Source organism: Lepus europaeus, chromosome Y, assembly GCF_033115175.1.
Source record: "Lepus europaeus isolate LE1 chromosome Y, mLepTim1.pri, whole genome shotgun sequence".
Classification (NCBI taxonomy): Eukaryota; Metazoa; Chordata; class Mammalia; order Lagomorpha; family Leporidae; genus Lepus; species Lepus europaeus.
In genome coordinates, this window is record NC_084851.1 from 11983413 (window position 1) to 12055501 (window position 72089).

The window sequence follows — 72089 nt, forward strand, 5'->3', positions numbered from 1 at the left end:
CAGGGTGTACATGAGCAGAAAGTTAGGCTGTACACAAGCAGGGGGCCTGGGGTGTACATGAGCAGGGGGCTGGATCAGGAGCACAGCCAGGACTGGATCCCCAGCATCTGACATGGGATGCAGGTGTCTGCATCTCTTTGATGTCTCAGCATAGGTACAGTAGAGCCACTTCCGATACCACCAGCTTGTGAGACTTATGTGGGATTTTTATATTTTAATTCTTTTTGTTTTTAATTTGTGCAACTAACAGTTTTTCCCATTTATCCCATTTATTTAAGCAGCAAAGTTAATTTTAGAAGAAAACTTTAATAATTTGTGTGAGTATTCAGTTGGATGCTACCTCCTTCTATCTTTACGTGGCCAGTGGGGTGACCCCTCTGTAGTGGAATGAGAAGGCCATGCCAAGGTGGCCACTGGCAAGCAAGCATCAGTTAGTCAGGAATGGCTTTGAAACCCACCTGGCAATGGAGCCTGCCTGGCAACAGGCTGTGATTGGATGGCTTTGGAAACTGCCTGGCGACAGGCTGTGATTGGATGGATTTGAAACTGCCTGGTGACAGGCTATGATTGGATGGCTCTGGAAACTGCCTGGGAACAGGCTGTGATTGGAAGGGGTATAGACCACCCCTGACCAGATTGGCTGGTCTTGGCTATATAAGCTGTTGTACCAACTGTAGTAAATGAGCCTGCCAGCTGCTCGCCTCAAGCCTGCTTTCACCCGACTCCCAGAGTCTGTGTGTTGACTCCATGCCTCTTGCCCCCACCATGCTGCTCCTCTCAGAAATGAACCCACTGCAACATTGTTGAGAAATCAATGGCAACACCCCTTGGTCCACTAGAACATCTACAAGATTTACTGAAATAATGTACATGGAGCGCTTTATAAAATGTCAGACACACTGAGACAGAATTATTCTGCATGTAGTCAAACACCAGGAAAATGTGGAATATGTTATTTAAGTTACTGCTTGTAAGAGATTATGCTTGCTTTCAGGAAGAGAACATAACAATGATATTTTACAGATAAAGTCCAAAAGGAAACTTTCAAAATGCATAAATGAGTCACCTCAGGTCAATGCATTGCCACCCTCCCAGCACTGGTGCACCCGGATGGGTCAAGTGCTGGATAGGAAGTGTGTGCTGAGCCATGCTAGGGAGCCAGGCTCAGCCACAGCCATAGGGGCAGCACTCTCGAAAGAGTCCCCAGCTGGCATCAGAAAGTGTCCCCTATTTAAAGATGCACCTCGTTTTTAGCATCTTCCCCGAATGGGTGAGCTCAAAGTAAGGCTCAGGAATGCTTGGGGCAAAAGTGTTTACTACAAAACCTACAGCCCTGGAATCAAAAGGAGCTGGGCCAGCCTTTGCCCTGCCTGTGAGGCTGAAGCCAGCCCTTTGGCCTTTGGAGCGTCTCACCAAATTGATCCCCCGTGGCTCAGACTAAGGTTCAGATGAGGGCAGGGAGATGCCAGAGCAAGTAGAGGGTACTCCTGGAGGCAGCAGGGACCTGCCAGGCCCGTGGAGTCCTGTGCATGTGTGCTGCAGGTGGCCAGCTGACCTACCTCAAGTGCCCAGGTGTTAACATGGCTAGCATGCTGGTTGAGGGCTGAGAAGTTCAGAAGGTACAGTGCAGGGTGTGGGAGCAGAGCTGGGGCTGGGCTCCCTGGCTCTGAGGTCTCTAGGAGGCATGGGATGCAGGAGATGGGACTCTGTGGAAACAGCATCCCTCCCTGAAGTGCACATGCACGGCTATTCCTTAAGGGTAGGGAGCCAAGGCTCTTTTACTCCTGAAAACAGCAGGTTCAGATCATTAGAGGCAGGTGTTGGGGCTGGCATCAGGGTGCAATCGGTTAAGCCGCCTGTGACACCAGCAGCCCATATGAGTGCCAGTTGGAGTCCCTGCTGCTCCACTTCCCATTCGGCTCCCTGCTAATGGCCTGGGAAAGCAGCAGACGATGGCCCAACTGCTTGGGCCCCTGCACCCATGTGGGGGACCTTGATGGGATTCCAAACTCCTGGCTTCAGCCTGGCTCAGCCCCAACTGTTGGGGTATTTGAGGAGTGAACCAGGAGATGAAAGACCTCTCTCTATTCCATTCTCTCTCTGTAACTCTGCTTTTCAAACAAAAATATCTTAATTACAAGCCAGCAAAAGAAGATGTTAAGGGACAGGTTCATTTGCAGAGGACTCAGGAAGCTGGCAAGGGAGCAGCAGGGAGGTAAAGAGTTCACAGGTATGAATTCAGCCCCATCCTGCCCAGGGCCATTCAGAGGTGACTGCAATGGGGACAAGGATCTCAGTTTCCATCCCTCCACACCACACTAGCCACTAGCAGGACCACCCCAGGAGGTTGGAAATGCCCAGGACTCCCTAGCCACCAGCAGGAGCTGGGAAAAGGTGCCCAGGTATGCCAGGTGTGCTCTGACCAGGTGCAGCATCTTGGCACAAATCCCCCAGTATGGGCTGAACTGCATCCCCAGACACTCAGTGGAGCCCCAGCAGGACTGCAGACAGGGCCTTCATCTGGTGATCAAAGGTAGATGGGGGTGGGTATTTGGCCTAGTGGTCAAAACACCAGTTATAACCCCTTACATGCAACAGTGGAAAGACTGGGTTCACTTCCAGCCTCTGCTTCTGATTCCAGCTTCCTGCTCATGTGCACCCTGGGAAGCAGCAGTGATGGCTCAAGTATTTGGGTCCCTGCCCCCACTCACATCCCACCCCTGCTGCATGTGGGAGACCTGGATGGAGCTCCTGGCTCCTGGCTTCCACCTGGCCCAGCCCTGGCTGTTGTGGGCATCTGGGGAGTGAACCTGCTGCTGAGCATTCTCTTTGTCTCTCAAATACATAAGTAACATTCTGAGCATTTAGGATCACTGAGGAGTGTCCCATGCATTTTCAATGTAGGATGGGTTTATCTGGGAACACCCCCCCATCCCACGCTGACCTGAGCCTGCAGGTGTGGTGCAGTTGGAGGAATGCCAGTTACATGGTGTGACCCTATTGCCTGGGTTGGATCCATTCTTTCCTCACACACTCAGTGGCTCCCTGGTTGCTGCATGCTAAGCATGGGCCAGCTACTCAGTTCACACTCGGTCTGCCTTCAAGCCCCTTTGACTTGGAAAGATGTCTGGCCATGGATTGTCAGTGACTTGACTGGCAAGTACTAGGCACTAGAAAATATTTGCCAAGAGCAGGAGGCTGAGGTGGGGGTGGGGGTGGGAAGCCTGTGTCTTCCCACAAGGGAATGGCAGGGTACCTCTCCATTACTTTGGATTTTCTGAGCTGAGTAGCCCTCACCTCACCTGGATGCCCCGCCAACCCTCCCCACACTGAGTGTGACACTGCCCGCTGTGAGTAGAGGGGGCGGACATCTCACCCATGGGCAGTGGGTTTGGCTGTGCTGCTGCCTTGGACCACAGTATGCAGTGGATGTGATATGGCTTAGTCTTGGGTGTCTGGGGGTGAGCAGGAGGGCTGGGAGTTGACTGGGAGAAGGACAAGTCCACACTGGCTCCACCCCAGCCTGGACCCCAGACAAACACAGGGAGGGCAGAACAAGCTTGGCCCACAGCCTGCAGGGCATGGCCAAACCCAACCCACTCCCACTGAGGTAGGTCCAGCTGGGACCTCCAGCCCTGGGATCTGGGGAGAAACACCTGTAGTTGAAAATCACCATGATGTGGGTGCTGCTTTCCAAGTGTGGCATTGTGGTAGTCACAGATGCCACACTCACTTTATGAACCCACCCACAAACACAGCAGGTGATTCTGCAGTGCACATGGGTCAGATACACAGTGACCGGGTTGGTGGGAGGCTGCACAGTCCTACAGGTCCATATAGGTGGTGGTCATGGAAAACACAGGCAGCTGTGCTCAGGGTGGGGATCAACATTGGAAGGCAAGCACTGGACAGGTGTGTGGATGCAACCTTCACACCCTACAAGCTGCCAGATGAACAAAGGGGCCCATGAGGTGTTCACCCATACTCTGTGCTAGCAGCCTGTGGACTGAATGATTTCTAAAAGCACCAGCAGGCATCTCCAGCTACTGGTTGCCTGCTGGTCTCCACTGTGGGCTCCCAGATCAGCTCCAATGCTCTCCTGTGGCACAAGCTGCTGGATGGGTGAGGAGGGGTGGTTTGCGGGCAGGACCAGGGCCATGCTCTTAAGCTGGGCTGTGGACAAAATTCAACCTTGACTTGGGTTTGGGGGTGGGTCTACAGATGGCTGGTGAGGGGTTGTCAGCCTTCCAGACCACCTTTCAAGATGTGTTTCCCAGGCAGACACTTGTGGCATGGCATGGCTGCCTCTCCCTGGCATAACCAACACCACCCAGGAACCCAGTTTATGAGACAGGCACAAGCGTACGTGATCTGACAAGGCAGCCATGGCTTCCACGACTGGAACTGGACACTGACCTGAGTGCAAGAGCTCCCGAGGGCCACTGCAGGAGCATATGGTGGAAGACACTGCTCTCAGCCCCTCTGAATGCAGTCACAGCTGGCAGGGCCTCCACAGTTCAGCTGGAAGACCGAACCCTGCAGGCAGTCACCAATCATGGAATTAGGGAAGCTTGGTGCCAATGGGGGCTCAGATAACTGATGGAGCCAGTCCTGTTCTGTGGGCTTGAATGCCCCTGCATTCTCTGAGGGGGCTGTGCAGGGGCTGCACCAGTCACAATGGCACTGTACAGACCAGGCCTCCTTTACCAGGACACCCCCTGGAGTGGAAACATCAAGCACTGCAGCCCCTGGGCCAAGCCCAGGGCCCCAGGGAAGCCCAACCCAGCTTTAAGGACTCAGGACTGAGTGGACTTCAAAGGTACTGTGATACCAGAAGAGCACTACAGATAAGCCTGTTCACACCCAGACCCAGAACTTGAGAAGGTGCCTTACAAGGGTCAGATAATTTGCCTATGTGCTTTCTGTAGGGTTTTGGGGTGGCTGCTGATTGTGAATGATGCAGTTGGGCCCCGTATCAGAGCACGTGAGAGGCAGAGGAGTCAGAGGGGACATGGTGATGGAGGCAAAGATGGGGGATGCAGCACAGCACAGAGCTCACTCCCTAGGCTGGCACTGAGGACAGAAGCAGGGCTCCCAGCCAGGAAAGGGGCAGCCTCCAGACAGCCAGAGGACAGAGCTTGCCCTGGAGCTCCACCAGGGATGTGGCCCTGCCCTCACCTGCACTGAGTTCCACGAAGCCCACGCCAGCTTCTGCCCTCCAGGACTGAAATGGCACATCCGTGTGACTCTGAGCCGCTGAGTCTGTGGAAGTCACAGGAGGAGCACACAGCTGGGGGCAAGTGCAAGTGTGCAGGGTGTGTGACTGGGGCAGAGGCTTCCCACAGCATCAGAGCCCCTCCCTTCTCCACCTGCATGCTGCACGCCCTGCTTCCCCAAGTGCTCCTGGTGGAACCCTGCATCTGGACAACCACTGAGAACAACACTTGCACTTTGGTACTCATTATCATGTACATTAGAACATCACGAAAATGCCTTGTATGTGTAATGTTAAAGCTATCATTACTAAGAACAAAGGTGACTTAAAAAGCACTGCAATCTAAAGTAGATTGGACACAGCTGATACCTGCATCCCATGCAGGAGTGCCTGGGTTTCAGTCCCAGCTCTGTTAGAGATTCCAGCTTCCCTCTATACATGCCTGTGACACAATGGGAGGCTGGGTTGAATTCCAGGCTCCTGGCTTTGGCCTGCCACAGCATTGGCCATTACAGGAATTTAGCAAGTGAACCAGCAGATGAAATTCCTGCCTCTCTCCACACACACACAAACACAGTCACACCCTCTGTCTGTCTCTAAGTTAACTGGCTAAAAAAACTTATCTCAGGGCAGCAGTGGTCCATGTAGAACACAAGGAGTGACACTGATGAGGTGCCAGCTGTTGCTGGGATTTTCTGTCTTGCCCATTTTCCCAAGTGACCCCACATTCCTCCCAGGAATATCCTCTGCATAAATTCATCTTCTGGGTACACAAGCCAGTTCACCAAGGATGACTGCTATGATGAACAGGGACACAGGTTCTCTGTCAGCCAAGTGGGACAGGTGATAAAGAGGGAGATGCCAGTCTGGATGCCCCTCCCCGGGTTCCCTTCACACCCCTCCCCCTTCCCTGCCCACAGCAACACCCCTTTCTGTGTCCCCCATGCATCCTTTCTGTTTCTTTCCTTCAGGGGGTGACCAGAGGGAACATCCATGGAAGACCTATCCAGTGTGGAGCAGCTGGCAGGGGAGCTAGGGAGGCCCTACCTCCTGGGCTCACAGCCTGGGGTCGGGTCAGCCCCTTATGGGTGGCACCTGCATAGTGACTGGCTGCCAAGTCATGGAACATGGCAAGTACATGATGCCGCTGCAAAATGAGAAACATGGTAAGTGGCGCTGTGGCTCAACAGGCTAATCCTCTGGCTTGTGGTGCTGGCACACCGGGTTCTAGTCCCAGTCAGAGCGCTGGATTCTGTCCCGGTTGCCCCTTTTCCAGGCCAGCTCTCTGCTATGGCCCGGGAGTGCAGTGGAGGATGGCCCAGGTGCTTAGGCCCTGCACCCCATGGGAGACCAGGAGAAGCACCTGGCTCCTGCCTTCAGATCAGTGCGGTGTGCCAGCCGCAGCATGCCTGCCGCGGCAGCCATTTGAGGGTGAACCAACTGTAAAGGAAGACCTTTCTCTCTGTCTCTCTCTCTCACTGTCCACTCTGCCTGTCAAAAAAAAAAAAAGATGAGAAACATGGTACTCTATCTCCCCAGCTCTTCTCAGTTGCTTGGCAAGGAACTGGGGCTCCCAGCCCACAGTACCCCAGGAACAGAATCCCCTGGCCAAGCCTTTGGATGACACCGTGGGTCTTACCTCACAACAGGCACTGAGCTGAGCCCTGTGAGGATGGACCAGGGTCCCCAGGGGCCTCTGTTGCACACCAGCGGGTGGCAAGGTCACTTGGCTTCTGCTGTCCAGGTGGAAGTTAGGGGCTGTCCTACTGTTCCTGTTTTCTGGGTAAGGAGTCCCTGTCAGACTGCCTCAGGGGCTCCTCAGTGTTCAGGGCCCATAAAGTGGGGTCTGCATCTGATTGAAGAGACTTCCACCTGGCTTCACCACATTCCCCAAGGCGCCAAGTGAGAAGGCACCCCTGTCAGGTGTGTGCTGGTGATGGGGCTGAGTGAGGGCACCCTTTTCAGGTGTGTGCTGGTGAGCAGGGTAAGTTAAGGCACCCCCATCAGGTGTGCTGGTGATGGGGCCGAGGGCAAACCTATCAGGTGTGTGCTGGTGATGGGGCTGAGGGTACCCCTATCAGGCATGTTCTGGTGAATGGACTCCCCAGCCACACAGGTCTACAAGTTCTCTGATATCATGGCTCAATTCCAGGCACTGGGAGACACCAGCTTGTCCAGGCCAGTTCAGGCTCCTAGGAGCTGATTTGTGCACTCCAAGGGCACCACTCCACCTGTGTGGCTCTCTTAAACATCTTTCAGGCCATCAGGCAGGAAAGCTGAGTGCAGGCCTGGCCCCTGGCTTGGGTCAGCATGGTTCTAATCTGGGGCATAAGACAAGTCTGAAAATTGACCCCAGGCACCCTGGGGAGGATCCAGAGATCTACCCCAGGGTAGATCCAGAGAGGATCAGAGCAGCTGGTCCAGGGCCATGAGAGTCTCAACTCCCCCCTTGGCAGACTGGACTGGGATCCATGGGCAGTTCCAGGAGCCTTGGAAACAGGATCACAGAAGAGAGAGGCTCAGAGACCTACCCATGTCCCCACACTGAGTGTCACCATGCATCTGACAGAGGACTATTTACATAAAATAATTCACTGTTTATTAGCCTTTTACTCCTATTTGCACAATCAATGTTCATCTTGTGTGTTAATCAGACTTGATGTGTATTTGAATGAGGAGACTGAATATGGCCCCGGATCTCCTATATGCAAGAGGGACCCCATGCACATTCTTCCTGGTCTTTCTTTCACACATTCAAAGATGAAACCCCCAACCCCTGACCCTGACTCCACTGGGATGTGCCTGGGGTACCAAGCCAGCCAGCTGTTCAGGGCACCAGGTGCTTTTCTGCCTCCACAGGAAAGCAAGGCCCAAGGGTGGTGGGGTTTTGATGTTCAAAGAACAGAGAATTCAAAATAAAATGTGAAGGAAGAATTTTTTTTCTCTGAGGCAAACTCTGCAATACACACATAGGAAAACATGTCCAACAGCGGAAGATCTGTTTCCTGCCCACTGATCCCCTCACGAAAACACTGAGAAATTGTGTGCCAGGCCCTGAAAATGGTAATGCATATTGACTTTAAGAGGTCACCTCAAGGAAAAGGAGAAACAGACAGACATGGATGTGGAAGGGGTTTTGCCAGGTAAGAATACAGCCGGGGAAGGACCCAGTACTCTGGAAGGTGGCCTGACTATTTACACTATGCTAACTCCACATGGCAGGATGCTGTGACACAATTAGAAATGTTTCTAAGGAACGCTTAACATTGGGGAAAATGTTTCCAACACAAGCAAACAGCAAAACACCTCATAAATCTCCATGCACTGTGATGTGAGTAATTCTACTACAGGAGTGAGCCAACCCATGGAGCCCCAGGAGGAAATGATGCACAGGCTAGCCAGAGGGTCGTTCTTGGGCACTAGGTCATTGGTACAGGATTTAAGGTCATGTTTCTCAAATAACTGTGCTTTTCCAAATAGCTTAAAATGAGTCTGTGCAGCTGAACTGCAGAGGGCGGAGCACTGAGGGGACATCTGGGGGGTTCACCCTCCAAATGGCCACCACGGCAGGTGCTGCACCAATCCGAAGCCAGGAGCCTCTTCCCAGTCTCCCATGTGGGTGCAGGCACCCAAGCACCTGGACCATCTTCCACTGCCTTCCCAGGCCACAGCAGAGAGTTGGACTGGAAGAGGAGCAACCAGGACAGACCCCGGTGCCCCAGGACTAGAACCCAGGATACTGGCACCACAGGTGGAGGATTAACCTAGTGAGCAGCGATGCTGGCCAGGTTGTGCCAGTTTTAACGTACACTGCTCCTCAATCCCTGTTCCCTCTCTGAATCTGAAAGAGCTTGGAAAGGCTTCAACCCACAGAGAACAGCACAGGGGTGCCCATGGAGGCCACAACCAAGTCTCAGGATTGGAACGCTGCTCCTGAGAGGCTGGCTGTGTGCTGGGGAGGTGACAGGGCTCCCGTGGACAGTGCTGATGGCAGGGGTGTCAGCTCCAGTCTGAGCCTGCACCCTCTTGATGACCCTCCTGGTGAGGCTCTCAGAGAATTTCAGTATCCACCTGAGAGAACCCAAGTGAGAAATGCCCAGTCAGGTCCTGTACCAGAATATCATGGGCAAAACAACTGGGCGCTTTGGCTTCTAAGTTTTGGGATAACTTGTAGACAACATGGTCACCAGGAAAACCACCCCTACAACTTCTCCAAGGGAGACATGTGGGAGGGGTAAGGAGTAAACACATGGCCTGAACTGAATCCAAAACCTGCTGGGAGGTGACAGGTGGTGGAAAGAACTTGCTAAGATGGGGGGCAGTTAAACATGACCTAAGATGGAAAAATCCACCATGCTCATCTGGTACGGACTCCTACATGCAAAGAATCAGTGTGGTGCCTGGCACACGAGGGCTGGCTGAGCAATAGTTTTTCCTTTTATTATTCCATGAGTGAGTGCACATGATTTTCTGACACACTTGCCCAAAGTGATCCAACCCCCCTACTAACCCCCATTTTTAATCTTCTTCTTATCCCCAAATGGCTGCCCCACCTCAGCACACCAACAACCTGCTGTGGTTGTTGTTTCCCAGATGTCTCCTGCCAGGCATGTTTCTGGTGAGCTCTTGGTTTTGGCAGTGTATATGGGGTGGGAGTGTGGGGTAGAGTTTTTCACTGGCAGCTGCAGCCACCACTCTCGGCATGCCTGGTGTATGACTGATGCTGCAGCTTTGCCCCTCCCTCCCAGAATCACATACCTCCTTTCCTCGATTCTGAGCTGCCTCTGTGACTGACTCTGAGCTTGGCAGCTTCTACAGTTGTTCTCTGGGAGACCTGAGCTGCTCTAACAAGAAACCCAGGCACAATGCTGGTGAGAATACAGGAAAGCAGAGGGAATACAGAGACATAAAGACAAGGGGACATAGCTCCCAGCCACACAGCCAGCCCAACTGGGAGGCCAGATACGGGGCTGAGAGCATCTTTGATCTTCCAGCAGGAGAAAGACCAACCTGCTGAGGGCTGCCTAGCCAGTCCAGGGGGCAGTGTGGGGTGTTCTGCAGTGGAGCAACAAAAAGCAAGACACGCAAACCATCATAGGAGGGACCTGGGTCACAGGATGATGATCATACTCAGGTCTTTTTTTTAAACTTTTATTCAATAAATATTAATTTTAAAAGTATAACTTTTGGATTATAGAGGTTTTGCCCCATAACCACCATCCCTCCCACAAATCATCCCATCCCCTACTCCTTCTCCCATCCCATTCTTCATTAAGATTCATTTTTAATTATCTTTATATACAGATCAACTTAGTATATACAAAGTAAAGGTTTCAACTGATGGATCAGATTGCATCCACACAGACACACAAAATATAAAGGACTGTTTAAATTCTAGCTTTACCATTAATTTGCATAGTACAACACATTAAAGACAGAGATCTTACATGGAGAATAAGTGCACAGTGACTCCCATTGTTGATTTAACAGCCAACAGTTATTTACGACGTCAGTAGTCACCCGAGCTCTTGTCATGAGCTGCCAAGGCTACAGAAGCCTCATGAGTTCACAGATTCTGACCTTATTTAGACAAGGCGATAATCAAAGTGGAAGATCTCTCCTCCCTTCAGAGAAAGGTACCTCCTTCTTTGATGGCCCATTCTTTCTTCTGGAATCTCACTCCAGAGGTCTTAGGTAATTTTTTTTGCCACAGTGTCTTGGTTTTCCATGCCTGAGAAACTCTCATGGGCTTTTTAGCTGGATCCAAATGCCTTAGGGGCTGAATCTTAGGCCAAAGTGCTGTTTAGGGCATTTGCCATTCTATGTGTCTGCTATGTATCCTGCTTCCCATGTTCAATCTTTCTCTCCTTTTTAATTCTATCATTATTAGCAGACACTGGTCTTATTTATGTGATCCTTTTGACATTTAATACTATCTTTTTGATCAATTATGAACTTGAACTGATCACTTTAGCTAGTAAGATGGCTTGTCTTCTGTGTCCATCTCCAGCTTCTCATGAACAGAAGGCCTGCACAACAGCCATGTCTATGGCCCATCACAAAGTTTCTCATATCCATATTTGATGTTTTTCTTTACCACAACTTGCCTTTGTCATGAAACCTTGTGTCACTTGATAAAGATCGATGGTTACATATTGGTGGTCATGTGTAGCGGTCAATGCTGAACTACTGGCAATGCATAACCAGCACTGTGGAAACACTGGTTAAAGCAGTGAGCACACCATCAAGACTGCTTGTTGTTCTGATCTTTGACTTCCGGGAAGCCTGACTTCTGTTCTGTACACTTTGCATCCTATTTTAAGTGATTTATTTTATTCTGGATTATTGCTCATTTACTCCTAAAGGGAAAGCTTTGTGGAGTCCCTTACCTTTTGTGTTCTGACCCCCCTCAGATGCCCAGTACACAGAGACTGCACTTAGTAGGAACTTAATAAATATTTATTGTCTAATAGAAAGAATACATGTATACATCTCATGTAGAGAGCCAACTTAATAGGAGCATAATAAATATATATTGTTCAACCAAATGAATGCATACAGTAATGATTTGTGGCTCAAAGCTTCTAACTCACCAACCAATCAGGAATAAAGTTGTTTGATTGCAAAGAGGCTCCTGGGCATCTCTTTTTCATAAATCAATACTGTTTGTACAGACCCAAAGCAAAATGCTTACTCCCCTTCATATATTTCAGCCCATGTCACAGTATGTTTTTGATGGTATAATTATTTTCTGCTAGGCAACAACAGGCCTCATGAAAAATGGGCAGCCCTTACCAACAGGAATGCACAAAGATAATCATGTATTTATTAGTGGACCTCCAGCAGCAGAGGGTGGCGGGCAGTGACCCATACCCCTGAGTACAACAGTGAGGCCCCATGTGCAAGAACAACAGTGCCCAGGGACACTGAGCAAACAAGGACCTGGCTCTGGTCTGAGACACTGATTGAGTTTTTCTTCTTCTTGTACCTAGGACAGTGAGAGAAATTTCATTCTTCCCTCTCTATCAATCACTTTATCTTCTCTCTCCCAGAAGCTTGGGGATAGAAAATGGCAGTATCTAAAGGTAATATATTTATTTTGCATTTTCTCTGAAAAAGATGCCATCTTAGTATTGCTGTGGATTTGCTCTAAGAGGAGGAGTGCAGTGGGGGCAAGAGACACAGAGTCACCAGACAGACCCTGGAGTCGGGTGAAAGCCAGAGGCAAGCAGCCCACAGACTCATTTATTTCAGTTGGTACAGCACCTTAAATAGCCGAGGCAGCTAATCTGGTCAAGGGGTGGTTTATGCCCTAACCAATCACTGCCTGTTGCCAGGCAGGCTCCTTTGCCAGGTGGGTTTTGAAGCCATTCCTGAGTAACTGACACTCCTTTGCCAGAGGCCATGTTGGCAAGGCCATCTTGTTCCACCACATTTCCCCCTTTTCACTTATTTTTGAGCAAAGGGAGGCATGATTCTTGGCAATACCATTGTTGACCCCATTTCCATGTGGTCTCCGTATGCACTGTGCCTGTCTTAGGCTGTCCCCCAGGGGATCTTACCCATTGTTGACTAACCAGTGCTCAAAATGGGAGACCACAGGAGTGCTTGCTTAGATGGGGATAGCAATGAGGAACAATGGTAATCAGAAATGGTTTGACCACACACAGGCTGTGGGCCATTTGAGAGGCTGACCAGAGCTAAGTGGGATATAAAACAGTGGCTGATGTGGCTATGGGCAGTTCCTCAGGGTAGGATGATAAGAGCAGGTGTGTCCACTAACAAGGCAGACTCTCAGTCTTGTTCAGCTGGTTCTGGTTGTGTTGTACCTGAGCAAACTCCACACATTGATAACATTTGATGGTCCTTTATTTGCTGGCGGTGGAGAGTGGGCTCATGCCCTAAAGAACTCTTGACCCTGAAGCCTAAAGCAACAGGGTTTATAAAGGCAAAAACCACAAAATCAGGAGGGGAATTCATGGTTGCTAGGAACAGGGGGGAATACATAGTTACCGGTCAAGTCAGTCAAGCTGACCTAAAACCTATGCGAAACTAGTATCAATTATAATCTTGACAATACCAGTTACAATCTTATAATCCTGACATTAATCCAGGTATTGGTTTTAATTATATGTAGGACATAGACAAATTACATTTTTATCATTAACCCAGGTGCAACCTTTCTACTTTTAAGCTTGAACAATTATGCTAGGGGATTTCTATGCTCTTCCAAGTGTGATGTAGTGGACTGCTATTTTTCTACTGTTTTAGATCATAGTTTCAGACCAGAGTCTCACAGTGGTGGCGGTGGAGGTGCTTTCCCAGAGTGGAGTCTCAAGTGCTCCAAAACGGAATCCCTACTGTCAAGGTGCTACTTCAGTTGGCTGTCAGTTGCAGGCTTGATATTTCTGGCTGGTACCCAAATGGGTTGTCCCACACTCTCTGGAAAGACACAAGCATACCCTTAGCCCATGGTTAGCAGAAGCCTTTCTATGGGTGTTGGAATCCACAGTTGGAATTCTGCATCCACTCCTACATTTATGGGGTGCTCAGGGACTGCCACAAATGTGGGGATCTTCACTGGGTGATGATGATGGGATGACCTCACATGGGTTATTGCCTCAAGGTCATCTAAGTTCATCCCATGGATATTTTGGGGGGGGTGGCTGACTAGGCATTGCTACATTATCTGTTGTCATGTCATTTTCACGGTCAGAGCTCTCTCTCTCCCTAAGTCATTGACTGTTGCCTGTGAGGCGGCAGCCTGGAGTGTCAGGCTCTTATCACTCACAGATTCATCATGTTTGGTAATCTGCATGTGCTTCTGAGAGAAGGGTATCTTCCCCACATTTGAGCGCTTAAGAGCAGTGTACCACACTAACTCTACCCAAATGAAATACACCCACAGCACTGCTGCCATTGCAAAGCAAATTCCTAGCACTTCAGAGGCTGATGGCATTATGCATGGGGTTCTTTACTTTAGATGAACACACAGTGGTGTATCAGATCAAATGTATGCCCTGTGCTTAGTGGACATTGATTCATTAGGTCAAGGCCATATACCCACACAGTGTCTCCGGAGCATCACCTCTCTGGAATGAGAGAAAATGATTTGGTTCCAAATTGGGATAATCAGTCCCATATGTGAATTTGCTGGGTGAACCAAAAGTGAAAGGAGGAGCTGAGAAGCGGTGTACACTTCTGGGTGGTGTGTGCCTAGCCTGGGATCACTTAGACCGAGGACAAGGACAAGGAAAGGGATGTAGGAGGGGGTTCTGTGCTCACCCTCAGAGAACTGAACAGCACACAAAACACTGAAGGGCCTACTTGCTGAAATCAAGGGGGGACCTCACCGAGTCTGACATGCTGTCTCTCTCAGTCACATTGGGTGTCAGATGTTGAGGTTGATTTGTTCTGTGAGGAGGAACACAGTGGGGGCAAGAGGCATGGAATCACCACACACACCCCAGGAGTCAGGTGAAAGCAGGCCAGAGGCAAGCAGCCACAGATTCACTTATTTCAGTTGGTAGAGCTGCTTAAATAGCTGAGGCAGTCAATCTGGTCAAGGGGTGGTTTATGCCCTAACCAATCATTGCCTGTTGCCAGGCAGGCTCCTTTGCCAGTTGGGTTCTGAAGCCATTCCTGAGTAACTGATGCTCACTTGCCAGTGGCCATCTTGGCATAGCCTTCTCATTCCACTACACCTTAGGAACCCATGACATATTTTAGCAAAAATAAACAGCAAACCTTCTAAATCACTGGTATCAGTCCTTCAGAGGGGATTTCACTTAGACTAGAGAGCCATAGAGAAAAAACTTTGAATCCATTTTTTCTTTAAATAAAAATCCTGTTTAACAGCATTGTGAATATTCATGCTTTCAACTTACTTCCAAATAAAAACAAGAGATGCAAAATGAAAGAAGAAAAGAAGTAAAAGGAGTCTGCTCAGCTGTACAAAGGTTTGAAGGACAAGATTCTATGTTTTAAAGCATTATAAGACTTATGAATCTGTTAAAAAATAAAAAAATAATCAGAACTTAAAAGGTATGTGCATCTACAGCAGAGCTGCCAACATCTGAGACACTACTGTACTCACTTGGTAATTTTTGCTACATCCAAAAGCATTTATCTCATTATCTATGTAATATTTTTTGTAAACTGAATTTTGTCCAACTCCCTGTTTAAGAAACATGGTGTCTCTTCCCATGTACGACATCTAGAGTTTGCTAAGCTAACTACATTTTTTCCTTACACACAGTAAAACATCAGCATCACTAAATAAAACCAGGGTCCAGCAGTGACTAGAATTTGGCACACGTCCAGTGGCACATGTGCTTTGCCTGTGGAAAGAGTCATCCGCCCAACACAGGGCATTTAATTGGTCTCTCATCTACATGTGACACAGTAGGCACTGATGGCCAACCTCTCTCAACAGAGGGGCTGGAGCCTAAGCAGTGAGAAGTGGTGTCCCTGGTCTCAAAGGGGTATTCTTTGGAGCAACTCCAAAGACACAAGCAGATGGTCTCGTTCTATCATGTATTTTTCACTTCAAAAACTCAGACTTCTGCAAGCTCTGTGCTGTGCCAATATGGTAGATAGCTGCCACACATGAGTATTCAAAATTGATTAAAATCAAACAACAGTTAAAATTTAGTCCCTCCATGCCACCAGCCCTGCTCTGAGGTCTTGGGGATAGCCTGTGGCAAGGGGTCTGGATTGGGGACATCACAGACAGGGCTGGTGTCACCTGACCCCAAGTACATGGGCACTCCCTCACACTGCATTCCTCAGCTACTCTCAGGAATTGCAACTTGCAGAGCCCCATGGCCTGTCTAGCAGACTGGGACCCCCAGGTCCTCCACAGACACATGGGTATCTCACTGAACTGTGCTGACTTCTAGTTTCCAGGAAGTCACCTGCTTTCTGCTCCTGTGCATTGAAGACACTTGCTCCCCTGGCAAACAGTATTCACACAGAACCTTTAGTCACTTCACCAGGAAGCAGCCTCACTCACCTTAATCAATGCACAGTTAAGAAGACACCTGTGGGCCAGTGCCATGTCTCACTTGGCTAATCCTCTGCCTGTGGCAATGGTACTCCAGGTTCTAGTCCTGGTTGAGGTGCTGGATTCTGTCCCGGTTGCCCCTCTTCCAGTCCAGCTCTCTGCAGTGGAGGATGGCCCCATTTCTTGGGCCCTGCACCCACATGGGAGACCAGGAAGAAGCACCTGGCTCCTGGCTTAGGATTGGCACAGTATGCCAGCCGTGACAGCCATTTGGGTGGTGAACCAACGGAAGGAATATTTTTCTCTGTCTCTCTCTCTCTCACTGACTAACTCTGCCTGTCCAAAAGAAAAAAAAAAAGACACCTGCGACAGAATCACTGCTATTTTGAGCAACAGGACTATTTACAGCATTATTATTTTGTACTCTGATGGGTGACACTGTTGATGATGTAACACACACACAACAGAGCCCTGAAAAGACTGCATCTTTGGGCCAGCACCATGGCTCAACAGGCTAATCCTCCACCTAGCAGCACCAGCACACTGGGTTCTAGTCCCAGTTGGGGCGCTGGATTCTGTCCCGGCTGCCCCTCATCCAGGCCAGCTCTCTGCTATGCCCTGGGAGTGCAGTGGAGGATGGCCCAAGTGCTTGGGCCCTGCACCCCATGGGAGACCAGGATAAGCACCTGGCTCCTGCCTTTGGAACAGCACAGTGGTGCGCTGGCCACAGCGCTCCAGCTGCAGTGGCCATTGGAGGGTGAACCAATGGCAAAGGAAGACCTTTCTCTCTCTCTCTCTCTCTCTCTCTCTCTCTCTCTCTCTCTCTCACTGTCCACTCTGCCTGTCAAAAATTAAAAAAAAAAAGAAAAAGAAAAATTTTTAAAAAAGACTGCATCTTCACACATTACTTATTGGCAAATGATTATTATTTCCACATAATGGAATCCTGATAGCATCAAACAAGCCACAGTTTCAAGTTGGCCTCCATCCAAATGGAAAGGCATCCTAACAGGCTGTAAGAGGACCCACAACAGAGACTAAGAAACTATCTGGGCTATTCATCTCTAATGCTGGAGCAAGAAAACACGATTAACTTAATGAATTTGAAGACTCATGCACTGAGATACTACAGGAGGGGTTGTAAACAAGGATGCCTCCTGGTGCAGGAGGTGATGAGACAGGCTCCCTGGGCTCCTCTGCACCATGCAGCTGAGTGGCAGGGCTAGGACAGATGGAGGCACTAAGACACCAAAGCAGCCCCTGTTGGCTCCAAACTCTTCCATCATAAAAAGGGGCTCTGTTTTCAGAGAAAGTAGAAAAGAAGCGTCCTTAATAAAATGTCTTGTTTTCAAATCCTACACAGGTCCAAAGCAGTACTCCTTGATCTCATGCACTGAGCCATGGTTTTAAGGACTGCAGAAGGAAGGCATGGCAGGGAGTATGAGTCCATGTTCAGATTACTCCTGTGGTAGATTCCTAAAGTGGCCCATTGCCCTGGCCTGGGTCCAGGCTCTCTTAGCAATGTGACTTTGAAGCCCCTGCTCTTAGAAACAGGATCTCCTTCTTCATTTCTTGCATGTCAGTCAGCCCTGGGGTCCATCTGGACAAGAGAGGGTGACAAAGCAGTGCTGTCCTAATCCTACTCAAGCTCCTTAGAACATGAGGCACACAAGCCTCACGGCTCAGTCATCCCAGCTGACCGGCACTGGCTCAGTCTCCCTGGCCAACATCAGAAGAACCACCCAGCAGAACACAGCACCAATTACAGACTCACTGACTTACAAGCCAGTGAAAGAGACACTGTGCTAAGCCACTGATTTTCAAAGTGGTTTCTTGTACCAAAAACTCCATAACAGGGCCCAGAGTTGTGGCACAGCGGGTTAAGCCACTGCCTGTGATGTCTACATCCTGTATCAGAGCACAGGTTTAATCACAGCTGCTCCCCATAATGAGTCTGGGAAAGTGGCAGGTGATGACCCAAGTACTTGGTTATCTGCCATCTGGGCGACCTGGATGGAGTTCCAGGCTCCTGGTTTCTGCCTGGGCCAGCCCCAATCAGTGCAGCTATTTGAGGAGTGAACCAGAAGACAGAAGTTCACTTGCATGTTCTCTCTCTCTCTCTCTCTCTCTCTCTCTCCCTGCCTTTCAAAATAATTAATTAATTAATTAATTTTAAAATAAGAAAATAAGTCTAGGGGACCAGTGATGGAAAACACCAAATACTCTGCTCACTGCCCAAAGATTACGATAGGCTGGAGCGTGGCCAAGCTCAGTCAGAAGCCTCTTCCAGGGGAGTCTGGCCTCTGAACAAATGGAAACAGGCAGGAAAGACTGCAGAGTGGCAGGCTGCTGTCCCTGAAGCCCCAAGCAGCTCTGGCCCCTCTTCCCTTTCCTCCCCAATACTGTTCACGTGACTCTCCTTTGCTTGGGTCTCCTGCTCCAGATGCTGTTATCTGTGGTCAACACCACACATGAGGGGACCTGGAGACACTTCTTCCAAGTCTTTGCTCTGTTCCTGCATGTCTGCACCCCCAGGGCCTGTGTCACACACACATGCATCTGCAGAACTATGTGTGAGAAACAGACATGCAGTCAGCTTCCAGAGGCACCTCAGGGAGGAATTAGCAGGCCTTGTAGTTTTACAATGGCTGTTCCCTCCCACATGGCTTCTTACCTGGGGGCTGCGTGAGGCTTGCAGTACCTGCATGAGCCAGGCCTTCTGAAGCATAGGCCTAATGAAATGGGAGATGCAAAGCAATCAAGAGCAAAGATGGCTTCAGAATCCATAAAGCTACAGGGCAAATCTATTTAAATTGCTGACCCATGCTGTTTGCTCTCATGGTCACCACTGAGGACCCTCAATAGATGCTTGCTCACCAGCTGATTAAATAAAGGAGATGGAGAAGCTTAAAGGAGATGGAGAAGCTTAGATACCTTTGGGAACATATGGGAATGGGCATCTGATGACCTGGAAAGGCTGGCTCCCTTAACTGTGGGACATCCAGCATCAGGAGCTCGACTTTCTCATTGAAGAGGGGTGCCCAGCTTCTGCTGGCCTGGGTACTCTTGAACCCCAACTGAGACCCAGCATTTGTCTGCAGCTCACTCTTCTGAGGGCTGAAAAATCTGCCTGTGGCCCTCCTGGCTGGGTCCCACACTTCTCAGTCGCAAGTCTCAGTCCCAGCAAACAAGGTCGACCTTAGAAAGATGGAGTAAGCCCTGCCTCAACTGCCACTGATCCTGGGCCTGATTTCTTCAGAATTGCTGAAGGTTCCACTCCAGTTACAGCACTGGGCACTGGAACTGTGCCCACCAGCACAAAACACCCACCAGCACAAAACAGGGCCACTGTAACACAGCTGAGCCAAGATGTGTGCTGGACCACCTACCAATCTCACAGTGAGAATACTATGTCCCTGAGCCAAGACACGTGCTGGACCACAACCAATCTCACAGTGAGAAGACGATGACCCTGAGCCAAGACACGTGCTAGACCACTGACCAGTCTCACAGTGAGAAGGCTAACCCTGAGCTGAGATGTGCTGGACCACTGACCAATCTCACAGCCTCATTCTGCTTCCTAACTCTTACAGTGTGAGGGAAAAAGACACAAGGAAAACAGCACTACAAAGCTGTCAGCAACTTTGAAAGTGACAGAGGTCAACCATCACACTTCCCTGAGGCTCAGCTGCTTTGGTGCTCAGCAAACAGGGGTGTGTGGTTGTGTCTGCAGACAGAACATTCTACACAAGTGTAAAATGCCCAGGTGGGGGCTTTTTATCACCACAGACTTCCTTATTGGCACCTCCTTCTTCACTCCAGCTTTTTGGCCAGTGCCAAACTGAGGGGGCAGGAAGTGGAGGTGCTCCCCTGGAGGCTGCCTAGGCACTCAGGGCAGCCCTTCCAGTCCCAGCCCAGGAAGCCCATCTAGGTGACAGATGCCAGCAAGGGCATGGGCAGCCCTGACAGCTGGAGCTGGAGTGTGTCTGCCTCAGCAGACATGCCCAGGGCCAAGGCATAGTGACTGGGATACGTCGACTCCAGCCTCGTAGCCCATGTGGATGGCAGAGAAAATAGCAGAGACCTGAGGACTCCACCTCAGGAGGCAGAACGGGGAAGAGAGGCCACCTGAGTTGCACAAATTGCACCTTGTGCTTTTAATCTGTTTCTTTGTTCAATTCCATGCCAGTGTACTCACTGCTGCACTGTTTAAACTATGTGGCCAAAATTACAACACTCAAGCGAGGAGAAAGTTACAGTGGTTTCTTAAAATGTAACACCATTTTTCCTTGACTTTCCCCATAGAAAAAAAGAAATTCATCCTTTTCCATAGCAACAGGGCTGCCACCTGCTTGTTTGGAGACTGTTCAAGAATGAAGTACTGAGTGTGAACACAGGGACCTTGGGATTCTGGATGGGGCTTCTCCAGATGCAGGAAACTTTTCATTATTTTAAGTCTTTTTTTACTTATTTGATGTTTGTGGAATGGGGAGAAGGAGGGAGGAGAAGTGAGGGGAAGGGAGGGATGGAGAGTGAGAGAGGGAAAATGCACACACATTCCATCTGCTGGTTCACTCAAGTGCCCACAAGAGCTAGTGCTGGTGTGTTGGGCCAGGCTGAAGCTCGGAGGCAGGAATTCAATCCAGTTCTCCCATGCAGATGCCAGGGATCCAACTGCCTGAGCCTGAGCCTCCAGCTGGTGTGGATTATCAGGAAGTTGGAATCATGAGCTGGAACCAGGAATGCAATCCATTTCTCCCATGAGGGTGGCAGGAATCCAAGTACCTGAGGTTCCAGCTGCTGCTTCCCAGGGTGTGCATTATCAGGAAGCTGGCATCAGGAGCTGGAGCTGGGAGTGGAACCCAGGCACTCCAATATGAAACAGGGGTGTCTCAACTGCTAGGTTAAATGCCTGTCCCTTTAACTTTTATGGATCATGCTCTTCACAGCTTCAATTCACCTCAACAGAGAGGAACCCACCATCATGGCCTTTAAGGCTCGGCACAACTTTCTAAGCATCTTCTTTTCAGTCCCCTGATCTCTGCATGACTGAGGAATGTAATTTCTTGAATGTGTAGGTGAACAGAGGGCCAGGCAGGTAGTGTGGGAGTGAACGGACCTGGGGCTCAGGGAGGAGTCTGTAAGCACCTGCTGCTCAGCTCCATCCAGGACGCCTCGCCAACAGAGCTGAGCACCTGTCTTACAAGTGTACCTACTGCTCAGCTCCATCCAGGATGTGTTACTAACAGAGCTGATCACCTGTCTTATGAGTGCACCTGCAGCTCAGCTCCTAGATGCCTCACCAACAGAGTTGAGCACCTGTCTTATGAGTGTACCTGCTGTTGAGCTCTATCCAGGATGCCTTTTGTGCATTATCAGGAGCCGAGTGCCTGTCTTAGGAGCACACCTGCTGCTCAGCTCCATCTAGGATGTGTTACCAACAGAGCTGAGCACCAGTCTTACAAGTTCACCAGCTGCTCAGCTCCTGGATTCCTCACCAATAGAGCTGAGCACCTGTCTTAGCACACCTGTTGCTCAGCTCCAGGACACCTCACCAACAGAGCTGCTGACTGGCATGGACAGACCCTGCATATTCAAGAGAAGCTGGGTGCCTGGCTTTCTACATGGAACATCTGGTTCATAAAAGGTGGCCTCAGTGATGCTGGGCATTTGTCCAGCTTTTCAGTCACCAGTGTCCTGGGGAAGGTTCCCACTGTCACTGTCCTCTTTGTAAGGCACAAGTCAGGTGCTCACTTTCTCAGCCACATCTGCTGCTAGTGTAAAGACACATGACCAGGTGTTAACCCATCAGATCCAGTCACCTGAGAGGCTGCCTCGGAATGGAGCAGATGGCATGAGAGCAGAGAAGTGGCCCTGGCAGCTATTGCTCAGGTGCCAGGGGCTGTAGCCCAGTGCCTTCTCTGGGGATGTCCCCACAGAGTATGCTGGGTACTGTTTCCCCATCCTGGCTGTTTCTCTCGAAGATTCTGCAGGCTCCTAACATCCTTGGCAAGATCCATGGTCTCTCTAACTTCACTGGAGCTGACTGTGCTGTAACTCACAACCACAGCTGAAAAAGCAACTAATCTGTCACACGCTTAGTCTCACAGGCATCACACAAGACACAGCGATGGGACCACCAAGCAGAAGTGTGGGAGTTGTGACTTCTGAGTCAGAGAACCTGGACAGAAGGGGAGGGAAAGTACCCAAGTGGCACTTCTTTCCATGGGCACACACTCAGAGGCATCTTAGATGATCCCTCAGCAGACTCCTCCCCCCTCGGGCTCTCATCCTCCAGAGAGAGACCCACAGGCTGGCATGTCATCTTGCAACCTGGGAACAGGGTAGGACCCCAGAGGTGCAGTCCCATGTGGCTATTCCCTGGGCTGCTATTTTGAAAAAGTATTTTAAAGTAAACACATTTTGGCAAAAAATGTTTTATTTCTAAATAACCTACTGTGTGACATTCTTATCACAAATAGACTAAGATGGACATAGACCAAAAGACTTTTTTTTAAATTTAAAGACTGTATGTATTCATTTGAGAGGTAGAGTTACAGACAAAGTGAAAGACAACAAGTTCTTCCATCCACTGGTTCATTTTCCAGATGGCTCAGCCAGAGCTAAGCCAATCAGAAGCCAGGAGCTTCCTCCTGGTCTCTCACATGGGTACAGAGAATCAAGCACTTGGGCCACTTTTTGCTGCCTTCCCAGGCCATAAGCAGAGACTGGATTGGAAGAGGAGCAGCTGAGACACAAACTGGTACCAATGTGGGATGCCGGCACCACAGGCAGAGGCTCAGCCCACCATGCCACAGTGTCATCCCCAAAAGCCTTTCTTAATTAATGAAAGATACTAGATAAATATGCAAAGCTTCAGGAGTCCAGGAACAATATAGAAAATAATCCAGCATTTAAAAGTAATTTTAAAATTTCACTTTGGTAAAAATAAATACTTAAATCTACAAACACACACTTTTCAGAATCCTGATACATCATGTTTTACAATATGCATTTTCACTGAACTTCCTAGACCACTTTTAAGCATGGGTTACTATCATTTTTGCACTAAAATAAAGTTGTTTTTTTTCTTTCAACTTTCTACAATCTTTGTGAAGTCCCTCATAAAAGCAATAAATTTCAGTAGGAAGAGAATAAATAAAAAACAAAATATGTATTTTGAAATGGTGAAAAGCTTCTCAAATTTAATGAAACATTTGAGGACCCCTTAATCAGCAGATACAAAACTACTACAGGCAAATAACAAACAGAAGGATTCCAAATACAAAGAAAAGACCTTGGACATTGTGAAAGAAACAACAGGCAACTGGGTCAGCTATATATGAATGATGGCTGACTTCTCCTCAGAAATTAGTGAAAGAAATCTTCACTACACTGAAAGAAAATATCCTTCCATCTTTTATTCTATATCTAGTGTAACTGTAAAATATGAGGTGAAAAAGGCAGATATTTTCGCTCACTGAGTTAAGCTGATTTTTTGGATGCTCACATCTCATATCAAAGTATCTAACCTTGAATGTGATTTAACTTCATATTAATGCACACCCAGGGAAGCGCCAGATGATGGATCAAGTAGCTTCTCCCTCTGATCCTTCAGAAATAAGGGACTGGACTTCTGAAGGTGTCAATGGATGCCCAGGCTTGAATGGTCATCAGTGTTTGGGTCTTTCAGAAATTTATAGTGACCAAAGCAGATGATCTGTCTGGAATTCTTTACAAGGAGATCCCCATGAGAGGTTACAGGCTAGTTACCATGAATATGAGAAAAATTAAATGGAAATAGGACTGCTGATAAAGGATAAGATGTGGTACTTCCACAGCCTCCTATCATTGCTGAAAACTTAGGAGAGATTGAAGCACCATCCCTCTAGGAAAACCTTAATATTGATATGTGTTTATGGGGTAACTGCATCTATTTTTGAGCCCACTTTCTATAAGATTTTTTTTTTGGACAGGCAGAGTGGACAGTGAGACAGAGAGATAGAGAGAAAGGTATTCCTTTGCCATTGGTTCACCCTCCAATGGCTGTTGCAGCCAGCGTGCTGTGGCCTGTGCACCGTGCTGATCCGAAGGCAGGAGCCAGGTGCTTATCCTGTTCTCCCATGGGGTGCAGGACCCAAGGAGTTGGGCCATCCTTCACTGCACTCCAGGGCCACAGCAGAGAGCTGGCCTGGAAGAGGGGCAACTGGGACAGAATCCAGTGCCCCAAGTCCACTTTCTAAATAACAATGCTCTAATTAAACAGGCATGCTTCCCCACCTCTCTTCCTTTATCTTGACATTTGCCCTTAGCATCAATGCCTTCCCCATCTCTCTCATCCTCATTCAAGTTCCTGCTACATATCTGATCCCAGAAGAACCTGCCCATTCTGGCACACCTCTTCAGGGCTACAGTGGTCTTCATTACATAAGCTTTGCAGGGTGCCAGCAAATCTATAAACCTTAGAATATCTGTGATTTCCCAATGTTTATTAAGGTTGGGTCTTTCATGTTCACTTTTTTTGTTTATTTATTTGAATGGCAGAGTTAAAGAGAGGCAGAGGCAGAGAGAAAGAGAGAGAGAGAGAGAGAGAGAGAGAAATCTTCTAATTGCTGGCTCACTCCCCAAATGGTCGCAACAGCTGGTGCTGGCCCAATCCAAAGCCAGGAGCCAGGAGCTTCTTCCAAATCTCCCACAAAGATGCAGGGGCGCAAGAACTTGGGCCATCTTCTACTGGTTTCTCAGGTTCATTTGCAGGGAGCTGGATTGGAAGTGGAGCACCTGGGACTGAAATCGTGTCCATGTGGGATGCCAGCACTGCAGCAGGCAGTTTTAACTGCTACAAAACAGTGCCAGCCCCTGATATTCACTTCTTATCCTTTGAGCTTTTTGATATTTATTGTTGGTTTTGTGACAGTTCCAAAATACTTGCTATTTATGTAATCCAGTGAAAAATATTCCTTTTAAATTATGTTTTAAAATTTAAAATTTTGCTAAGATTTTAAATAAATAAAAAAAACTTAATCACATAGTACTCCCACAATGAACATTTATATGTTAATAGGTATTTTCCAACATGTCTTTCATTTCCTTTGCTTTATATTGTTATAATTACCTACACTTTTATTGCGTCCTAGGTGGCACTCAGCACAAACATTTGACTGTTTTGTCACATCATTATCATAATTAAGAGCTGCATGATCAGGGCCACTATACCTTCTTATTTAGTTTGTGTAAAAACACAAAATGCCCCAGATATGCAGAGTAGGGTTTTTGAAAGGTTGCTTTCATCATGCTCATCAAAGTACACATCCTGCCTGGTGAGGACTCAACCTTCACAGTGGGGGTGGCATTTTTTGTTGCATGAAGATGCTGTCCACCTGTTGAGATATTTGCTTTTGAGTTGTCCAGGTGCAGGTGATTCCTTAGTGAAATTCCTCTTCTGAGAGATGGGGCTTTTTTCAGGTGAACAAAATGTGTCAGCCAGCAATAGACTAGTGTATAGATATCCCTCTAATGGGCATCCATGTGTGTTTATCAATTCTTTCTTAGGAAGAGAGATTAGCATTTCCAATGTGATGCTTTCTGGATTGTAAGTTATCTTGTAAATTTTCTTTCTGGAGTGAAACATTTTAAAAAAGAAAGTATGAAGGAACTATAAGATTGGATGATATATTGTGGAATATGAAAACTATTGGCAATCAATTCTGAATTATAAAAATCAAAAGATATTAATGTTCTCTAGGAGGACTGAACAGCTATGGTTTCCTCACTCACTTTTCAGGGCCTTTTGAGGAAAAGGGGTGCAAGGTGTTTGTCTTCAGTAATCCCCTCTAACTCTATTCCTGGTATCACAGAAGGAGTGAGTACAAGAAAGGGTTTTAAGGAAATGAGATTGAACAAGGACCTGTAATTTCTTGGTTGCAAAACAGGGAAATTTCATCCATAAGTGAGTTACATCACTTTTTTCATCACTTATTTAAATAAAAGTTGAGATAAAAAGAAAGCTAGGTTATCCTAGTGAAAGTAGTGGATAAAATCTCCCCTACCTCCAAGGGAACTCCCTAAGTAGAATGGGAGTAGTTCATCCAAATTTTGCTCCATGGTTTGCAGGAACCAAAAAATGGTTGCTGATAAAATTCAGAATTCTCAGTTAAATTAGGATTTCAAACAAATAACAATGTTTTGGCACAATTAATTTCCAAATATTTCAAAGAAGAATACAATAAAAGGCATTCATCATTTATCTGAAACTAAAATTTCCCAGTGTTTCCTGTATTTTTTAATTGCTACATCATGTGAGAATAAAAGAAATAATTTCCTTATAGTTAAATAAGTAAAACTTTCACAAAACAAGCAGATAAAAACTTGTCATTGGTGTCACTGTGTACTTACGTCCCATGTGGGATCTGTCCTTAATAGGTTGTCCAAGGTGAAGTAATGATATAGCTAGTACTGAAACAGTATTTTTATACTTTGTGGTTATGTGTGGGTGCAAACTGATGAAATCTTTTCTTAGTATATACTGAAGCAATCTTCTGTATATAAAGATAATTGAAAATGAAAAAAAAAAACCCTTGGTGTTAAATTGGAAATTACATAGAAAAGTAATCAATATTTTTTTTTAAAAATATCATGCAGGATCTCTGTCATTAATGTGATGTACACTGTGATTTAATGCTATATCTAGTACTCCAACAGTATTTTTTCACTTTGTGTTACTGTGTGAGGGTAAACTGCTGAAATCTTTATATATACTAAACTGTTTTTCTGTATATAAAGAGAATTGAAAATGAATCTTGATGGGAATGGAAGGGGAGAGTGAGTGGGAAGGGGGAGGGTTGTGGGTGGAGGGGAAGTTGTGTGTAGGGGGGAAGCCTTTGTAATCCATGAGCTGTACTTTGGAAATTTATGTTCATTAAATAAAAAAAAAAACTGTCATTGTGGGGGTGCTGTGTTGTGGCATAGCAGCTAAAGCTCCCATCTGAATGGCTGGCATCCCATTTGGGCAACAGTTCACATTGTCACTGCTCCATTTCCTGTCCAGTTCCCAGCTAATGGCCTGGGAAAAGCAGTGGGTAATTATTCAAGTGTTTGGGGACTTGATACTCATGTGGGAGACCCAGAAGAAGATCCTGGCTCCTAGCTTCTGCCTGGCTCAGTGCCAGACATTACAGTCAACTGTGGTGCAAACCAGTGGACAAAGATCTCTCTCTTCCTCTCTCTCTCTCTCTCTCTCAATCTGTGTGTGTGTGTGTGTGTGTATGTGGTGTCTCCCTCTCTGTATGTAACTCTTCCTTCCAAATAAATGAATTAATCTTCATAAGATATCTGTAACACTCAGGATCTGGGAGTTACTTCTACTACCTTCAGCAATAATATTGCTGTTCTTACCTGAGACCAAGCCTAAAACAAACCAAATCTTCTGTCTTAGTTTTATCAGGTGTGCCTTAAATTTCCTGTGTCCTGTGTCTGGATCTGTGTTTTCCATGAGAGGTGTAAAGGTGATGGGCTCCTATGCTAAGAAAATGCAGTGGCAGTAAGTCCTCTGCAAAAGTATAGATGATAAAGGCAAAATCCAGAGGGAAAATGATCCTCTTAGCTGAGAGGCCTGTAAAGTGCTCCTTCTGTGGGTCATTTGCTCCAGAAAATGTTTCCGGAAACAAATGTGTCTTGTTCACCTTGTAGGACACACACTTTTTTCAGGCTGAAGGAGGACAACTTTTATTAGCACCTACTGTGTGCCAAATTGTTCTGACATCTTTTTTGATAGTCTACCTCTGCCTGGGACCTATTTGGACACCGTGAGTTGGGTACCTAGGTACCCAACATAACCTGTGCCTACTCCCATCCTTGGGGATTATGTGTGCCCATGAATATGAACTCCTTCTGTGTACCAGACACAGAGCCATGCAAACACATGTGCTCTGTGAACATCTTTGTGTAACAGGTGCATATCTATGTGTACATGTTCAGGTGTGGGGATGCTTGTATGCCAAACACACATCCATGCAGGCCCATGTGCAGGTATGAGCACCTCCAGTGTGCCTGGTGTAAATTTTTGCATGCAGCTGTGTCTCTGTGTGAGTACCTTATAGGTATCTGGCACACATCCAGGAATGCACATATTCTCATTTGGATGTCTTTGTATAAAATGCACACATCTGTCTCTGCATGTTCAGGTTTGAGCACTTTTATGTAGTAGGCACACATCTGTTTACCCAATACTTTCACTCACAGCAGATTCCCAACATCATTCTCAGTGTGATACAACTACAATGCCAATTTTCTAGATAAGAAAAACCAGAGTGTTAGCCTAAGGTCCCTCAACTGTAGAGGGAGGAATCTAAACTCTAACTGTCCAACCACTTAAGACTTAATAGTTGAGCCCCAGTGTAGACTACCTCAGCATAGGCTACCCCACACACAATCACATAACTAATGAAATCCAACAATGCTTCAGAAAGATCATTCAACTAGACCAAGTGGGTATTATCCATGCTATGCAGGGATGGTTCAACATTTGCAAATGATAAATGTGATAATATCATATTCACAAACTGATGAACAAAAACATAGATTATCTCAACAGATACAGAGAAAGCATTTGATAAAATACAATACCCTTTCATGATAAAAATTTTTATAAAATTTTTATAAATTTTTTTCTTCAACAAAATCAAGGCAATTTATGACAAACTCATAGCCAACATCCTATTGAATGAGGAAAAGTTATAAGCATTCCCACTAAGTCCAAAACCAGACAAACATCATCATCCCTGTTCAATATAGTCCTGTATGTGTTAGCCAAGGCCATTAGACTATAAAAAGAAATCCAAACGACAGAAATTGAAAAAGAGGAAATAAAGTATCCCTATCTGCAGATAACATGATTGTACATAACAGAGATACAAAAGACTGTACTGAGAGACTACTAAAACTCATAAAAAGAGTTTCAAAAAGTGGCAGGATATAAAACTAACAAACAAAAAGAAATAGCCATTATATACACAAACAACGCATTGGCTGAGAAAGATTTTTTAAGATCAATTCCATTCACAATAGCTATAAGGAATTAAATACCTTGGAATAAGTTTATCCAAGGATGTGAAAGATTCTTACAATGAAAATTACAAAACACTAAACAAAGAAATAGAAGACACAAAAGTTGGAAAATGTTCAATTTTCACAGATTGGAAGAATTAATATCATCAAAATGTTCATACTACCAAAAGCAATTTACAGACTTGATGAAATCCCAATCAAAATACCAATGACATTCTTCTCAGATCTAGAGAAAATGATGAAGAAATTCATATGGAAACACAAGAGACCCCAAGTAGCTAAATCACTGTTATATAATAAAATCAAGCTAAAAAAACCAAAGCTGGAAGCATCACAATATCAGATTTCAAGACATATTACAGTGCAATTATAAGCAGAACAACCTGGTACTAGCACAAAAACAGATGTGTAGAGCAATGTAATAGAATAGAAACTCCAGGAATCAATCCACACATTTACAACCAACTTATCCTTGACAAAGGAGCTAAAATCAATCCCTGGAGCAGGGACAGTCTCTTCAAAAATGGTGCTGGAGAACTGGGTTTCTGCATGCAGAGATATGAAACAAGACCTCCACCTTATACCGTACACAATAATCCATTCAATATATATCAAACAACCCACTTAAGAGATGGGCCAAGGACCTCAATAGACATTTTTCGAAAGAGGAAATCCAAATGGCCAACAGACACATGAAAAAATGTTCAAGATCACTAGCAATCAGAGAAATGCAAATCAAAACCACAATGAGGTTACACATCACCTCGGTGAGAATGGCTCACATTCAGAAATCTACCAACAACAGATGCTGGAGAGGATGTGGGCAAAAAGGGACACTAACCCACTGTTGGTGGGAATGCAAACTAGTTAAGCCGCTATGGAAGTCAGTCTGGAGATTCCTCAGAAACCTGAACATAACCCTACCATACAACCCAGCCATCCCACTCCTTGGAATTTACCCAAAGGAAATTAATTTGGCAAATAAAAAAGCCATCTGCACATTAATGTTTATTGCAGCTCAATTCACAATAGCTAAGACCTGGAACCAACCCAAATGCCCATCAACAGTAGACTGGATAAAGAAATTATGGGACATGTACTCCATAGAATACTATACAGCAGTAAGAAACAACAAAACCCCGTCATTTGCAACAAGATGGAGCAATCTGGAAAACATCATGCTGAGTGAATTAAGCCAGTCCCAAAGAGAAAAATATCATTTGTTTTCCCTGATCGGTGACAACTGAGTGCCAAAGGGGAAACCTGTTAAGTGAAATGGACACTATAAGCAACAATGAACTGATCAGCTCCTGTCCTGACTTTAGATGTACAATGCAATACTTTATCCTTTTTAGTATTTGTTGTTGTTGTTGTTGTTGTTCTAGTACTATTGGTTGAACTCAGTAATTAACGCACAATTATTCTTAGGTGTTTAAATTTTAACTGAAAAGTGATCCCTGTTAAATCTAAGAGTGGAAAAAGAGAGGGAGGAGATGAACAATTTGGAACATGCTCAATCGGACTGGCCGCAAATGGTGGAGTTAGAAATGTGCCAGGGGATTCCAACACAATCACATCAAGATGGCATGTACCAATGACATCGCACTAGTCCAAGTGATCAATTTCAGCTCACAATTGATAGCTCTGATAGGTCTAAGAGTCAAAGAGATCACACAAACAAGACAAGTATCTGCTAATACTAACTGATAGAATCAAAAAGGGAGAGAAAGATCCAACATGGGAAGCAGGATACACAGCAGACTCATAGAATGGCAGATGTCCTAAAGAACACTCTGGCCTCAGAATCAGCCCTCAAGGCATTCGGATCTGGCGGAAGAGCCCATGAGAGTATAGCAGGCATGGAAAGCCAAGATATCATGGAAAAAAAAAAAGACCTAAATGAATGATCTCTGTGTGTGACATCCCAGTGGAAAGAACAGGGCCATCAAAGAAGGAGGTACCCTTCTCCGAAGGGAGGAGAGAACTTCCACTTTGACTATGACCCTATCAGAATAAGATTAAAGTCAGTGAACTCTAAAGGCTTCCATAGCCCTGGCATCTCATGACTAGAGCCTAGGGAGATTACTGATGCCATGAACAGGAGTGTCAAATTGTTAAATCAGCAACAGGAGTCACTGTGTACTTACAACTCATGTGGGATCTGTCCCTAATGTGTCATCTAAAGCCAAGTGATGCTATAACTAGTACTGAAACAGTATTTTTATACTTTGCGTTTCTGTGTGGGCACATACTGATGAGGTCTTTACTAATTATATACTGAAGTGATCTTCTGTATATAAAGAGAATTGGAAATGAAAAAAAAAACAACCTCGTGTTAAAATGGAAATGGCATAGAAAATTAATTAATTTGGAAAAAAATTATCTAGGATCTCTGTCTTTAATGTGCTGTACATTGCTATTTAATGCTATAATTAGTAATCCAATGGTAGTTTTTTCACTTTATGTTGCTATATGGGCAAAATGTTGAAATCTTTACCTAATATATACTAAACTGATCTTCTGTATACAAAGAGAATTGAAAATGAATCTTTACATGAATGGAAGGGGAAAGGGAGTGGGAGGGGGGAGGGTTGCGGGCGGGAGGGAAGTTATGGGAGGGGGGAAGCCATTGTAACCCATAAGCTATACTTTGGAAATTTATATTCATTAAATAAAAGTTTTATAAAAAATGTATCAAAAACATAAATCTATGATCCAATACCATCCAATTACTAAAGAATATTGAGGAAACTCTATAACACATTGGCATAGGCAAAGTCATTTAAAAAAACCATGGAAGCACAGGAAATCAAATAAAAAATTAGCAAATGGGATTACATTCAGCTGAGAAGTTTGTGCACTGCAAAAGAAACACCCACCAAAGTGTAGAGGCAATAGACATGATGGGAGAAAATGTTTGCAAACTATGCAGATGATAGATGATTAATAAACAAAATCTATAAAGATCTAAAGAAATTTAACAACAACAAAAAAACATTCCAGTTAAGAAATGGGTGAAGGACTTGAACTGACATTTTTTAAGAGAGGTAATTCAAATGGCCATCAGATACTGGAAAAAAGGCTCAAAGGGAGTGCACTGTGGCAAACAGGTAAAGTCACTGCCTACAGTGCTGGCATCCCCCATAGTGCCAGTTTGAGTCCTGGCTGCTCCACTTCCAATCCAGCTCTCTGCTATGGCCTGGGAAAGTTGTAGAAGATGACCCAAATGCTTGGGCCCCTACACCTGTGTGGGAAGAAGCTCCTGGCTCCTGGCTTCAGATTGGCCCAGCTCTGACTGTTTCAGCCATTTGGGTAGTGAACCAATGGATGGAAGCTCACTCTCTCTTTCTTGCTCTCTCTCTCTTCCCCTCTGTAACTCTGCCTTTCAAATAAATTGATACATTTTTTTTAAAAATGTAAAGAAAACAGGCTCAGGGTCATTAGCAATTATAGGAAATGCAAATAAAACCACAATGGAATTTCACCTCACCCTAGTTCAAATGGTTCTCACACAGAAATCTATAAACAACAAATGCTGGTGAGGATGCAGCATAAAAAATGTACCCTAACCCAGTTTTCATGGGAAGGTAAAGTGGTCCAGCCACTGTGGAAGACAGTATGTATATACTTCAGAAATCTGAATACAAATCTACCATATGATGAGGCCATCCTGCTCCTGGGAATTTACCCAAAACAAAATTAATCAGTGTTTGAAAGTGTTATCTGTATCTACATGTTAATCACAGCTCAATTCATAATAGCTAAGACATGGAATCAACCCAGATGTGCAGCAGTGTTTATTGGATAAAGAAATTATAGTATAGAATAGAGTTCAGATATAAAAATAAGAAATCCTGTCTTTAGCAACAAAGCAGATGCAACTGGAAGTCATTATACTTCATGAAATAAGCCAGTGACAAAAAGACAGATATATTGTGTTTTCTCTGAACTGTGGTAACTAATAAAGTACCTGTAATATAATCCACTGGAGTGACATGGTTATTTTGAGATTTTCTGATTGTTTACAGCCCTCGTGTGTTTTGTTGAGGAAGGTTTTTTTCTTTACACCAATTGTTGAACTCGTTATTTAATGTAGGATTAAACTTATGAGTACAAAGTAAACTTAAAATGGATCCTGTAAAAATTATGAGTGGGAATAGCAGAGGTAGGAAGGAAAAGGGTTGGGGTATTGGGGCAACAGAGGATAATGTGGGGTGTATCACTAACTTTCTAAACCTGTATAGGAAATGCATGAAACTTTGGTAACTTAAATAAGATTTTTTAAAAAAATACAAAAATTGCGTAGGCTTTTGTGGTGAAGGTCCTTATGGAGCAGCTGAAACAACAAGAAACCATGGACTCCACAAATGGTCAGCAAGAGGCTGCTCATAGGCTCTGCATAGCAGAAGCTTTCAGAGACCTGCTGACCACAAAGGTCCCCAGAAACAAGCTGCAATAGACACTGATGGCTGGGGAAGGTGGAAATAGTTCTGCTTCCCAGGAAAATGCCTCTAGGACTTCCAAACTGAAATCAAAGATGGATGGTGATAGTTGTAATGGCAAAGAAAAAGGAAATGGTTCACCTTACTCGCAAGAATCCATGGACAAGCCATTAGGGAATTGGGGACGGTGCAGAGAGATATCTTCCATCTTCTGGTTCAATCCCCAGATGGCTGCAATGTCACAGGGATGGGCCAGGCCAAAGCAACTAACCTCGATCCCCTTCAGACACACTAGTAGGGAGCCTGGATTGTGAGTGCCACAGCCACGGCTCAAACTCCCATATGAGATCCCAGTACTGCAGATGGTGCCTTAACCAACTATGTCATAGTGCTGGCCTTAAGGAACTACATTTTAACTCTGTTTCCTCACAGCAAATACTGGCAAGCCATAGGGGCTGCATGCTGGGCAAGCTAGTGAGCCTACAGAGAGGGTGTTCCAATGATGAAGTGGGCCCAGATCCCTTCAACTAACCATGCTTTTCCTAACAATGATGCTTTGAATAGATTTGTACAGTGTGTGTTCACTTTTCAAATTCAACATACCCGAAATCTTCAGCACTTCCCATCAGAAACAGCAAAATCAGTCTGCAGCTCATCCTGTAATACTTGGGATACAGATTATCCTGAGGTTTTCTCTTTTTATAGATTTATTAGTTGTGACTGATTTAAGAATTTGGAAGAAAAGAATTAAAATAAAAATTATCCAATACACAATCTCACTGTACTTTAGAGCCCCAAAACAAAGCACATTGTAAAGGATCAGTGTTTTTCCTTGTAATCTCATGGCTGGTGGGGAGCTGGCCTTGCTGTCATTGCCCAGCACTACAAGAATCATAGCACAGACTGCCATCCTAAGAAAAGAACAACATTAAAAATTTTATGTATGGCTTCTATTGAATATAAATCACTTTTTTCACCATCATAAAGAGGACAAATCCTTAAGCATCATAAGGTAAGAACTGTCTGTATTGCATTTTGTGTCTTTTCTTAGATTTCTTAGTCCTCCAAATAAAATCAGTGGAAATATCATACCATTCTCCCTGTATTGTAAAGACTTTGACTCATCTGTAGTCCTTATTTCACCAATGTTACTAATTTCCTACCACCCTAAATAATCTTAACCACCTTACTAAATCTTTGTTTTGATTTAAGCTTTCCCTTCTGTAATTATGTTAATAAATCCATCTTTTAGCCCAAAAAAATCAAAACATAGAAATCATATGTAAGTATGCCATTCTCTAACATAGAATCACTCAGTAAGTTTTATGAAATATTTCTAATATATTGTGAGTGAAGTCAGGATCTCTATTTCTCTCATGCTACCTGACTGATTCAAGACATCATTACTCTCTCTTGCAGAACTTCTACTGTCTCCTTTCTGTGTCTTAGCATTTACCATTTCTATCCTTCTGTCCAGTCTCAAGAACAAGTGATCTCTTCAAAATATGTGTGACAAATAAAAACACCAGCTGGAAACCTTCCAATAACTTTTCATTTTTTAAAAATTTTCATGTATTTATTTGAAAAATAAATTATATTTTTGATTTTTAAAAATTAAAATATAAGCATATAAGTTCATATATACATATTATGAACAATGAGGATTTCAAAATTTTTGTGGAGAATGAAACTGATATGTAAGTTTATTTTGGTGCTAGAAAACTGGAAACTTACATATAGAATAATTTTTCAAATATTCATCGATTGTGTATTTTTAAAAAACTCTACATTTATTTCAGGATTTTATATAGAACATAATATATTTGCAGGCACCGTAGCCATTTTGCAGACATGTAAATGGTAGCTGATATGGCATGACTGCAGCTCTTCAAGAAGTAAAGAATTTGTCTCTAATGTTTGAAGCTTTGATTTACCCATCACAACAGATGTGCTTCAGGCACAAGAATGGAAATACATGTACCTGTGACGGCTATAGTCACATAGGAATGATGATACTGGAGGTGGCCAGGCTCTGCACATATAGGGATTGGAAATTTATGAGGGAGTAAATAGGCTGCAGATAAATCAATGCTTAGAGGAAATTTATAACCTTATATGAATGTTAGAATAAAAAAAACTAAAAATCAATCATTTTAGCTGCCTAATCAAGAATTAAAAAGAAAAAGGAAATTGAAAGTAAATAGAAGAAAGGCATTCAAAATGATAATAACAAATATAAATGATATGTTTTTGAGTACCACAATCCAGGATATATTTTTTAAATGTTAACAAAATTAACATACAAGTAAAAGTAATTGTAAATCCAAATGGAAAAGTAACACTAATATCCAATTTTAAGAATTAAAAATAGTTCTTTATAGATAATATATCCTTCTCAAGATGCTAGAAGAAATGTGTGATAATCTTAGGAGTAAAATTTGAATAAATGTCAAAATTCATTATATATTGAAAACCAAATTCCCAATGACACAAATATAACATGAAATAGGAAAACTCCTACTTAGAACAAACAAGTTGAATCACAACTTGAAAACTAGCAACCAACCAATAAAAAAGTTATAGAAGAAAAATTTCAAATCTAGAATTACAAAATATTCTGAATATTTAAGAAAGAAATAAACACACCTACATTTCCCACACATATTCGTAATGTATTCGTAATGTAAATAAGCAGAGATTATTTTAAAATTTCTTTTGGAAAACCAGCATAACATTGATGAGGATGCAAGTTGACCAGAACCTTAAATACAAATGAAGAATCCCTTTCATAAACAGATACATATATTCTTAGTAAATATTAGCTTAATAAAGGAAATCACATTTGAAAACATAATTAATAAGGGAGATATAATAAAAATTTCAAGAGCTGTTAACTTTGGTAAACAAGCCATGTAAATTTTCCAGATAGTTGTTAAATTTAAGAAAATTGCATGATCATTTAGATGAAATATTGAAAATTACTTTAATAATTCAACATCTAGTTAAAAAGAAAACCTGCTAGCAGTATTCTAAAGCAGTGGTTTCCTTGCTAATAAAGATTCTTTAAAAGGATCCTATAACAAACAACACAATTAATACAGGATCACTGAAACCTTTTTTCCTGGAAGTAACCTAGAACAGGCTCCCTCCACTCTCTCCAACTTCTTAACAGAAAAGTAGTCGGGGGGGCGGGAGGGGGGACAACAACAAAAGTCAATTTCTAAGCAATATATGGTCAATATATTGGAGATATTAAAATAGATTGTCCATAAAATCTAAAAACGAATACAACTGCTGAATGAACTTATCAGATTGCTGGGAAGATTAATACATAAAATCCAATAGATCACCAAGTACCAGCAAGAAACAAATAGAAAATAGGAATGATCAACAGGCAGAGTAGAAAACAGATACTGACAAAAGAAAAGAAAAAAAACAAAAGGATTAAATGTGATACCTTTAAGCATTTTAAATCAATATTTAAAAAGTAATACAAACGACCCGATAGAAAAATGAGCAAAAATACGAGGGAAAAGAAAGGCCCATAAGCCAACAGACAACATTCTGGCTCACTTGCAGCAGGTCACCACAAGCTCCAGAAAGAATTCGCCCTGGAGGACAGGGGGACACAGGGCGACACCAGCAGAGGCAGCAGGGAGGTGAGAGGCTCTCCTGCAGCAGGGAGCAGGGCACAGGAGGGGCAGTTTCCCACCTGACCCAGGCCTCCACTCCTGCTGTTTCCATCCACACAACCTGAGCTTAGGGCGTCCCAGCTGTGGAAGATGCTGATTGGCTGCGCCGTTTGTGACGTGTCATGCAAACTGTCCAATCAGGGAGGTGACATCCAGGAGTCTTGACGTCATAGTCGTCTGTCCTACAGTTCTGCGGGTGCGCCAGTTCCTAGGAGACAGCGCCGCTGCCTGGAGGCTCCCAAGCCAATCGGAATCCGCTGCATTCCACCTTCACTGACGGCAGGGGGCTGGAGGGCAGCGACGCTGGACACCTAGGAAGCTGACCACCACGACACGGTGATTGTGTGGGCCCGGGTGTCCCGGGGGGAAGCGGAGCCACTGGAGCTGCTGCAGGGCCAGGAGGATGCGGGCCTCCCCGAAGTCATCTCTGGGCTCTGTGGGCACCACACTACCTCAGGTACGGCACATTCCTTGGTCCCCTCTGACCCTGGGTTGGGGGAGACTGGCACCGGAGACCCCTGACACCCTGGGCCTTCCCTGCTCACAGTGACTTCGCATCCCTGGAGCCATCCCTGGGCAGCTGTGTAGCGGCAGCCCCGCGTCTCCCCAGGTGTGCAGTGGGGCCTGAGCTGTCACTAGGGAGACTGTGGGTTCTGCGTATGGGGTTCATGAGGCACTGGAGCTGTCCTAATGCGGCCCTCGGTTCCTCCTTCCTTCCCTGTGAGGACTTGATTCCCCCCAGTTTTCTAAATACGTGTGCAGCAGGGTCTTGTCCAAGATACTGACCTCTTTGCTTAGCTGTTCCTAGAGGGGTCTCTGTTTTCTGTTTCCAGTAACCTAGTAACATAGATTAGGTAAGATAAAAACAGAAGTGTTGTGTGACCCTGGGTTTTCATCCAGGTTTTAGAGAGGCAGCAGGGCCTGTAATTTTACATTTGGCTATCATCTTAGCACTTACAGGCTCCCTTGACAGGATGTCGACTGTATTAACACTTTCAAAATAGAAATTTTGGCTACTTAAATTTATGAGTGTTTTAAAAATTTTGTTCCAAGAAAGCCTTTCCAATCCCGAATTTATGTCTAGTTTACTGTTATTTTGAATTTATGTTTTCATAGAGGAGCCCACTTCTTTTTTGCTTGTTTTAATTTTTTCAAGATTGTTGGAATATAATTAACAGAATTTGTGTATATTCCAGATACAAAACCTGATGTTTTATATGTGAAAGGATTTTCAAAAGTTATGGAAAATTCAAATTATCTTCTAATCTTATTTTTTGATAAACTTTTTGGAATTCTCTTGTACATATACACGAATAGTGATGAAATAAATGATCAGGACATATCCATCACCTTGCATTGTAACATTTTTAAAGAATACATAAGATATTAGCAAGTTGTGAGTATGTAATAGAGTATTCTTTTAAATACTGTGTGGAATATTTTAAATACTGTGATTAAGATCTTGAATTAATTTATCTCATTACTGCAAATGTTTTCCCATTTCCTTTGCTCTGATCCCCTGACAAACACCACTCTTTTCTGTGATTGTGATTTTCTTAGATTCCACACACAATTGAGATCGTGTGGCATTTGTCTTTTAGGGCTGCAACAGCTGGAGCTGGGCCTATCTGAAACCAGGATTCAGGAATTTCTTCAGGTCCTCCACCTGGGTGCAGAGGCCCAAGCACTTGGGCTATCTTCCACTGCCTTCCCAGGCCATTATTCAGAGAGCTTGATCAGAAGAGGGGCAGCTGGGATATGAACTAGCACCCATGCTGGTGCTGCAGCCAGAGGCTTAATCTACTACTCCACAGAATAGGGCCCTTTCTCATAAGTAAATTGATCTTTACAAAATTAAGAAAAATGAAGCTTTCTCATGAAAACAAAAAACAACTAATGTTGGCATTGTGGCACAGTATGTTAAGCTTCTGCTTTCAATACAGCATCCTTATCAGAGTGCCAATTGAAACCCCAGATGCTCTGCTTTTGATCCAGTTTTCTGCTGATGTACCTTGGAAAGTAGCAGACTATGGCTTGTGTATTTTAGTAATTGCCACTGATGTGGAAGACTTTGTTGAAATTCTGCTCCTGTCTCCAGGCTGGCCCAGCCCTTGCTATTACTGTGTTTGGGGAATGAACAACTGTGTGGAAGCATTCTCTCTCTGTGTGTGTGTTTTCCTCCCTTTCAAATAATAATTATTTTAAAAAAGCAAAACACCACCTATCTGTTTCCCCAGAGTTACACTTCATCCTGAAATAGGCATATGTCCTCATAATTACTGTGCATGTTTAATTTTACTAAATAGGCATAACTAACTTGTATTATTTATTTATTTTTGACAGGCAGAGTGGATAGTGAGAGAGAGAGACAGAAAGAAAGGTCTTCCTTTTTGCCATTGGTTCACCCTCCAATTGCCACTGCAGCCAGTGCACCACACCAATCTGAAGCCAGGAGCCAGGTTCTTCTCCTGGTCTCCCATGTGGGTGCAGGGCCCCAGGACTTGTGCCATCCTCCACTGCCTTCCTGGTCCATAGCAGAGAGCTGGCCTGGAAGAGGGGCAACTGGGATAGAATCCGGTGCCCCGACTGGGACTGGAACCTGGTGTGCTGGTGCCACAAGGCGTAGGATTAGCCTGTTAAGCCATGGCACCAGCCCTGTATTAGTTATTTATTGCTGTGTAGCAGTGTTCCCCAAAACATAGCAGCTGTTTGCCACCCTGCACTGTTCCTGAGAGTTAGGGATGGATGAGTGGCTGCAATGGTTGAATGGTTGACTCTGGCCCTGGGTCTACAGAGATCACTTCTATTTACTAACTTACTGGCAGAAATGCTCCATTTCTCATCAAGTGATCATCAGCACAACTGCCTGGATATCTTCAAAACAGGGCACTTGGTCATCCCATAGCAAGTCATCTCAGAGACAGTGCAACTGAGCACCAAAGACAGAAGCTATCATTTTATTATAATCAAATCTTGGAAGTGACAGCCACCACTTTTGCCATCTTCTGTTGGCTCCACTGGGCAAATATTTTGCATGTGGGAAGTAACTAGAAAACCTAAACACCAGCAAGGAGGGTTCTTTGGGAGTCACTGTGTAGCTGTTGATTTTGTTATTAGAATTAAATTTTCTAGGCCGGCGCCGTGGCTCAACAGGCTAATCCTCCGCCTTGCGGCGCCGGCACACCGGGTTCTAGTCCCAGTCGGGGCACCGATCCTGTCCCAGTTTCCCCTCTTCCAGGCCAGCTCTCTGCTGTGGCCAGGGAGTGCAGTGGAGGATGGCCTAAGTGTTTGGGCTCTGCACCCCATGGGAGACCAGGAGAAGCACCTGGCTCCTGCCATCGGAACAGCGCGGTGCGCCGGCCATTGGAGGGTGAACCAACGGCCAAAGGAAGACCTTTCTCTCTGTCTCTCTCTCACTGTCCACTCTGCCTGTCAAAAATAAAAAAAAAAAGAATTAAATTTTCTAAATATATGTTTCTATGAAATCAAGATCATTTGTTTTTAGTGCTGTGTCGTATCCTATTGTATGAATAGACCTAGATTAGGTATTCTGTCTGTATTGACTGATTTGAAAGTGGTTTCTAATTTTTGCAGTTATAAATAGTATTGCAATGAACAGATTTGTGTTGTGAAAGGAAACTTCTAGAATTGAAAATTTTAAGTGTTTTTGTATGCCAGTTTTCAGCATTACAAAATTGTCAAATTTTATTTCAGAAAAGCTAGATCACCAAAATTATATATGAATTTCAGTTCCTTCAAACTGTTACCATATTTGCATTTATTCCTATGCTTTGCCAATCTATGTGTGATAGAGTGTCCTATTTCAGGTGGTATTTTCAAGATCACATATCTTAGAATATGCTTATGGTATGCTGATCTTGCTCTCTGAAGATGAGGTTTTTGTTAGTCTCCTGTATGTTTTTCTACTTTTTTTACTGGTATGTATGGGTTTCTTGGGATATTAATGTTTCCATGTTGTATCTCTTAATTACTCTGATTTTTCTGTTTATCTGTTTTTGGTGTTTTTACTTACATTTTTAAATATTTAGTATAATCAATCCCATCTTTCTCTCATGACTTGTATTGTGTGCCTTAAGAAATTGTCTGAATCTGAGAAAATATAGATGTTTTTTCTTCTATAGATACCTATACTTTTTTTCTTATTTTTTCCTAAAATGTGAACTAGGAATATAATTTTTTAAGAACACTTGATTTTCTCAGAAATATTTGTTGAGTTTATAATGGTCCCCCCTTATTTTTCTAATTTTTATTATGAACAATTAATATATAGAAACCAAATAGCATACACTGACATTCTGCATATAAGCCCTGTAGATTTAATAATTTCTAACATTTTGCTGTGCATCAATTGGAATGTGGGCACATTTTTGGCTGAACTATTTGCAAATAAATTGCAAGCATCATACACGTCACACCTCAGTATATCACTATGCATATTAAAAATATGGACAGTCACATATAAACACAATATTATTATTACACATGAAACACTAGCAGTAATTTCCAAATAGATTTTCTCCATTGTCACAAATATGATGTTTTAATTTTTTTAAGGGCCAAAATTTATACCTTTGTAGAATGTATCATATTGTGTTTTGTCTGAGTATTTCCTAATGTTATCAATTAATGATAGGTTAACCTCATATTTCCTGAAAATTTGAAGTTATAACTAGAGGCTTAGTTTCAAGTAAAATATATTTTGGCACAGTCCCCACTGAAAGTTTAATATCCTCTTTGTCATGTACCAAGTCCCTGTATGTACCTGGGCTCTTTCCGAGCGAGCATCCTATTCTGTCTCAGGAAAGAATTCTGTAACCCTCCACTACACCACATCGCCCTAATTTCTGTAATGATACTAGAACAAGGGTCTATAAGACCTTGATCTCTCTCCTTATACTTAGTGTCCTGCTTAGTTTTGCAGTTTTAATGAGCTTATCAACATCAACATCTTTCAGAAATCCCGGGGTTCTAAGTAGAATTACATTAAATTTATTTATAGATTAATTAATTGCTATATTTTCCCCATGAATGCACTAAATTTCTCCATTTGTTTCCATCTTCTTTTATGTCCTACTGAAATGGTTTGTAATGATATTTTCCAGAAAGATTTTCTCATAAATCTCTTATGAGGTACCTCACAGTTCTTATCGTTACCGTAAATGGGGTTGTATTAAATTGTATTTTCTAGCTGATTGTTTATTGTATAGTCATATAATTGTTTTGTATATTAACCTTATTTGTATATTAATTTGCAAATATACTTTTTATAATTTCTATTCTTTGTATCATGTATTATTCTATTTGTAAAGCTTCTTGAGGCAATATTGTATAAATATTATGATAGTGGTCATTTTTTTGTGTGTCTTTCCTTTAAAGGGAAAATGGCAGGCTTTCAAAAAGTTCATGTAAAGTGCATACTATGCAAATATTATTTATGGATTTCAAGAAATGTTAGCACCAGATCAACAGATATTTTAATTCTGTTTTCCCATGAAGTACTTTGAAGTGCCTCATATTCCCCATGCTTCATTACTGAGCGTGATGCACAGGGCAGGTTGTTGTATTTCCCTTCCTATTCCTAAATGTAGAGATCCTGTTATTCTTAGTCTATTAGCATGAACAGAAAAACCCTTTGGCAGTTTCTAGTAACATTAAACACAGGCTTACTTCATGAGACTCCTAGGTGTATGCAGAGAAGTAGAGGTCTGAGTCTACTTACAGACCTAACTGGAAGGTTCATAGCTTATTCATAATTGTAGAACTACTTAAAACCACCATTTTTTTCAAAATAGAAACAACTCAAAAGATCACTAAGGGAGAATCTTTATCTTTGGTATATTCTATATAATTTCTTCGGATGCATCTTGTACTGGCCCAATTCTCTGTTCAGCTCTGTGCACTGTCCTATATTCAGTAATTTTCTATTTAATTGACTATATTTCATCTGTAGAAAATTTGTTCTATTTCTTTCAAATTGTACAAGCTTGCTTTTCTATAGTATCATGTAATAATTTTATTGTGGCTTGTACTTCCTTTATTTATTTATGTAATTAAAAGGTAATAAAATTTCCAAAAGTTATAATACATGGTACTCATGCCCTCAGAATATCATTGCCTGAAGTGCTTCCTCATTTTTTTTGGAAACTCATGGTCTAACCTACAGATGTTTTAAGTTTTTAACTAGCTGCTTAATCCAATCTTTTATTTTTAGAACAACACAAGCTGTAATAGATACCATTGACATATGCCCATTCATAGAGGTTAAGTAAACCTCAAGATTAAATTACTAGAACTAAAATTGCTGAGTTAAGGAGCATAAGCATTCATAATTCTGATGCACAAAGTCATACTGCCTTTTGTAGATGTGATCATTGGAACTGGCTACCCCAGTTTGCTGGGTTTGCTTACAGTGGTTTGTTTCTCCAGTCAGCCTTGCCAACGTGATCTTTTCAGATTTTTAGGAAATTTACCAATATGACAAGAAAAAATGATGATTGCTAATTTTTTGGTTTTTTATTTCTGCAAGTGAGATTGACTTTCTGTTCATAAATCTAAAGATGTTTTTCCTTTTCTTTAAACAGTCATACATATGATGTATATACATATTCTTGTCCATTTTTTCTGTTTGGTTTTTATAATTTTATATTGATTTGTAGCAGTTTCTTATGTAATTTCACCCAACTGTATGATTCATGTCTTATAAATATTTAAGATTTTTTTTTTTTGCAGCTGCTTTGAACTTTATTTGCGAAAACCAAAAGCTTAACAGTATCAAAAGGACACACAAGGTGGCCTGTGGCCTTGGGCTGCCACGGCTGTCGGAGGAGTGGGAGCAGTGGTTCAGCACCAGCGGTTTGCCAGACTATGTGAGGCCCCTGCCCTCCGCGGAGGCGCCCGCCCACAGCCCTGGGCTCAGCAGGCAGCTCAGCAGCGGCTTCTCGGAGATCTGGCACAGGGCCGACCGCTGGCGCATGTCCCTGGACGGGAACCACTTCGCCCTGGGAGCTGACAGTCAAGACCGAGGACAGCGTGGTGGAGATCACGGGCAAACACGAAGAGCGACAGGAGCACGGCTACATCACGCGCTGTTCCACCCGGAAGTACACGCTTCCCCCGGCGTGGACCCCACGCTGGTCTCCTCCTCGCTGTCCCCTGAGGGTGCGCTCACCGTGGAAGCGCCGCTGCCCAAGCCGGCCACGCAGTCGCGGAGATAACCATCCCGGTCACCTCCGAGGCCCGTGCCCAGATCAGCGCCCGGAAGCCTGGAAGTCGAAGCAGCCTTTGGCCAAGTAGAGGAGCCTCCTGCGCCACCAAGCCCCCAGCCCCCGCCTGTGTGCCCTTTTGATACTGTTAAGCTTCTGGTTTTCGCAAATAAAATTCAAAGCAGCTGCAAAAAAATTCCTTATGATGCATTGTGTGTTAAAATGTTTACTTCTGTGAATTTAAATATTTCAGTCTTTGAGTCTGTTGGATTTACTGGCACATTTGAAGTGATTTTACCTCACTGAAACATAGTATTTCATGATTTATTCAAGCTGTGTGTTATCTTACCTGCCTCAACTGTGTGGTTTAAACACCTCCTCCTTCTGGGTGGCTAGTCCATTTCCTTTAACATTTATTGAAAGCCATCTTAATTAATCTGAAACCACAACTGTTGTACACCAAATTCTAGTAAACATTTTGGATACTTTTATTTATGTATGTATTTTCTGTTCTAATTCAGTGATACATCTTACAGCATTAGTTCCCATGCTGTGCATTTTTAATTGTCCTTTATGAACACTTGAACACTGACTTCAGCTTGTTTAGTTCCTTAAAATCTTCTCATTATGTTAGTGAGTGTGTAATCAGTCCATTCACGGCCATGATGTAATCATTTGAAAAAATTTTATTAAAATAAAGAGAGCAAACTTCATGTATCTCAGTTACCAGGCTGTTTTGACTGTAACTGGCCCATAGAATGTCTTAAAATCTGGTCTTGTGATGCTTGCAGCTTTGTTTTTGCTGTTTAAGATTGTGTTTGGTATTTGGTGTCCCTGTGCTAACATATGGATTTTAGCATTACTTTTTTAGATATGAGAAAATGTCCTTGGTATTTTTATTGGAATCTCATTGAATCTGTAAACTACTTTTTGTGAATGGACATCTTGATGACATTCATTCTTCCATTCCAAGAACACAGGTGGCTTTTTCAAAATTTTCCTTCTTCTATTTCTTTCTTTAAAATTTTATAAATTTCACATCCTTGGTTAAATTTATTCAAATGTATATAGATTTGTAGTAGCTACTCCGAATGGTAGTGATATTTCTGTTCTTACTCAGCAGTGGCATTATTTGTGTATTCAAAGGCAATTGATTTTTGAGTGTTGATTTTATATCCTACAGCTTTACCAAGCTCTCCTATGAGTTCCAATAGTCTCTTAGTGTAATTTCTCCAGCTGATTTTCTATTCATAAACTTTCATATGCACTTAGAATCTGCTTTCATGCTCATTTTCAGATGACCTTTGCTTACCTTTGAGGAATTTTGATGTAACTAAGTTTTTTAAAAAATCTTGCAACATGCAAATTTCAATAGAAGTGTCATTATTTTAAGTCTAATATTCACCAGGAATGATAGCATTCACTATATGAGAGTTAGAGTGATTTTGCTTATATTCTTTGTATGTGTCAATTTGATCAATAATTCTAACCATTCCCCATATAATTGTTTCTCAGTGTTATTTTTCTTACCATTTTTACCCAGCTGTACTCACAGAAATACCAGGGTCATTTTATATTGTTATGTTCATTCTATTTTTAGTTCTAATTTGCCTCTCACTTTGTTGCATTCCAATGTAAATAAACGTCCTGGTAAAATAAAAATTAAGCTCTTGCAAACCATTATTGGGATTTTTACCATTTTCATTCTTGTTAATAATGTCAATAAAAATCTGTAAATCAACTAATGAAGTTTTAGTTACACATTTTCTGAAATTTGGATATAGGATTCATTCATACTTTGAATGATATATGTTCCTTCTTATTTCATTTTTTTTATTTGTAGACACCAAATTGAAATTGGTATTTAATTCTTCTTTTTTCTTTTTTTGTTAAGATTTATTTATTTATTTGAAATTGAGAGTTACAAAGAGAGGAGAGGCAAAGAGAGAGAGAAAGGTCTTCCCTCTCTTCCATCTGCTGGTTCACTCCTTAATTGGCCATCACAGCTGGAAAAATTAGTATTGAATTTTTCAATACATTAAATTTAGACACTGATATGTTTAATTTATTCTATCAAGTTGCAAGAATGGTTCTCAATTTATCTTCCTACAGCTTTCTATGCTTTGTAAATGAAATTTTAGGGATTTTTAAAAAATATTTCCTTTATTTGGAATTTTTGGACACATCTGTAGACATTTCTCTGTTACTTACAGCAATAAAAATATAATATTTAATATATCCGAATCCTTTCTAGTTTGTGTTGAGTTAACTTCCATGTATAACACGAATAATGAATAATCTGTTTATTTTATAACCAGAAGCTTAACCATAGGCCAATCTCAGCCATGGGAATATCATTGTGAGATCATCATCACTCCCAACATTCTATAGGTGTCCTGGAAACTTTCTGGTACATAGCTTCTCAGAGTTATCTTAATCAGAGGTTATCATTCTCTCTCCTGAAGGTAATGCACATATGTACATATATTTGTAAAAATAATATACATAAAGCCATATGTATGTATTTCTTTAATTTTTATAGTACTCTGAAAAACTCATAGTTTTTTGATGATTCAAATTTTCTTCTATACATCTAGATACTGGTACATGTTATGACAATTTGACAATTATGTAAGGGCAAGGATCTTAACCTGGTTTTTAATCCTACAATTTAATTTCTGGTTTATTTTATTTTAGAGATTTGTTAGGTGAACACAAGCAGGGTATGAGCTACAATATGATGTTTTATTTATGTTACTGTAATGACAAGGGATTGCCTTATTATGGGACTCTTACAATGAAAAGTAAGTCATACAAATTTTGAATGTGTAGCTCTAGATATAAATATATTCAGTTTTATGTTTTCTGGTGATTGGCATAATTTTGTTTTATTTGCATACTCTTTTTCTTATTTTCTATTTTTAATTTATATGTAATGAAATATTATTTACAAAAATCCCTTATATGTTCTTATCACATTATTATTGTTATTTTCAAGTAACTGAATTCACAGTAAAGTAATTATAATTTATGTTATAACAAGTATACCTCTTTTGCATATTTTGTTTTATCTTTGAGTTTATTCTTCTCACCTGTTTATGTGAAAAGTAACCAAATGGAAGCCTATCCTAGGACTAAACCTATTAGTATGTTGCTTGGCTTTTAACATTGAAAAGGCTATCAGCATACTCAAAACTTTGTTAATTTTCTTGGCCAGTTTTATTTTTATGGCTCATCAAAAGCACTTCTAACCCATATTATTATTCTACATTTCCAGATTATACATTTTTAATTTTTGGTGGTTTATATGAGTGTAAGTAAATCATTGGTTCTTGATATATTCAAAGTGTAGATGTAAATGTATCTTTCATTAAGATTTTTTATATAAAAGGTATAGTGTTTTCATCCTCATTGCTTTTTATTTCATTTCTCAAGTTAACTGCACTTTTTTAATAAATCTTTATTTTTTTTATTTTTTTATTTTTGACAGGCAGAGTGGACAGTGAGAGAGAGAGACAGAGAGAAAGGTCTTCCTTTTGCCGTTGGTTCACCCTCCAATGGCCGCCGCGGTAGGCACGCTGCGGCCGGCGCACCGCGCTGTTCCGATGGCAGGAGCCAGGTGCTTCTCCTGGTCTCCCATGGGGTGCAGAGCCCAAGCACTTGGGCCATCCTCCACTGCACTCCCTGGCCACAGCAGAGAGCTGGCCTGGAAGAGGGGCAACCGGGACAGGATCGGTGCCCTGACCGGGACTAGAACCCGGTGTGCCGGCGCCGCAAGGTGGAGGATTAGCCTGTTGAGCCACGGCGCCGGCCCGTTAACTGCACTTTTAATACACATTGGTTCACCCCACCCAATTCTCTTGTGTATGTTGTCATGCTATTATTGCTCCTGCATTATTGATCACTGCTACTTCCAGTAACTAGAATATAGGTGATATAAAAATGTGCATTTCTAAGTTGTGCATTGCTTTAGTTATTGTTGTCTTTTAATTGATTATTGTGACCTGTTTATATCATCAACATCCTATTATAAGCCGAGTCTACTGCTATTTTGAGGCCATCTTTGCTGTTTTTTTGTGACATCAACAAGTTAGAAATTATCTGAATTCTTTTGCATCTATTTCGTGTCCCCATATTTTCAAAGCCTTCTTGACCCACCATTCTCAATTTACAGGGGAATTTTCTGGTCTTTCAGAGGACAATAAATTTTTGAACTTCTTAAGAGTATCTGTAAATACAAATATTTTTCCTTGAGATTTGCATAATTTCCAAGATCTTTGTGTTATTTTCATTCATTTATCCTTATTTCCCATGTGAAATGTACTTTAACAGATTCCCTTCAATTTTCTTATCACTTTGTTTTCTCTCCTACAAAATAACAGTTCTACTAACAGTAATAACCCTATAATTTATACTTTAGTATAAAATATTATAATCTTTGCTTTGGATTGGAATTTATGAATATTGCCCAATTATGTGATCAAATCATATTATGTATCAGTGGTAGCACTGTGAATATTTGTATACATTTGTTCAATTTTTAATTGTGTTATCCATTCCTTCAACATGCATAAAGTAACTTAACTAGTTTTTAAATTCAAAATTCCTCAGAGCCATCTAGGTCTGGGGTATTGTTTTACTCTTTCAAGGACTTTTTTTTTAAACTTTTATTTAATGAATATAAATTTCCAAAGTACAGCTTATGGGTTACAATGGCTTCCCCCCTCCCATAACTTCCCTCCTACCCGCAACCCTCCCCCCTCCTGCTCCCTTTCCCCTTCCATTCACATAAAGATTCATTTTCAATTCTCTTTATATACAGAAGATCAATTTAGTACATATTAGGTAAAGATTTCAACAGTTTGCCCTTATAGCAACACAAAGTGAAAAAACTACCATTGGAGTACTAATTATAGCATTAAATAACAATGTACAGCACATTAAAGACAGAGATATTACATAATAGTTTTTTTTAAAAAAATTAATTAATTTTCTATGCCATTTCCAATATAACACCAGGTTGTTTTTTCATTTCCAATTCTCTTTATATACAGAAGATCAATTCACTATATAATTAGTGAAGACCTCATCAGTTTGTACCCACACAGAAACACAAAGTATAAAAATACTGTTTCAGTACTAGTTATAGCATCACTTCACATTAGACAACACATTAAGGACAGATCCTACATGGGGTGTAAGTACACAGTGACTCCTGTTGCTGACTTAACAATTTGACACTCCTATTCATGGGATCAGTAATCTCCCGAGGCTCTAGTCATGAGTTGCCATGGCTATGGAAGCCTTTAGAGTTTGCTGACTTTAATCTTATTCCACTAGGGTCATAGTCAAAGTGGAAGTTCTCTCCTCCCTTCGGAGAAAGGTACCAACACAATCCCATCAAGGTGGCATGTACCAATGCCATCGCACTAGTCCAAGTGATCAATTTCAGTTCACAATTGATGGCTCTGATAGGTCTAAGAGTCAAAGGGATCACACAAACAAGACAAGTGTCTGCTAACACTAACTGATAGAATCAAAAAGGGAGAGAAAGATCCAACATGGGAAGCGGGATACACAGCAGACTCATAGAATGGCAGATGTCCTAAGCAACACTCTGGCCTCAGAATCAACCCTCAAGGCATTTGGATCTGGCTGAAGAGCCCATGAGAGTATAGCAGGCATGGAAAGCCAAGATATCATGGAAAAAAAAAGACCTAAATGAAAGATCTCTGTGAGTGAGATCCCAGTGGGAAGAACGGGGCCATCAATCAAGGACTTTTTTTTAAACTCTGTATGGATTTTTATGGAATTATATATCCCAGCAATGTTGAAATTTTTAATAGTATACTTCTAGATGCAGGACTTGTTCCTGTAAGATCACTTTTGAAGGCACATGATATTTTCTGGAATTTAGTTCCTGCAAATTTTATGATTTTATATGTCATATTAATGGAAACTTAATCATTATATTTGTTCATATTTTCTTTGTATTCACCCATTTTCCAGGAAAATACAGTTTTCATTCACAATTGCCTTATTTTTATCATTACATTTACATCTCTTTTTCTTTTGCCTTTGAATTCAATGCTATTGTCTATATATAATTTCAATTTCTTAGTATATCTTGTTCCTAGCATCTTGAGTCTTCATACATCTTGATTGGCCTTTTCCTTATAAGATTGACAGCTACTGGCTGGCACCGTGGCTTAACAGGCTTATCCTCCACCTTATGGCGCTGGCACACTGGGTTCTAGTCCTGGTCAGGGTGCCAGCTTCTATCCCGGTTGCCCCTCTTCAAGGCCAGCTCTCTGCTACGGCCTGGGAAGGCAGTGGAGGATGGCCCAAGTCCTGGGGCCCTGCACCTGCATGGGAGGCCAGGAGAAGCACCTGGCTCCTGGCTTCAGATCTGCATGATGCACCGGCTGCAGCGGCCATTGGAGGGTGAACCAACGGCAAAAAAGGAAGACCTTTATCTCTGTCTCTCTCTCACTATCCACTCTGCCTGTCAAAAAAAAAAAAAAAAGATTGACAGCTACTTAAAGAGCTTCTAAGTTGTCTTTGAATCTTTCCCATGCAGAGTATCTCTGAATGATCATACACCAATATTCTTTGTCATGGTTTTAGAATCGCACATTTTTTTTTCCAATTTCGGAGTTTTGGAAAACTCCAAATTTATTACTTGCATTGAAAATTTTCAGTTTCATTCTAGTGATAGACTCCATTAGGATTTTTCTGTAATGTGACATTTTTTCTTGATTTAATTCCTGTAATATATAATATATTGAATCTGTTAAAACTGAATAATTGAACATAATAATGAAAGCAAAAAAATAAAAAAAAAGACTTTTCATTAAATTCCCTTGCATTTGCTTGGCACTTAGTAATTACTACTACCAAGCTACTCAGTTCTGTAAGGTGTCTGGCGTGTAACAAATCTTCCCAGGCAGAGGAAGCAATTAATTCACAAGCTTCTATTGGGATTCCATTCTGGGGTGAGGTTCCCTGGTCCCAATAGAGCAGCTAGGAGGGCTCCTTTTATAGATACAGTGCATGGGGGTTAAGGTTGAAGTGGGTCTGATCCTCAGTGGTTGACATTTAGGCACCTTTAGGGACCTTGACAAGGACTTTTCTTCCCTGAAAATACAGGTAGGGACTCTCCATTCCTGGAAGTATAGGCCTTCCCTCCTTGCAGATCCCAAAGCTACCAAGTTCTGTACAAAGTACTCACAGTTTATATAGCAAAACAAATGGCATTTTTATTTGTCTTTGATTTTATTACTTTCACCATTGCATATCATAAGTGCCCTAGTCTAAGCAGGAAGTAAGACTACTAGATACTGGCTTTTATTCTTTCTACAGAGTGTACATACTACATATCACATTCTTTTTAACTTTTTATTTATATAAGTTGAAAAAATAATTTATTTCATATAAGCAGTTAATAGGAATGGCGAGAGTTAATGGACATGACACAGGCAAGATGAATGCCTGGAGGATTTCAAAAGTTGTATGATGTGTTTTTCATTAACATTTTAATTGTAATGTATCTTTTATTCTTCTCTCACCCTAATGGCTCCATATCCCAAAAAAAAAAGGGAGGAAAAAACTACTGACAATGAGGAAAATATCAACACACAAAATTTAACAAATTAAAGGAGCAAAACCCAGTGAACATCCAAGGCCAGGAATGCAGTGGGCAGAGACTGGGCTGCTGGAGGGGGGCATGGCAGGGGCCATGGTCACAGGAGTGACTGAGGGCACCTTCCCCACCCGCAGAAGTCCCTCCAAGACCACCCAGCAGTTCCAAAGACAAGAGTCTCCAGGGAGGGGAAGGGAGGGGAGGGGAGGCTCTAGGAAGAGCAGACCTGACCCTGGAGTGGGGTGAGAGCTCAGGAGGTGCCACTGCCTCCAGCTTTGAAAGGTTTCCAAACCACACCTGCCTCTCACAGGGAAAGCCCACAGGATTTTTATTTTCAATCAACAAACGTGAGCAGGGACTCTGCCATACCCAACACTTGCCCCCAGTCCAGCTTCCTTTCACCACCTGCACCCCTCTGCCCACCCCCAACTGGCTGGCTGGGAAGCCACCCCACCCCAGAGCCAGACTGCTCTCAGAGACCCAGTGCTGGGCCTGGTGCCAGGCCAGAGCCAGCCCTGAGGGGGCCACTTACTGCTCACCCCGTGGCTATATATGGCCACTTTCAGCCACTTCGATTCCCGCCCCCACCCCTGCCTGTTTCCCAGGCATTGGGGCAGGCGCTGGGCCAGCCCTGGCACTCAGGCCCAGGCCCAGGCCCATCCATGGCCATGTGTCCTCTGAGAAGCCAGGATCCCATGAGGAGGGGAAGGGAGACCCCACGTCAGCCTCCATCTCCCGGGACTGACAGATTGAGGCTCCATTGGGGGGGCTTCAAGCCCCTCCCAGCAGCCAGGGATTGGGAGGGTGGCTACTCCCCCAAGGTCACAGGGCCTGGGACTGACCCTGGGGACCTGACCCCAGGGATTGGGAGGGTGGCTACTCCTTTAAGGTCACAGGGCCTGGGGCTGACCTCAGAGACCTGATACCAAAGTTCCTGCTTCAGACTGCCTGCCTGTGGATCCAGGAGAAGGAAGCCTGGGACAGGGCCCAGTGGCCCAAGGTCAGGGTCCTATCCTCCTTGTCCACTCCCAGGGTGACAGTCTCCTGCCCCAAGGACAAACATACATCAGACACAGGACCCCACATCCCCCACACACAGGCCCCCAAGTTCCCAAGCCAGCTGGCCTTGCCAGGATGCCTGAAACTCCCAGGAGGGGCTGGTGCAGGTGGCAGAACCAAAGAGCTTGGGCTAGCAGGAAGCATATTTTGCAAATGATCTCATTGGGAGTGGGCCAGGCCTGCGGATAGCAAGGATTTGCTAAAAACTGAGGTGACCAGGACCCCCATAAAAGCAGGTGGGAGGTAGCCTGACCCTTCCCCCACACCCCCATCCCAGAGAACACAGCCTGCCAATCACATGTCCTGAGGCACCCTGGAGGGGTTCCCTGGATGCCCACTCGGGGAGCAGCAGGGCACAGGCAGCCCATGGAAGCCAGGGTCTCTGCAGATGCTGGCCCCCAGCAGGCCAGCCCTACACAGCAGTCACCCCCTGAGCATCCAGGCCAGACCCTCCAGGCTTCAGGCAGCCCACCCTCCCAGCAGCATGTGCATGGGCTGGGGCCCCCACCCCTTGAGGGAAGATGCCCTCACCCTGGCAAAACCCCAGTCTGTCAGTCCAGTCTCAGGTTCTCCCTGCCCCGGGTACCCTGGCCCAGGATAGCCGACATGACCATGGACAGCTGCCCAGAGAAGCTGCCATGGTGGGAGGCTGGCCAGCCTGGACCAGAGATGCTTAGGGCAGCTCCCATGGCCAGGGCAGGGACTGGTCAAGCTCCCACCATGGAAGTCTACAGACACGCGGGACTGCAGCGGGAGGGCTGAAATGCGGGCTGTGGGTGATGACCCAGGGACTGGACACTTGGCACAACATCCCCACAGGCGCCCAGAGCCTGTGAGGGCATCCCAGCCCCAGAGCCCAAGGGAGGGGACATCAGAACACCGCATGACCCCGGGTGTTAGCATGCAGGAAGGAAGCAGGCCAGGGAGGGACAGGGTGACCCCCAGAGTCACGAGGTGGCAAGGGACAGGTCATGGTCTGGCCGAGGTGGGATGGCTGGCAGCCTGCACACCAGGTGAGAGGCATGGGTTCAGGAGGGGACCCTGGAAAGAAACACTGGGCAATGCCCATCCCAGAAGGTTCCAGAGCCCACACTGCCCACCAAGCTGTCCAGCCCCACACCTCAAAACCACCACAGCCCCTGCAGGGGAAAGGTAGGCTTGCTCATGTCATGGACTAGATGCAAGACACTGGTTCTGAGGTTTTCCTCTTAATTTTTACAATGACTCATTTTCAGTTTGTATTGCACAAGCTTAACCTCCACTAAATAAAGAGTTCAACAAGTAGTGAGCAGAAAAACCCCTGTTCCTTAATAGTATAGACAAGAATCAGGTTTTAAGATGTTAATTTTGCTCATACACATTATCTTTTTTAATCACAAATCAGGGAAAGCATGATATTTGTCTTTTTGGACCTGGCTTATTTCATTAATGAAAGTGGTTTCTAATTGTATCCATTTAATTGCAAAGATAGGATTCCATTTTCTGAATGGATGAGTAGTAGTCCATTTTATACACACACACACACACACATACATTTTTGTGTGTGTGTGTGTATATATATATATATATATATATATATATATATATATATATATATATATATAACAACTTTTTTCCAGTCTGCAGTTTATGGCTATTAGGGTTGATTCTATATCTTAGCTTTTGTGAATTGAGCTGAAAAGAGCATGGGGCTACAAATAAGTCTTCCATATGTTGATTATATTTTATTTAGGTAAATTCCCAAGAATAAGAAGGCTACATCATATGGTAGATATGTTTTTAGATTTCTATGGAATCTTCATTCAGTCTTCCATAATGATTGTACTAGTTTGCATTCCCACCAACACTGTATAAGGATACTTTTTCCCCCACGTCCTTACCAGCGTTTACTAGTTTTTACTTTTATTTTTGGATGGTAGCCATTCTAGCCAGTGTCAATTGAAACCTCATGTTGTTTTTTGTTTCCATTTCCCTGATGTGTAGTAATCCTAAACAGCTTTTTATGTGTCAGCCATTTGAATTTCATCATTAAAATTGCCTACTCATATCCTATGTCCATTTCTTGACTGGATTGCTTTGCTTTTGTTGAGTTAATTGAATTCTTTATATATATATATACTGATGGAAATGTTTTACCAGTTCAATAGTTTTCAAACATTTTCTCCCATTCTAATAATGGCCTCTTTACTTTGTTGATGGTTTCCTTTAAGCTTCTAAGCTTGATGTAATACCATTTTTCTATTTTTGCTTCGATTGCCTATGTTTCTGTGGTCTTTTCCAAGAAGTCTTTCCAAATGCCAAGATTTTGCAGAGTTTTCGTTTAGTAATTTGATGAAATCATGTTATGAATTTAGATTTCTGATCCATTTAGAGTTGATTTCTGTATAAGGTGTAAGGTAGGCATCTTACTCATACTTTGGCCATGAGGGGAACCAATTTCACAACATCAGTTTTTGAAGATTGTCATTTCTTCAGGAATTAATTTTAGTTCATTTGTTAAAGACCAGTTGATTGTAGATGTATGGAATCATTTCTGGGGTTTATATTATGTTGCTGTCCTCTATATGTCTATTTTTCTGTCAGTACCAGGCTGTTTTGATTATAGCTGCCAGCATTATGTCTGGTATTGTGTTGCATTGTTTTTGTTATATAAGACTGCTTTTACAATATAGAGTGTGTTGTGTTTCCATATGAATTTTAGACTCTTTTTTTCTAGATGACTGATATGTTTTATTTAACTTATACAAGTATCATGTATTTCATATATACAGATTTAGGAAGAGTGATACTTTCTATCCTACCCTCCCCCTTGGCCGTGCTCCAACTTTTCTTCATCTTCCATTTGCCATTAACACTCAAAACTTTTACAAAGAACTTTCAGTTTATTTAATGATTGAAAAATTAACCCTACACTAAGTGAAATAGTTCAACAAATAGTATGAAGAAAATAAACTATCCAAGAGACATAGGCTGTAAGCAATCATTGAATCTCAAAATGTCCACTTCACTCCAATATATTGTATTTTAGGAACTGTATTAGTCATTTCACATCATTGAAAAAAAATAAAAAAAATCTGTCTTTCTTGGAATGGCTTATTTCACTAAGTATAATGGTTTCCAGTTGCATCTATATTGTTGCAAAAGACAGGATTTCATTTTTATTCAACTGAGTAGTACTGCATAAGTTATATATTATACCTTAATTTCTATATCCTTTCATCAGTTGATTGACTGGACACCTATGTTGATTCCACATCTTAGCTATTGTGAATTGTGCTGCAATGAACATGGAAGTATGGATGACTCACATGCTGATTGTATATGATTTCCTGAGAGTGGGATGGCTGGATCATATGGTAGTTCTATATTCAGATTTCTGAGGTATCTCCACACTGTCTTCCACAGTGGCTGGAAGAGTTTAAATTCCTACTGACAGTACATTAGGGTACCTCCTTCACCATATCCTCAGCAGCATATGCTGTTCGCTGATTTCTGTATGAAAGCCAATCTATCAGGAATGAAATGAAACTTAATTGTGGTTTTGATTTGCACTTTCATGATGACTAGTGATCATGAGCATTTTTTAAGTGTGTGTTGGCCATTTGAAATCCCTCTTTTGCCCATTTCTTAACTGGGTTATTTGTTTTGTTGTTGAATTTCTTGAGCTCTTTATAGATTCTAGATGTTAACCCTTTATCTGTTGCATAGCTTGCAAATATTTTCTGTTGGTGTGTCTTCATTTGGTGAGTGTTTTTTAGAAGCAGAAGCTTTTCAGCTTGATGTAATCTCATTTGTCAATTTTATTTTTGATTGCTGGTACTTTTGAAGTCTTTTCCAAGAAGTCTTTGCCTGTGGCAATGTCTTCATGAATTTCCTCAATATTTTCTAGTGATTTGATTGTATCAGGTCATAAATTCAGGTCTTTGATAGATTTTAAGTTTTTTTTTTTTTTTGGTGTGTGTAAAGTGTAATATATGGTTGTAGTTTCATACTTCTGCATCCAGAAATCCAGTTTTCCCAGGACCATTTGTTGAAGGGACTGTCCTTGCTCCAGGGATTAATTTTAGCTCCTTTGTCAAAGATAAGTTGGCTGTAGATGTGTGGATTGATTTATGTAATTTCTATTCCATTCCATTGCTCTACACATCTATCCGTGTGCTAGAACCAGAATGTCTTGATTATAATTATATACTGAATCGATCTTCTGTATATAAAGATAATTGGAAATGAAAAAAAAACCTGGTGTTAAATTGGAAATGGCATAGAAAATTAATTAATTTTTTAAAACAAATATTATGTAGGATCTCTGTCTTTAATGTGCTGTACACTCTTATTTAATGCTATAACTAGTACTCCAACAGTATTTTTTTCACTTTGTGTTGCTATTTGGGGGCAAACTGTTGAAATTGTTACCTAATATATACTAAACTGATCTTCTGTATAGAGAGAGAATTGAAAATGAGTCATGATGTGATTGGAAGGGGAGAGGGAGCGGGAAAGGGGAGGGTTGTGGGTGGGAGGGAAGTTGTGGGAGGGGGAAACCATTGTAACCCATAAGCTGTACTTTGGAAATTTATATTCATTAAATAAAAGTTTAATAAAAATAATAATAATTACCATGTAGTATGTCTTGAAATCAGGTATTATGATGCCTCCAGCTTTGTTGTTGTTGTATAATAAATATTGCTTTAGCTAGTCAGAGTCTCTTGTATTTCCATATAAATCTAGCATCATTTTTATTAGTTCTGCAAAGAATGTCATTGAAATCACATTGAATCTGTAAATTGCCTTAGGTATTATGGAAATTCTTATAATGTTGGTTTTTCAAACACACGAATATGGAAGATTCTTCCAATTTTTACTGTCTTCTTCTGTTTCTTCAATGTTTTATAATTTTAAATGTAGAGATCTTTGATATCTTTGGTTAAATTCATTCAAAATATTTAAAACTTTTTGGAGCCATTGTGAATGGAGCTGATCTTAAAAGCTCTTTCTCAGCCATGGCTTTGTCTTTTTATAGAAAGGCTGTTGATTTTTGTATGCTGATTTTATATCCTGTGACTTTACCAAACTCTCTTGTGAATTCCAGTAGTCTTTCAGTGGAGTCTTTTGGATCATCCTTCTCTGGTTCCATATTTTAGGGGTTACACTTCCCATTCAATAGTATACTGGCTGTGGGGTTGTAGTAAATCACCTTGATTGTGCTGAGAGGTATTCCTTCTATACCCAAATTGGTTAAGATTTTCATCATAAAAGAATTTTGTATTTCATCAAATGCTTTCTCTGCATCTACTGAGATAACCATGTGGATTTTTTTCTTCCTTTTGTTCATGTGATGTATCACATTTATTGATTTGCAAATTTTTGAACCATCCCAGCATACCAGGGATAAATCCCACTTGACCCAGTGAACACTTTTTCTGATGTATTGATAGATTAAGGTGATGTTGGCTGCATAAAACGAGTTTGGGATGATACCCACCCTTTCCATCGCTTTGAATTGTTTGTGAAGAAATGGAATTTTTTATTCTTTAAAGGTTTGGTAGAATCCAGCAGTGAAACAATTGAGTCCTAGACTTTTTGACTTTTTTTTTTTTTGGTGAACGTCTTTATGACCAGTTCAATCTGAATTTTTTATTGATCTACTATTGAGATTTTGTATATATATTCCTGACTAAAGATTTTTATGTTGCATGTGTCTGAAATCTGTTCATTTCTTTTAGAATTTCAAATTGTTTAGCATAAAGCAATTTGCGATAATTCCCTATGATTGTTTTTTATTTATATGGCATCTTTTTGTAACATTTTGTTTTTCATATCTGATTATATGAATTTGGGCCCTCTCTTTATATATTGGTTTTTTGGATCAATTGTGTACCAATATCACTTATTTTTTCAAACAAATCATCATGTCACTAATCTTTTTTTTTTTTCAATTTTGTCTACTTTCTCTCTAATTTTGATTACTTCTTTCCTCCTACTATTTTTTTTAAGATCCTTTGGTTGCATTATTAAACCATTTCTTTGATGTCTTTCCAATTATTTGCATAGGCATGAATTATTATGAGCCTTCCCTGAAACATTACTTTTTCTCCATCATATGTTGTGTTGCCATCTTTATTCACTTACAAGATTTTTTTAAATTTCTTTTTTATTTATTCTATGAATCACTGTCCATTCAGGAATATGTCATTCATTTTCTATGTGTTTATATGTTCTCTACAGTTTCTTAAGTTGTTAATTTGTAGCTCCATTCCAAAATACTTATTAAAGATACATTTATTTGAATGTGCTGACACTTGCTTTATGGCCTAGCATATGGGATATCTTAGAGGAACTTGAATGCAATGATAGAAAAAAAAAATCTAATCTGAAGTTGTGTGATGAAATGTTCTGTAGATAACAATTAGGTGCTTTTGCTCCTGAATGTAGATTAGGGCTGTTCTTTCTTTGTTGATTTTCTTTGTGTGTGTAGTTGTTCTGCCCATTGATGAAAGTGGGGTGTTTAATCCCCTTAGTAATATTGTATTAGAGTCTATGTTTCTCTTTAAATGCATTGTCATTTGTTTTATTTATTGATTTATTTTTTCACAGGCAGAGTGGACAGTGAGAGAGAGAGAGAAAGGTCTTCCTTTGCTGTTGGTTCACCCTCCAATGGCCACCGCAGCTGGCCTGCTGCAGCCGGCGCACTGCGCTGATCTGATGGCAGGAGCCAGATGCTCCTCCTGATCTCCCATGGGGTGCAGGGCCCAAGCACTTGGGCCATCCTCCACTGCACTCTCTAGCTGCAGCAGAGAGCTGGCCTGGAAGAGGGGCAACTGGGACAGAATCTGGCGCCCTGACCAGGACTAGAACCCGGTGTGCCAGTGCTGCAAGGCGGAGGATTAGCCTAGTGAGCTGCGGCGCCGGCATCATTTGTTTTAAATAGCTAGGCCCTGGCACTGGGTTCATATACATTTATTATACCAAATCTTCACTCTGAATCCATCCTTAACCATTACATAATTCCTTCCTAGATCTCTTTTAACAGTTTTTCTATTAGTATGGCCATTCCTGCTCTTTTTTGCTTTACATTATCACATAATATCTTTTTGCATTCTTGTACTTTCAGTTTTTGTGTATCTTTTTGTTAATGTGTGTTTCTTGTAAGCAGCAAATAGTTGGGTCATGTTTTTTAATTTGTTCAGCCAGTTTATTTCTTTTAATTGTATAGTTTGGGCCATTACATTCAAGGTTAGTATTGATAAATAATACTTCAGTTCTGCCATTTTTCCAGAAATATTCCTGTTTTTTGCTTTGGTTTTCCTTTGTACTTTTTCTAGGATATTTTCTCCCTTCAGATTCTTTAATGTGGACTATCTTCCTCCATCTCTCTGTGTAGCCTATCATTAAGTATCATTTGTAAGGCTGGATGAATGTTGACAATTTTTCACATTTTTGTTTGTTTTGGAAGTTATTTCACCTTCATTTATAAATGGGAGTTTTGCTGGGCCCAGTACTCATGCTTCAGAGGTTTTTTGTTTGTTTGTTTGTTTGTTTGTTTGTTTTTTTCCTTTTAGGACTTGGACTATGTCTCTCCATGTCTCCTGGCCTCCAGAATTTCTTATGAAAAATCAGCTGTCAACCCAATTAGAGGTTGTTTAAAGGTAATCTTGTGTTTCTATAACTGTTTCTTTATGTTTTATGCATCAAACTTTGGCTATAATGTGTTGTGGGGAGTATCCTTTCTAATGTACAATAGAGTTCTATGCACTTCCTGTACTTGGATGTCCCTTTCTTTCTCCAAACCAGGGGATTTTCTACATTATTTCACCTAATAGGCCTTTTAATCCTTTGTCTATATCCGCATCTTCAGGAATTCCTGTACTAGGTCAATTGATAGTAACTCATGAATCTTGAAAAATCTTTTTTTGTTGTTGTTTCTTTTTTTTGGTCTGAAAGATATTTCTTAGGAACTGTCTAATAGCTCAAATATTCTTTTATCTGCATCATCAAGTCTGTTGATAAGGCTTTCCACTGTAGTTTTTATTTGGTATATAGAATTCTTTATTCCTAATATTTCAGTTTGAAATATTTCTTTAACTAAATTAATTAAATAATAGTTAAATTTACTTTAACTATCTCTATCTCCCAGCAAAATTTTTCATCAGTGTAGTGAATGGATTTCTTTAACACATTAATTTGTTTCTCATTTTTTGTTAGTCATATGATCATTCTTTAGAATCCTTTTTGAATGTCTTCAATCACTTCATTTTTATGTTCTAACATTGAATTGTTATATTCCAACATGGAATTGTTATATTCTTTTGGAGGAGTCATATTGTCTTCCTATTTCATGTTTCACATATTTATACATTTATTTTAGGCACTTGTGGAACCACTTGTTGACTTTCTCATCTGATGATTTTTATCTGAATTATTCCACTGTGGCATAGTGTAATGGTTTCTCCTTCTTCTCCTTTGGTTGATATTCAGAGGTTTGTTTTGCTTGGGATCAGAGAGCTCAGAGGTATGATCCAGAGTGGTGCAAGAGTCCGAGGTGACAGCAAGTTGGGCAGGTAGATCTCTATTGTCAGTAGAGGGATCACCATCATATTGGTTGTGTGATCACTGCTTCTCTTCCTCTCTGCCAAGGTGGTCAATGCCCTAGTCAAGCTCTCAGTTGCTACACACCCCACTCATGTAGGCACATGATTTGCACAAAGGATATGTGTGGTCCTAAGTGAGTGCAAAAAGCCCTTGCAGTGGCCTATCACAAATGCTCATGGAACCCTGATCATCTGAAAACAGGCACAGTGGTTTCCCAGAGACACAGCAGCGCCTCTTGTTCTATCATGCACTCATGGAATTCCCAGCCATAGTATGTTGATAGCCCACAGTCACAGGGATCAGATGATCTGTTCTTATCCCCACAAATCTGCTCCATCCATGGAGATAGACAATGTATTCCCAAGGCCTGCTGTAGTATTCTACCTCGGCTGTTTTAGTATGGTCACCCATGATAGGATGAGAGAAGGGGAGTGCCTCATAATGTTAATTGACACTCTCCCTCCTGTCAACCATCCAGGCCATATTCAGTGTCACTGGAGATGATGGATTTATCCCTCAGATAAAATCCCTTAGTTACATGTATTTGAGCCATGCAGCCTGCACCTTACTTATCAAGAAGTTGCCTCTCCACTAGTAGTCACCTTGAGCCTTTGAACAGGGGAATAGGAAGTAGGACATGTGCTCTGCCTTCACAGATTAGGTGAGCACCATGCCCCCAACTAACACTCCAGGCCAGACTCAAAGTCAGTAGCAACTGCAAAGTTCTCCCTCAGAATCAGCAGTGACAAGTGTTGTGGAAGTCTCTTCTGACTTTTCTCCAAGGAGATGGTATCTCCTCCTGATGTTGATTCTGAAGCTGGTAGAATAGTAAAAGAAAAACCTTGGTTACTATTTTTATTGAGAGGTTATCAACTCAATGGAAATCTGTAGGTTTTCCTGGCCACATTCATGGGCAGAGTTTTTCAGTTCTGTTTGTCTACTATGCTTTTTCACTCACTCAAGTTAATTTTCTTTTATTGCTTTCTGGGTTGAAATGAGACTCACTCTCACATTGGTTTTGAAATATGCTACAGTGTCTTTCTAGATAAACTGTTGTCTTTGTTGTAAGGTTGTCTAGTAAGGAGTAAAATTTATCAGTTTGAAATCTTGAAGTTTTATAACCATTTGTTACTTTTAATTGAGTATTTCTTGTCATATATCTTTATATCAGCTTGTTATACTTTTATAGCTGTTAGCAAAATATTGAGTTCTACTGACAGCAATATCTTATATATCACAATTTTAAGTGTTTTAGTGTGTCTTCTATGCATTATCACCTGAACGTGCCATCAGTATCCCAGTATGTGCCAATCTAGCACTGAAAATATGTGGCCATTGTATTTGGTTTTTTCCAAAGGAGATAATGAACTTACTGACTGCTCTGTGCTTTGCCCTGGAATCATTCACAAGTAGTTTCTCATAGATCTCTAGGTTTGGTTTAGCATTTTATCCTATAAAGCTCATATATTTTTATACCTTAAGATATTTATAGGACACTAACTTGGCCACTGACTTTGAAAATGTACATAATCAGGCCAGCACCATGGCTCACTTGGCTAATCCTCCACCTGCAGCATCGGCACCCAGTTCTAGTCCCATTTGGGGTGCTGGATTCTGTTCCCATTGCTCCTCTTCCAGTCTATCTCTCTGCTGTGGCCCGGGAAGGCAGTGGAGGATGGCCCAAGTGCTTGAGCCCTGTACCCTCATGGGAGACAAGGAGGAAGCACCTGGCTCCTGGCTTCAGATTGGTGCAGTGTGCTGGCTGCAGTGGCCATTTTTGGGTGAACCAATGGAAAAGGAAGACCTTTCTCTCTGTCTCGCTCTCTCACTAACTCTGCCTGTCAAAATATATATATATATATATAACTTACAACTACACACTTGTATCCTATATTTAAAAATCCTTGGTTTAGTGCATGATCTTTTCTGCATTTGAATTACTTCATGTTTAATATTATTTTACAGGTATTTTAATAGATTATTCACTTCTGATCATTCATTTATAGCTACTTAACTACTGTTATTATTATTTATTTACTTCTACTTTATAATAAACATTCTAACAATCCATATTTTACATTTTATGTTTCAAAATATTACTATAACATGTATAATATATTTTTGAATAATTTTATTTCCTGTTTGGAAAGTTTCATGTATTTAAAATAAGAAATATAATCATTTTCTTATTCTTCCAGAACTTCAATTTAAAAAGTATTATTGCTGTACATTTTCAAAATATACAAGAGTCTGTTCTTACAACACTTCTATGAATAAGAGGGACTGTAGCTGTGATGTGAAGAATTAAGTGTACTCTTGAAGTAAATATTAGTAAAATTAATAGACATAAGGGATATTATCACTTACCTATATACACCTTGTTGTTTTAACACAACCTGGTTGTGATAAATTATAGGTAATTGTAAATGTCAGAAAAATCACAATTTTCTAGTTACTTTAAATCCATTGAAAGTACAGTAATATCAATTTTTAAATTCAAAAATTCACATATAGATTCAGAATGACTAGAGAATAATAACATATACCTTTTTTTAAAAAGACTACATTTCAAAAAAAAAAAAAAACCAAGAGCCAAATAAAAATTACACAATTAAAGTACATTTAACTTATACAAAATATTCACTAAGTAAAAATCAGGGAGTAAATAAACACATAGCCCTCTATCCCCTCATCAAATTATTTCAAAGAACCTAATATTGGCACACTAATGCATCAAAGTATAAAAAGCCCCACTAGAACTGACTGCTCCCCAGAGCATACATAGTGATTTATGTCATTTCCTCAGCATCTTTCCCTCTAACACTCATTTTATCAACTACTTTGTCAAGTCAAATTAAGAAAATTCTAAAATAACTATATTATTTATACTGGTTTGATGTTGAGTTTTTAGTATTCATAGTATAAAATATGTGTATTGGCACAGCTGGATGGAATTTTATATAAGGTTTGAATCACCAATCTGTACCAAAGTTTTAAAAGAAAGGCTTGGAAACCAGGTTATTCTGGTTTAAAACATTAATAATGACTTATTTTTAGAAACAAAACCAAACAGATTTGATATTATTATTTATGCTTCTACACTCTTTTACTCTTTTACACATTTTCCTCCTATATTAAGTTGAAAGTACTTGAGAACCTACTAACCTTAACTTCCCAGAACATCTTGGAAAGTACAATCTGAATGTAAGTGTAAAATCATACAAGTATTTAAATGTCAAATGAGTTTAGAGGAATTTCTCCTGCATAGTTATGCTACATCTGTCCTGTAGATGTTTATATAACTCATTTCTCTAACTTAACAATCACAAAGCTCATTATATACACTGACTTTTTTTTTTTTTTTTCTCTGAGTGTCTAGAAGAGAAAATATAGACAAGGACTTGAGTTGCAGGGTTTTTTTTTTGTTTGTTTTGTTTTTTTTTTTTTTTTGACAGGCAGAGTGGACAGTGAGAGAGAGAGACAGAGAGAAATGTCTTCCTTTGCCATTGGTTCACCCTCCAATGGCCGCTGCAGCTGGCGCACCACGCTGATCTGAAGGCAGGAGCCAGGTGCTTCTCCTGGTCTCCCATGGGGTGCAGGGCCCAAGTACTTGGGCCATCCTCCACTGCACTCCCGGGATGCAGCAGAGAGCTGGCCTGGAAGAGGGGCAACCAGGACAGAATCCGGCACCCCATCCAGGACTAGAACCTGGTCTGCCAGCGCCACAAGACAGAGGATTAGCCTATCAAGCCACGGCGCCGGCCGAGTTGCAGTTTTCTGCATTATCCTGAGATGTTTCATGATGAAAAGCATTTTAGATGCCATAGGGGTTACCTCCACTTTCCCCTTACCTCCAAAGTATCCTGTCCACAAACTCATGGTTGTCTGTATTACCAATAACAGACTTTCTTCAATAACCATATCCATGAGGGAAAAATTTATGTACTTAAAACTTTATATACTTAAACCTTATATTTCCCCTAAGCTATATTTTTCTCTTCAATTCCTATTTTTTGTCTAATTTTTAAAACCTTTTCCTTAAGAATTAGTTATTCAATTGAAAGGCAGAGTTAAAGAAATAAAAAGATAGAGAGATCTTCCATCCCTGGTTCACTCCCAAAATGACCACAATGACCAGAACTGGACCAATCTGAAGCCAGGAGCCAGGAGCTGCTTCCAGGTCTCCCTTATGTGTGCAGGGGGCACAAGCATTTTCACCATTTTCCATTGCTTTCCCAGACCCGTTAGTAGGGAGCTGTATCAGAAGAGCAGCGGCCAGAACATGAAAGAGCATGCACATGAATTGCTGGTGCTTCAGGGAGTAGTTTAACTGACTGAACCACAGCACTGATTCACATTTCTCTAATTTATATATAATAAGACGTCTGTTATGACTTTTTACTTGTTTTCTATCCACAAACAACAAAAATCTTCCAAGTCTTTCTGGAGATCTAGAATCCACAATTCTTAAGTATTATGGATAATATATTAAATACATATAAATTCTGAGTTATCCTATACCTGTGAACTCATGAGGAAAGATCAATTATTCTGCTCAAACTGGTGGTGTAGATTTTGAAAACCTTTGCTTAACTGTCCTAAAATAAATAAATGGTAAAGAATGAAGACTCCCAACTACAATGATATATTTTAACATTATTCTATTTACTGAATTATATTTTACTATATAATGTGTATTTTTTCACATTCTTTGATGCATGCATTTACTGAAATATTTACCAACATACATACTTTGATCTGTTTATTGTTATCAGTGCACATAGCACATTATTTAATTTTACTTACAGTAATTCCAATATAATTTTATCATCCCTTCTCATCATACTTTAAGTTTTCTTTTTTAATTTTATTAATTTCACTTGCTCAAATTGTTGATAACCTATTAAAAGCCAATTCAAGGGAGGTGACCAAGATGGTAGTGTAGCAGTGGGACATTAGAACTCATGTAGGGAAAAAGTGAGCAGAGGGGATACAAGCCGGTGGGGGAATCATGAGATGTTCATGCAGAATGGCCCAGGAGTCCACCAGAGACTGCTCAGGTCCATGCTGGGTGAGCAGAGAGGATGATGAAGTGGCAACCATTCAGCGAAGGAGCAGCAAAGTGAGTGAGATTGGCAACAGCCTCCCCACAGCAAACCAGGTGAGAGATAGCGAATCCATGGATCTGTAGATGGTGGAGGATAGAGAAACTTGGTGAACTGCATATGAAACTCCAAGAGTGAAGAAAGAAATTGTAGGGGAATTGACAGAGAGGTTGGGTGTGCCATGGTACATCTGTGTCTCCCCACTCCCCCAACCAGACCTACAGCTGGCAGGGAGAAGCCATGTTGCTATTTACATTTTTGAGTATAAGCAGGGAGCTGCTGTGTTTCCTTCACATGTACACACCTATCCCTTGTGGGGATCATCTCACAACATGCCCCACCTGGGAACAAGGATTACATTTCAGAGTGATTTCTTCCCAACCGTGCAAGCTGTATATCAAGGAGTAATTGTAAACAATGAAAACCTGAGCTCGTTTCATGCACAAGTGAGAAGCAAGCATGGCCCCAGAAGGCAGGGCCTAGTGTACCAAAGCATTGATATACACATCCATCACATTCTAGAAATAAATGGAGCTCAAGGAGGTGGGGTGGAAGGCTTCCACATGCAATGCACAGACACATAGCAGCTCATAGCAGAGGAAAATCAATTTAAAAATAAAATCAATGAGACACCAATCAGAAATGCCAAAAAAGAAAGGAGAAATCTGCAATAAGAATGAGGAAGAATTTATGAACTCACCAAAGGAGCACTACAAATCTTCAATAATGGAGGTAGAAGAAAAGATTGAGGATTTGCCAGAAAAGGAATTCAGAAAATTGATAGATTACTTAGAAGCAATCAGAAACAAATCCATGATCTAAATTAAAAGAACTCACAAGAAATTCATATATTAAAGAGAAGCCAGAATGAAACACTGGAAACAAAGAATCCAATAGACTAAATAAAAATTCAGTGGGAATTCTTAGCAATAGAATAGGTGAAACAGAAGAAAGAATATCAGAACTAGAAGACAAACTGACATTAACAAAACAGACCAAATACCAGAAGAAATTAGAAAATTAAAAATCACAGTTGGAGATCTATAAGATTCTATCAAATGATCCAATTTATGGTTCCTAGGAATCCCAGAAGCTGTGGAAAGAGAGAAAGGATAAGAAGGCCTTCTTAGTAAAATAATAACAGAGAACTTCCACAATCTGGATAAAGAAAGAGACATCCATGTAAAAGGAACATGCAGAAATTCTAATGGAAATGACCAGAAAATAACTTCACCATGACATATTGTGGAAAAACTCACCTCAGTGAAACACAAATAACAGATCTTAAAATGTTCATGAGAGAAGCAACAAATCACATTCAGAGGAAACCCAATTAGACTTACTCCAGGCTTCTCATCGCAAACCCTACAGTCAAGGAGACAATGATGAGATATATTCCAAGTCCTAAGAGAGAAAAATGTCAACCCAGAATACTGTAACTTTGCAAAACTCTCATTTATGAATGAAGGAGAAATAAGAATCTTCTACAATAAGCAGAAATTGAAAGATTTTGTAAATACTCACCCATCCCTACAAAAGATATTCAAGGATGTGCTATGCACAGAAACAGAGAAACAGGAACATCACTACAAAAGAAGATGTCTGCAGAAAATGACCCGCAAAAAGTACAAATAAAATGCAAAATACATAAACAAGATTATTTAAGGAAACATGGTAGGGCAAAGACAGAATTTAACAATAGGCACACTGAATGTAAATGGTATCAACTCACCAGTTAAAAGACACAGACTGGTTGAATGGATTAAAATCATAACCCATCTATTTGCTGCCTACAGGAAACACACCTTACCAACAAAGATGCAGGCAGACTGAAAGTGAAAGGATGAAACAAGATAATCCATGCTAACAAAACCAAAAAAGAGCTGGCATGGCCATCCTAATATCAGACAAAGTATAACAACACAAAAGCTATTAAAAGAGACAAAGACATTATATAATGATTAAAGGGACAATGCAGCATGAAGATGTGACTATTATAAACATTTATCCACCTAATTACAGGGCATATGGCTATTTAAACCAATTGTAAAGGAATTTAAAGGGCTAAGTAGACTCAAATACAATAGTAACAATGGACATAAGTACTGCAGTTTCAGCAATGGACAGAAAATCAACAAGGAAACAACAAAATTAATTGACATCATAAACCAAACAGATCTAGGAGATAACTACAGAGCCTTCCACCCTACAGCCACAGGGTACACATTTTTTTTCTCCAGTGCATGGAACTTTCTCTAGGATTGACCATATGATAGGTCATAAAGTGAGTCTCAGCAAATTAAAAAAAAAATGAAATACTGTGCATCTTCTCAGAACACAAATAAGCTGGAATTCAATTCAAGAATCTCTACATCATATGCAAACACATGGAGAATGAGCAACATTTTTTTGAATGAACAGTGGGTCATAGATGAAATCAAAAGAGAAATAAAATATTCTGTAAACAAATGAATACAACAAAGCAATATATCAAAATGATGGGATACAGCAAAACCAGTGTTAATAGGAAGTATGTAACAATTGATGCCTACATCAAGAAACTGGAAAGGCACAAAATAAATGAACTATCTATGCACCTCAATAATGTAGAAAAGCAACAGCAAAGAAAACCCAAAATCAGTAGAAGAAAATAAATAATTAAAATTAAAAAATAATCAACAAAAATGAAGCTAAAAGAACAATAAAAAAGATCAGCAAAATGAAGAGCTGTTTTTTTTTTGAAATAAATAAACAAAACTGACACACCATTGGCCCAACTAACCATAAAAAGAGAGAAGAGCCAAATCAATGCAATTAGAAATGAAAAAGAAAATGTAATAACAGACGTCACAGAAATAAAAGAGTCATCAGAAACCACTACAAAGAGCTGTATTCCAACAAACTGGGAAACCTAGAAGAAATGGATAGATTCCTGGACACATATAACCTACGTAAGTTGAGCCATGAAGACATAAAACCTAAACAGACCTATAACTCACATCGAAATTGAATCATTCATAAAGCCCCCCCCAACGGAAAAAAAAAGGACTAAATGAATTCACTTCTGAATTCAACCAGACATGTAAAGAAAAACTAAAATTCTTCTCATATATTCAAAAGAATTGAAAGGGAGTGAATCCTCCCAAATTCATTCTTTGAAGACAGAATCACCTTAATCCCTAACCCAAGAAAAGATGCATCAGAGAAAGAGAACTATAAACCAATTTCCCTGATGAACATAGATGTGAAAATCCTTAAAATTCTGGCCAATCAAATCCAACTAAACAGCAAAAACATCACTCACTTTGACCAAGTGAGATTTATCCCTGGTATGCAGGGATGGTTTAACAATTGCAAATCAATGTGATACATCACATTAACAAATTGAAGAACAAAAACCTTATGATTATCTCAATAGATGCAGAGAAATAATTTGACAAAATACAAAACCCTTTCATCATGAAAACTCTAAGCAAATTGGGTTTAGAAGGAACATTCCTCAACACAATCAAGAAAATTTATGACATACCAAAGACCAGCATCATACTGAATGGGGAATATTGTAAGCATTCCCACTGAGATTCAGTACCAGACAGGGGTGCCCATTGTAACCACAGCTGTTCAATAGAGTTCTGGAAGTTTTAGCTGGAGCCATTAGACAAGAAAATGAAATAGAAGGGTACAAATTAGAAAAGAGGAAGTCAAATTATTCCTATTTGCAGACAAAGACTCCAATAAGAGACTATTAGAACTCATAAAAGAGTTTGATAGGTAGCAGGATATAATCAGTACAAAAAAACAACAGCCTTTGTATACACCGACAATGTCATGGCTGAGAAAGAACTTCTAAGATCAACTCCATTCATAATAGCTACAAAAAATCAAATACCTTGGAATAAACTTAACTAAGGATATCAAAGATCTTTGTGATAAAAATTACAAAATATTAAAGCAATAGAAGAAGATACAAAAATGTAACAATCTTCTATGTTCATGGATTTGGAGAATCAATATCATCAAAATGCCCATTCTTCTGAAAGCAATTTACAAATTCAATGTGATACCAATCAAAATACCATTCTTCTCAGGTCTAGAAAATAGGATGCAGAAATTCATATTGAGATATAGGAGACCTCGAATAGCTACAGCAATCTTGTAAAACAAAAACAAAGCCAGAGGCATCACAATGCCAGGTTTCAAGACATACTACAAAGCAGTTATAATCAAAACTGCCTGGCAATAGTACAAAAATAGATGGATAGACCAATGGAACAAAATAGAAAACCCAGAAATCAATCCAAACATCTATAACTAAATTATATTTGACCAAGGAGCTAACACCAATCTTTGGAGAAAGGACAGTGTCTTCCATAAATGGTGCTGGGAATACTGGGTTTCTACACAAAAAAGTATCAAGCAAGACTCCCTACTTCACACTTTATACATTCTCTCAACATGGATTAAAGATCTAAATTTAGGACCTAACACCATCAAAGAAATTGAGAACATAGGGGAAACCCTCAAGACATTGGCACAGCCCAAGTGTTCTTGGAAAAAGACTCCAGAGGCACAGGCAGTCAAAGCCAAATTAACAAATGGGATTACTTCAAATTGAGAAGTTCTGTATGGCAAAAGAAACAGGAAAGTGAAAAGTCAATCAACAGAATGAAAAAAATCATTTGCAAGCTATGTTACTCATTAGGTATTAATAATCAGAATCTACAAAGAGATTGAGAAAATCCACAACCACAAAACAAACAACTCAGTTAAGAGTTGGGCAGGGGCCAGCACTGTGGCACAGCAGGTTAAAGCTCTGGCCTAAAGTGCTGGCATTCCATATGGGTGCTGGTTCTAGTCTTGGTTGCTCCTCTCCAAATCCAGTTCTCATCTATGACATGTGATAGCAGTAGAAGATGATCCAAGTCCCTGGACTCCTGCACCCACTGGGGAGACCTGGAAGAAGTTCCTGGTTCCTGGCTTTGGATCAGTGCAGCTCTCACAATTGTGGCCATCTGGGAAGTGAACCACCTCTCTTTGTGTCTCTCTCTGTGT

General features: G+C 41.6%; 1 pseudogene; it reads left to right on the top strand.

The window, feature by feature from the left end:
* Positions 1-35601: 35601 nt before the first annotated feature.
* LOC133754092 (heat shock protein beta-1-like) lies at positions 35602-44733 on the top strand (annotated as a pseudogene).
* Positions 44734-72089: the final 27356 nt, after the last annotated feature.